This window comes from Colossoma macropomum, unplaced genomic scaffold (assembly GCF_904425465.1).
Source record: "Colossoma macropomum unplaced genomic scaffold, Colossoma_macropomum, whole genome shotgun sequence".
In the NCBI taxonomy this organism is placed as follows: domain Eukaryota; kingdom Metazoa; phylum Chordata; class Actinopteri; order Characiformes; family Serrasalmidae; genus Colossoma; species Colossoma macropomum.
In genome coordinates this window covers 35,586,596-35,657,536 of record NW_023494790.1, presented here as the reverse complement: position 1 = coordinate 35,657,536, position 70,941 = coordinate 35,586,596, and the positions used below count along the sequence as shown (strand labels likewise).

The window sequence follows — 70,941 nt, the reverse complement described above, 5'->3', positions numbered from 1 at the left end:
TGACATTAGGTTGGCTACTTTCCAGTTTGAAAAATTTAAAAGGAGCATGGAGAGTTTCACCACCTTATTTAGGTGCTGAGCTTTTGAATACAGCCCAGATGTCTGTAACTCAGTTTGAGTGTGTTTGAGCTGCTTTTGGAGATGCTAACAGCATTCGTGAGAAAGCAGACGACAAATGAATCCTGTTGTTGGCGAAAGTGCACATATATCAAAAAGAGCACAGATAATTCTGCAATTTCACCTAAGAAAAAGTACAGAATATTATCTACTGTACATGTGATCGACTTCATTTAAGTGCATAAAGGCCTCTATCATGTCCAAGAAAAGAAAACGAGTAACTGCTGCTACATGCTGAATGCTCAGAGTTCTTTTAGAAATAAAGCTTTGAAACAGCTACAAATTATGCTGTCAATTGGAGGCTAAATCTACTAAACAGAGACAGACCTCCATTCATACTTTCATTTCTTCAGCATGTCATCCAGCACTGTAGCTGACAAACACCAGTGAACCGTCTGGGGTCCACAAGCTCGACTGCACGTCAAATTCAATGTTTCTATATATGTTTCTCTATCTTTTAAATAATACAGCACAGAAATATGGTTCAAACATTTCCTGAATCTGCAGAGCCGCCCTTGCCATTTCATCTTATTTTACGTGACTCACATTCTGAGTTATACCAGATATTTTGTGTGACACTGACCAATGAACATCACACCAGAAACCCTTCATTCCTCATTCAGTCCACATCGGAGACACATGTGAAATGGCATGCAGGGAGTTTACAGCTGCTGAAGTTGCTGCAGCAGTTTTGGAAAGTAGTGATGAAGATAACAGAGTATTTTAATATGTAACTTATGACTTATATATATATATATATATATATATATATATATATATATATATATGCAAAAATCTTTAAATTAGAATTTTAGAAGATATGCAAAAATTGAGAAAATGCCCTTATACCCCAGAGGATTAACTCATTAGGTGAAAATATTTGTTTATTTATGAGTGTTTGTGCAGGTCATGAATTAAAAAAAGACTGGGACCCAATGCTGTACAGAGTAATTTGCAGAATGAAATGTTTACATTCACAACTGAAAAGAAAGAATGAAGAAACTAATAAAATTAAGTGTTATAACAGCAGTAGCACCAGACTACAATTTAATTTACTGTATTTCTTGACACTGACCTTCACAATAATGCACCAGTGGCACAGTATTAGGCTACTTGTGCAAAAACAAGAAAAAATTTAGTGCAAAAATGTCTATGTGTGAATTTTTTTTAAATATTTAATGTGACGCTGCCACTAAAGGGGTAAAAGTCATGTAGTGTAACCCTGGCCTAAAACAGAACGACTGTTTATTCTTCTTTTTCTTATTTCCCTTAGACAACTAAAAACGCAGCTTTTAAATAACAACAGCAGCCTCAGTTTGGGCGGCAGCTAGACCTGCCAGCGCTGAAGCAGAACAACCCAGGGCAAACGGAAATTGGTGGTGTCGGATGTCCTCCCATGCCTACTGAATTTGAGAGCCTGTGTTGCCATGCCTGGCAGTGACTGACTGAAGTGGTCGCTACAAACCCGATGTGTTTAGAGTTGTTCGACTTTATGCAGTATTTGCATGCAGCTTCAAAACAATTAGCCACAACCTCAGGATTTCAGGTACTCGTAATGGCAACTTAAAAAAAAAGCACTCTACTGTATTTGTTTTTGCATCCTGATTCAGCGCAGTTCACCAACAACTTCTATGACCTATCACAGATAAGCAAGTTACTCCCATAAGCTCTGAGTTTTGCTGACCGTGCAACACAACAGCGTCAACCCAAACAAGACAAAATGCGTGCAGGGCGGGGAGGTACATGCCGGGCATTGCGAGAAAAAAAGTAGTACCCACAGAAAACATTTTTTTTTTAATTTAGCGCTGTTTTACCATTATCAGCATATCGTAAGAACTTATAAGGCAAATGTAAGTTCACTGGTCATTTTGAATAGCAGATAAAATGGTGATATCTGTAGTGTAGATATAATGATGTCTGGTTCCTAGTACTACAATACTGAACAACTTTGAATTTCTCTAGAAATTTCACACCAAACCCCTCTGAACGATTTTAACATCTAAACCATTCAAGCAAAAAAGAGTTCCCCTTTAAAATAGAAAAAATACAACACACGAAATTATTAAACTTATTATTATTAAAAAATATGTTCCCATTTTGAATTTGACACATTCAAAAAAGTTGGGACGGGGGCATGTTTACCACTGTGCCACATCACCTCTTCTCTCTTCAACTCCTTGAAACCACCAGTGGTTCCAAAACGCACTTCATCATCTTGTAAAATCTGTAAAAATTATTTTTATGAAATAATACAAAGAGCATCTAAGATTTTTTGTTTTAAGATTTTAAGATTTTTTTACTGTTTTCAGCAGTAAATTGTAAGCACATATAGCAATATGTGTATGATCATAAAACACATGTTTTGTTAATTTGAGGGGAGCTTTTACTAAATAAATAAATAAATAAATAAAATAAAAGTTTACATTTATTTCATGCAGTTACAGAATAATTTGCCTTATGATTGTTATGTAAATTCAGACGGACAAACCAAAATATACCCTGGAGAATAAGAGGTTAACAACACTCTGTAAGCGTTTGGTAACTGAGGAGAATAATTGCTGTAGTTTTGAAACTGAAACTGGGTTCTAGATTCGAGCTGCATCCAATTAAGCGATTCATACATGAAACAATGGTGAGTTCTATATGGACACCTCCACACAAATGAACACAGAGAATTACATACAGTTTAAACTGGCTGGAAAACTGAAACAGACAAAAAGCTTCGACAAGAGAAAAATACAGTTATTTAGTGAGCAAACTGTTGAAATTTGCTCATCATTTTAAACAGTAAAACTTACTTGAAAAAACTTGAACACAAGAGGCTTGGGTGACAGTTAGCGCACATGCGCAGACGCTCTCTCTCCTGCCTGCACAAGGCATGAAAACAAAAACTACTGAGGTTCTAACACTGGCATTAAAAGCGCCGTTTACACTTAGGAGTCTGGAGAGGACATCGCATATACATGTACAACAGTACTACGACTTCACAATGTAGTGTTTACATCCTTAGAAATGACTTTAAAAGCGTCCTTATATGCTTAAAAAGAGAAATACGTGGGAAATAGCGGAACTGCCTGCTTACCGTTCAGCATCCACGACGCCTTTGAGGACTGACCGGGAAAACACGTTATACAGGCGCTGTGTCGCAGTAATTAATGCCCCACCTACAACCAGCAAGAGGGAACCGCGATAGGAGCCGTACACGTAGACCACAAGTCGTACGTTATACTGAAAAAGCTGAAAATGAGTTAAAAAAAGTATGTATTGATCCCATCAGAAAACGATCAAATGCATTTAGAATGCTGTTAAACCATTAGGCAGGGGTGTAAAAAGTACTGAAAATCCCTACTTAAGTACAAGTACTGTTACTGTAGTGATAATTTACTCGAGTACAAGTATTAGTAAATAAAATTTGAGTAAATAAGTAGTTTATTAAAAAAACATTTAAGTACTCGACAACCTGAAAACATTTCTGAAAATATTACTTCTAAATTAGCAGCCTTGGTCTCGTCTCAGTTTCTATCTTATTTGGACTTGGTCTCGGAGGAAGGCAAACTCGGTAAATTGTTGTCGAAACAATGCCTCCTTCTGAGGTAACTGGAAGCTGTATTTCCTTTGTTTTAGCCATGCTTGCTCTGAAGATTTAATCATAACTATCATTTCCCCAGAACAATCAATGAGATTGATATAAAATAATGTTTTATTTTTGCAAATAATTTGTAAATTTAAAATTACATTTGGTTAAATGTTTGTATTGTCACAATTTACAATAAAAACTGCAGTACCACCATGGCCCACAGTATGGCCTTAGGTGTTTCACCATGTGGTCCATGGTGGTCTCTGGGAGAAGCTGGGGTTATGTTGCTCTTTTAGTGGTTGGTGTTTGCCTTATGATTTGAGCTGATGGAGTTGTTGACCGGTTAGAATTATTTACTAGACTTGATGTTTATACTAGTGATTTTGACTCAGTGTTGTTTAGCTCCTTCTGTTGATACTGTACCATGTACCATGTTGCCTGTTTAACAATTACTATAACTTACTACTCACACCTACGTCGGGGTGAGTGCCGTTTGTTTTGGTGTATCCTTTTCTCCTGTTTACCTGTTGAGGGAGGTAGGCTAGCACTTGCTGCATTTTCAACAAAGGCAAAGGAAGTGGATAAAACCAGTGAGTAAGATTTAGTGCCATCTAGTGGTGAGGTTGCAGATTACAACCAACTAAATACCCCTCCCTCACCCCATCCTTTCCAAGCAAGTAGTAGAATCTACAGTGGCTGTCAGGTTTTCTGCCATCACCTGTCCTGAGTTTGTTTTGCTTCTACATGTTTTCATTCTTTGATGCTTTATCTTGTGCTAAGTAGTAAATATGATTGTCCATTTGTCAGCTGGGTCCTCAAACTTCTCACAACAAAAATTGGTTAGCAAGCACAGGCAGCAACCACTGAGTCTTCCCCCGGTGCTACAGCACCACCAAATTCAAGTTGCCGCTTCAACATAAAAACACGAAAAGCTCTCACTAGAGCCAGTGTTTCGTTTGTCTGCTCTGCAACTATAGAAACATGGTGGCGCAACATGCCGGCTTCTGTTGGAAGAGGAGCTGCTCCCTAACGATTCATAGTTACTGGTGATTATGCACTTATGAAAACATGGTTTTGTATTTTTTGTATTCCATTTCTGCTTATAAATCCTCCTAAATCTTAAAAATCCTAAATCTGAGATTAATAACTGATCATCACATTGATTTATCAGTCTACTCAGGCTTTAGCAGAGCTCAGTAACACTGAGATTATTAACTGATCACCACATTGATTTATCAGTCTACTCAGGCTTTAGCAGAGCTCAGTAACACTGAGATTAATAACTGATCACCACATTGATTTATCAGTCTACTCAGGCTTTAGCAGAGCTCACTAACACTGAGATTATTAACTGATCACCACATTGATTTATCAGTCTACTCAGGCTTTAGCAGAGCTCACTAACACTGAGATTATTAACTGATCATTACCTTGATTTATCAGTCTACTCAGGCTTTAGCAGGAACTTCAGTGTTTGTAAAGAAGCTGTTAATCGAGGTTCTCTTTAGAATCTGTCAAACAAGCATGTTTGCTACATTACATGTGGTAGTTTAAAATAGTTCATGAACAGGCACTGATGGTGTTTCTTAAGATTGTATTTTGTATTTAGTGGGTAAGAATTCTAAAAGTATAAAAAAATAACTGTACTCTAAATACAGCCTTTAGAAAATGTAACTGAATACAGATCCTTAGTTTTTGTATTCTGAATATTCCCAACACTTGTGTTCTATTGCATCCCAACCCTTTCTGTGCAGAAGTGCTTCTGAGTGCTTTCCTTTAGAGAAATAACATTAGACAAAAATATAATTCAAATCATATTTTATTAACTGTGTCCTATATTTCTCGTCAAACTTGTTATGATGAGAAGAAAACCTCAGGCAGTCATAATCGTTTGCCTCGAGCTGAAAGTGACATTGAAGAGTGACCTCCTTTCATTATAAAGAAGAATAGCATGCAAAGAATGGAGGAAATTATTTTCCTTTTAGATGTTTTAACCATGCTTTTGTGCATTTGACAGCTGGAGAAAAAACAGAACTCGTCAACCGTGTTAGACTGAAATCATGCAAAAATAAAAATATTTGAGAAATGCAATTATGTTTGGAAATGTTATTATAATTGTATTTGAGTGCGCGAGCTGCCTCAACACATGCTTTACCATCTAGCTGATTTAGCGTCAACCTTGTTAGTGCTTTTTTCTAATACTGTTGACCCTTGCATTGGTGCCATTGTTTGGACACATAATACACTGAATAAAATGGATTCACAAATGGATTCTTAAATACTCAGTGAAAGAGATTCAGTGCACTTCATTTCATTGTATATAGATTTTAAAGTCATGGTGCTTTTGGACAAACAGTGTTCCACCACTGTTCCCTCCAGGACAGTTCCAGAGACTTATGGAAACTATGCCAAGGCACTATGAAGCTGTCCTAGTGATTCGTGGCAGCCCAACACCTCACTAAGACTCTTTATGTTGTTTTTTAAAAATTCCTCACATTTTTACAAATTTTGCATGTTTATGAAATGTTTCATCAACGTTCAAGAACAGACATTCCCAATCTTTTGTAACTCGTGGTCCATATAACTGACCGCGGCCCACAAGATTTCACCAACCAGATCATTTAAAGTGCAAACAAATATAATACAGTCACCAAAGTAGCCTATTAATTTTGCTTAATGTTATAATATAATGCAACATAATAAAATCTAAAAAATAACTGAGCATTTTTTTAAACTCACCTAATGAGTTAGCTGATATTGTTTGGCAGCTACCAGCGCTGGATGCTGAAGAAATGAAAGTTGTGAAAGGAGGTCTGACTCTGCCCTGTAGGTTTAGATACATTCATGAATAACCAACTGCCAGCATAATTCGTTTGGCTTCAAAGCTTCATTTAAAAATGTCAGCACAGAGCACTAGTCACTCGTTTTTTGCTTTCAGACATGTGGATCCTAAAGGCTTCACAGACTGTGCATTATTTATTTGTGCATAATTTTCAGATAACGGCCATGGTGGACGAAGTACACAAACCATGTACTTCAGTTAAAGTAGAGATACTCAAGGTAAAATATTACTCCAGTAAAAGTAAAAGTTCCTCCCTTTAGACTTCCACTTCAGTATAATTACAAAAGTATTTGCCATCAAATGTACTTAAGTATCAAAAGTAAAAGAACTAAAAGATTAATTATGACTTTAATGTCCTGTTATCATTTTTGTAACATGACTCTGCTTCATTAACTCAGTTTAGTTGAAAATACTCCAGTGTCTCTCTTGGTAAACCAGCCTTTAATAGAATGACATTAATTAGTGACGCTGATGTCTATTAAAATTATCATAAGCACAAAACACTGAAGGCAAACAGTTTCCATCAGGTAGAACTGAGTGGCTCTGAAATCACTTTTTGCAAACAAGCAAAGTTTCAGTTTAAGATGTATTTGCAACTTAATTTAAATAAAAAAATTGTTTAAATTTAAACAAGTTTAAGCTTTAAACTCGGGTTCACAAATGAGTTTTCCTTTACTAAACTGCATCTGTAGGTCTCTGTTCATAAACATAAACTAGCCAAAGCAAATTTACTATAAAATGAAATAGTGTTTGTACAAATTCAGAAAAAAGACACGTGAGTCACAACTGCATATGTGTACATATTTCTATATTGTGGTCTATTTACACAAAGTTAGGTTAGTTGATCACTTATGTTGAATAGACTCTCCAAAATTTACCGCTGCTGCACTGATGTTGAACCGTGTGCTGCACTGGGTCGGTATGACCAACAGGTCAAAACAAGCTCAAAACAAAGAGCGCGCTGTGCCCTGATTGGTGTTCTTGCTTCATGCTTTTTTATACACACATAAGACAAAAGGAACGACAGATTTCTCATAATGTAGTGGAGTAAAAAGTAAGATACTTGACTTTGAAATGTAGTGGAGTGAAAGTAGAGTTGCCCAAAATGGAAATACTTCATTAAAGATACACAAAAAATCTACTTAAGTACAGTAATGAATTACATTTACTTTGCTACTGTCCACCACTGGATAACGGCAAATGAATCCAATCACATGTAGAACTGACAATATCTTACACACCAAATGCGACGTTTGTGAACAGTGAAAACGTGACATTATTTTATGTTTGATATTTGTGACATCTGCTCTCTCACAGATGGTGTTGGCATCTCCAAAAATAGTTGAATTGAGTTATAAACATCTGAGCTGGATCTGAAAGCTCTTAAAAAGTGAAAAAAAGAGACCAAACTTTGGAAGTGTGGAAAAATATGCCTGAGATTTGTCTTTTGAATGTTTTCTGCTTTACTTCCTGGCATTCAAAAATGAATAACTTAATGGCAATTACATAAATGAAATGAAGGAAAGGTGTCCACAAAAGACACAATTTGCTATATACATTCGCACAAATTCTTGATGAACACATTTTTTGTTTGATAAAGCAAAACTTACATGACTTACATGACGTCCGAAAGAAGTCGATCAAAACAGCTATTCACAGTATAAAGGTGCTGTAATTACAGGAGCAGAAGAAGTAGGTGCTCCGGCTCCCCTCCCATCACACAAAGTCCTGATGTATCAATTTAATTTCTAATTTAACAATTAAATTCTTAAAACCTTTGCGTTACGCAGAGGTTTGTGAGACCTTAAAAATGTCCCTCACGCTTACAAACCTCATTTACGAAACTGGTGCTCGAAAGAACTGTTGAAATATTCTTTAGGGAACCAAGCTGTAAACTGGCTATTCAACTTTCCGTGACATCTGTCTTTCTCCAGATTGTTATCATCATATGACCTTATATAGGAAGAACTTAAAATATCTGGCACTGATTCAGTTTTCAGTATCAAGTTTGGTACATCAGAGTGTTCAGAATGCGATATTATTTGCAGCTCCTCAGAAAGATATTTCAGGAGCGTTCATACGTGAAGCCACCTGATATTTTCCTCATTCCTCTCCCATGAAGCTGATACGAGATTGACCTTGAAAAGTCACACTGTGACACGTAGAACAGGTTCGAAAAAGAGCCGTAATACAGAATTTAAAAATTGACAAGAAGAATAGAACAGAAAACAAGATCACAGCAAAGATGAGCTGAAATACAAGAAACCAACACTGAATTTGAGGAGAAAACATCTTGCTGTCCATGCAGGGAGACCATTTTACATGAAGAAATAAAAATCAGTTCCAGTCTAGAAATAAGTAGCTCTGATAAGTGTCCAAAAGTTTTGGAAGAAGTAGAAAATGGTGGTTTTTAGATCAAATTACTTGAGATCAGACTCACTACAGCACAGTAATAAGTGAAATACACTGAATATTAGCAAATATTCTTAATTCAGTTGTTTTATTCTTCATTGTAGCAGATGAGGCTGAGGAAGAAGAAAGTAATTGAAGTGGAAATGACTGGATATTAGTGGAGTAATGCTGTACACACTGAAAGAAAGAAAATGGCTCTATGTAGAACCATGAACACTCAAAGAACACTTTGCATGATTAAAGGGCTCTTTGGGTCATGAAAGCGTTCTTTAGATTGATGGAGAAAGTGGCTACGTTCAGCAGGTAAAAGTGACCCAAATCCGATCTTTTTCTTCATATGTGTATCTGTGTGTCAGTGTGAACAGATAAACACACTGAATCTGACATTTTCAATTCCGATTTGAGACGCTTTCATTTGTGGTACTGAAATCCGATACGTATCCGATCTGCGGCAATGGGACTCAGTCTGAGCAGCCAGATTGGAACTCATGCAACTTTTACGTCAATCCAACTCAACATTCGTCATAATTTTGCACTCATAAACATTTAGGCTGATGTTTCTGTACAAAATATTAGAAGAGACGAAGCCAAACCCTCTGCATTCTGAGAGATTTCTGAAGAAATGGCTGAACGAGGCCATAGACGAACGAGGCTACAGCGTCAAAGAAAAGCCTGAAAGCAAAGTATAAGAATACGAGGATGTGAACCAAAGAAGTGACCGCACCCTTTTAACAGAGAGATTTAGTGCAGTTCATTTCATTGTATATAGATTTTAATGGCATTACGCTTTTGGACGAACAGTGTTCCACCCCCCCAGTACAGTTCCAGAGACTTGTAGAAACTACACCAAGGCACACTGAAGCTGTCCTGGTGACTCGTGGCAGCCCAACACCTCACTAAGACTCTATATGTTGTTTTTTAATAATTCCTCACATTTTTAAAAAGTTTGTTTATGAAACGTTTCATCAACGTTCTAGAACGGACATTCCTAATCTTTTGTAACTCGTGGTCCACACACCTGACCACAAAAGCTTCCACAGCCCACAAAATTTTACCAACCAGATCATTTAAAGCGCAAACAAATATAATACAGTAATCAAAGTAGCCTATGAATTTTGCCTAATGTTATAATATAACGCAACACCATAAAATCTAAAACTCACCTAAAGAGTTAGCTGATGTTGTTTGGCAGCTACCAGAGCTGGATGGCAATGGAAGTTGTGAAAGGAGGTCAGGTTCTGTCCAGTAGGTTTAGATACATTCATCTTTAGCCTCCAATCGGCAGCATAATTTGTTTGGCTTCAAAGCTTAATTTGAAAAGTTTTCATGCTTTCAGACATGTGACTTCTAAAGGCTTGACAGACCAAGCACTATTTATTTGTGCATAATTTCTGTATAACTGCAAATGAAGCCAATTGCATATACGCCAATCATCCAAAACATTATGACCACCTCCTTGTTTCTACGCTCATTGTTCATTTTATCAGCTCCACTTACTATATAGGTGCACTTTGTAGTTCTACAGTTACAGACTGTAGTCCATCTGTTTCTCTGCATACTTTGTTAGCCCCCTTTTACTCTCTTCTTCAGTGGTCAGGACCCCCATGGACCCTCACAGAGCAGGTACTATTTGGGTGATGGATCATTCTCAGCACTGCCGTAACACTGATGTGGTGGTGGTGTGTTAGTGTGTGTTGCGCTAGTACAAGTGGATCGGACACAGCAGTGCTGCTGGAGCTTTAATCATCCGAATGAAGTTGATGAAGCTATTTCACAGCTATTCATAGTATAAAGGTGCTGTGAATACAGGATCAGAAGAAGTAGGTGCTCCAGCTCCTCTCCCATCCCACAAAGGCCTGATGTATCAATTTAATTTCTAATTTAACAATTAAATTCTTAAAACCTTCATGTTACACAGAGGTTTGTGAGACCTTCAAAATGCCCCTCACGCTCACAAACCTCATATGCAAAACTGGTGCTCAAAAGAACCATCCATTGAAAGGTTCTTTGGGGAACCAAATGGCATTGTGTTTATAACCCTTTTTGGCACCCTTGTTGTTGAGAGTGTACTCAACTTTCCGTGACATCTGTCTTTCTCCAGATTGTTATCATCATATGATCTTTTGTAGGAAGACCTACATAAATATCTGGCACCAGTTCAGTTTTCAGTATCAAGTTTGGTACATCACTGTGTTCAGAATGCGAGATAAATTGCAGCTCCTCAGAAAGATATTTCAGGAGCGTTCATACGCGAAGCCACCTGATATTTTCCTCATTCCTCTCTCATGAAGCTGATACGAGATTGACCTTGAAAAGTCACACTGTGACACGTAGAACAGGTTCAAAAAAGAGCCGTAAAACAGAATTTAAAAATTGACAAGAAGAATAGAACAGAAAACAAGATCACAGCAAAGATGAGCTGAAATACAAGAAACCAACACTGAATTTGAGGAGAAAACGTCTTGCTGTCCGTGCAGTGAGATCATTTTACATGAAGAAATTAAAATCAGTTCCAGTCTAGAAATAAGTAGCTCTGATAAGTGTCCAAAAGTTTTGGAAGAAGTAGAAAATGGTGGTTTTTAGATCAAATTACTTGAGATCAGACTCACTACAGCACAGTAATAAGTGAAATACACTGAATATTAGCAAATATTCTTAATTCAGTTGTTTTATTCTTCATTGTAGCAGATGAGGCTGAGGAAGAAGAAAGTAATTGAAGTGGAAATGACTGGATATTAGTGGAGTAATGCTGTACACACTGAAAGAAAGAAAATGGCTCTATGTAGAACCATGAACACTCAAAGAACACTTTGCATGATTAAAGGGCTCTTTGGGTCATGAAAGCGTTCTTTAGATTGATGGAGAAAGTGGCTACGTTCAGCAGGTAAAAGTGACCCAAATCCGATCTTTTTCTTCATATGTGTATCTGTGTGTCAGTGTGAACAGATAAACACACTGAATCTGACATTTTCAATTCCGATTTGAGACGCTTTCATTTGTGGTACTGAAATCCGATACGTATCCGATCTGCGGCAATGGGACTCAGTCTGAGCAGCCAGATTGGAACTCATGCAACTTTTACGTCAATCCAACTCAACATTCGTCATAATTTTGCACTCATAAACATTTAGGCTGATGTTTCTGTACAAAATATTAGAAGAGACGAAGCCAAACCCTCTGCATTCTGAGAGATTTCTGAAGAAATGGCTGAACGAGGCCATAGACGAACGAGGCTACAGCGTCAAAGAAAAGCCTGAAAGCAAAGTATAAGAATACGAGGATGTGAACCAAAGAAGTGACCGCACCCTTTTAACAGAGAGATTTAGTGCAGTTCATTTCATTGTATATAGATTTTAATGGCATTACGCTTTTGGACGAACAGTGTTCCACCCCCCCAGTACAGTTCCAGAGACTTGTAGAAACTACACCAAGGCACACTGAAGCTGTCCTGGTGACTCGTGGCAGCCCAACACCTCACTAAGACTCTATATGTTGTTTTTTAATAATTCCTCACATTTTTAAAAAGTTTGTTTATGAAACGTTTCATCAACGTTCTAGAACGGACATTCCTAATCTTTTGTAACTCGTGGTCCACACACCTGACCACAAAAGCTTCCACAGCCCACAAAATTTTACCAACCAGATCATTTAAAGCGCAAACAAATATAATACAGTAATCAAAGTAGCCTATGAATTTTGCCTAATGTTATAATATAACGCAACACCATAAAATCTAAAACTCACCTAAAGAGTTAGCTGATGTTGTTTGGCAGCTACCAGAGCTGGATGGCAATGGAAGTTGTGAAAGGAGGTCAGGTTCTGTCCAGTAGGTTTAGATACATTCATCTTTAGCCTCCAATCGGCAGCATAATTTGTTTGGCTTCAAAGCTTAATTTGAAAAGTTTTCATGCTTTCAGACATGTGACTTCTAAAGGCTTGACAGACCAAGCACTATTTATTTGTGCATAATTTCTGTATAACTGCAAATGAAGCCAATTGCATATACGCCAATCATCCAAAACATTATGACCACCTCCTTGTTTCTACGCTCATTGTTCATTTTATCAGCTCCACTTACTATATAGGTGCACTTTGTAGTTCTACAGTTACAGACTGTAGTCCATCTGTTTCTCTGCATACTTTGTTAGCCCCCTTTTACTCTCTTCTTCAGTGGTCAGGACCCCCATGGACCCTCACAGGGCAGGTACTATTTGGGTGATGGATCATTCTCAGCACTGCCGTAACACTGATGTGGTGGTGGTGTGTTAGTGTGTGTTGCGCTAGTACAAGTGGATCGGACACAGCAGTGCTGCTGGAGCTTTAATCATCCGAATGAAGTTGATGAAGCTATTTCACAGCTATTCATAGTATAAAGGTGCTGTGAATACAGGATCAGAAGAAGTAGGTGCTCCAGCTCCTCTCCCATCCCACAAAGGCCTGATGTATCAATTTAATTTCTAATTTAACAATTAAATTCTTAAAACCTTCATGTTACACAGAGGTTTGTGAGACCTTCAAAATGCCCCTCACGCTCACAAACCTCATATGCAAAACTGGTGCTCAAAAGAACCATCCATTGAAAGGTTCTTTGGGGAACCAAATGGCATTGTGTTTATAACCCTTTTTGGCACCCTTGTTGTTGAGAGTGTACTCAACTTTCCGTGACATCTGTCTTTCTCCAGATTGTTATCATCATATGATCTTTTGTAGGAAGACCTACATAAATATCTGGCACCAGTTCAGTTTTCAGTATCAAGTTTGGTACATCACTGTGTTCAGAATGCGAGATAAATTGCAGCTCCTCAGAAAGATATTTCAGGAGCGTTCATACGCGAAGCCACCTGATATTTTCCTCATTCCTCTCTCATGAAGCTGATACGAGATTGACCTTGAAAAGTCACACTGTGACACGTAGAACAGGTTCAAAAAAGAGCCGTAAAACAGAATTTAAAAATTGACAAGAAGAATAGAACAGAAAACAAGATCACAGCAAAGATGAGCTGAAATACAAGAAACCAACACTGAATTTGAGGAGAAAACGTCTTGCTGTCCGTGCAGTGAGATCATTTTACATGAAGAAATTAAAATCAGTTCCAGTCTAGAAATAAGTAGCTCTGATAAGTGTCCAAAAGTTTTGGAAGAAGTAGAAAATGGTGGTTTTTAGATCAAATTACTTGAGATCAGACTCACTACAGCACAGTAATAAGTGAAATACACTGAATATTAGCAAATATTCTTAATTCAGTTGTTTTATTCTTCATTGTAGCAGATGAGGCTGAGGAAGAAGAAAGTAATTGAAGTGGAAATGACTGGATATTAGTGGAGTAATGCTGTACACACTGAAAAATGATGATTCATGATTGTATTCATGATGGTGTAGGGGTGCATTTGTGCACATGTCATGGGTGACGTGCACATCTGTGAAGGCACCATTAATGCTGAACGATATAAACATGTTTTGGCAACATATGCTGCCATCCAGATGACGTCTTTTTCAGAGAAGGCCTTGATTATTTCAGCAAGACAATGTCAAACCACATTCTGCATGTATTACAACAGCATGGCTCTGTATTAAAAGAGTCCGGGTGCTGAACTGACCTGCCTGCAGTCCAGACCTGTCACCACTGAAAACATTTGACACATTATGAAATGAAAAATATTACAAAGAAGACCCTGTTCTAATGAGCAGCTGAAATCCTGTATCAAACAAGAATGGGAAAACATTTCACTTTCAAAACTACAGCAGTGTCTCCTCAGTTACCAAACACTTACAGAGTGTTGTTAAAAGAAGAGGTGATGAAACACAGTGGTAAAAATGCCCCTGTCCCAACTTTTTTGAAATGTGTTATTGGCATCAAATTCAAAACGGGCATATATTTTTCAAAAAACAATACAATTTCTCAGTTTCAATGTTTTATTTGTTGTCTTTGTAGTATTTTCCTTTAAAAATATGGTTTATGTGATTTGTGCATCATTGCATCCTATTTTAATTTACATTGTTTTTTGGAAATGGGGTTGTACAGTGCAGGAAAGTAACCCTGGTAAGCTATGCTTTGGTTATAATGTACAATTAAGGTCAGTAGAGTGGTAAATAAAAATAGATATTGCCAGAATATATATATATATATATATATATATATATATACATATATATATATATATATATATATATATATAAATATGATGCACATATATACATATATAAAGAGAGATATGACTCTTGGTAGCAAAACAAAAGAAACAGAGCTTTGTCTATGTGAAGTTTATTAGCTGCAGCAGTTAAAACAAGCACAACATTCACCACAATTATTTTAATCATGTGCTTAAAGTGTTCATCATTTTATTGATCTTGACTACCCTTTGTGTGTACAAGTTTGTCATGGTTATCCGTGTGCCATGGATGTTTATTTTTGATTTTTTGGAACAAAAAAAAATAATATACAGCCATACACTGATAACATACTGTCATTAAATGGCAATATTACTGTTACTGTATCATTGTTGGTGTTCAGTGTTCAAATGGCGTTAAATTAGCTAAAGAATGTATACTGACTTGTTTAGGACTCTAAGATTAAGACTTCAGACTTGACTTAAGATTTTCCTGTATTGACCTGGGACTCGACTCGAGTGTCAAGAGTTGTTACTTTCAAGTTAGTGACTTGTTCCCACCTCTGACTATTTGTTTAAACACACACACATGCACACACACACACACACACACACACACACACACACATACACAGCTTTCTTCATCTAATATTGTTTACATACACTGCTTTATGCATAAATTTGTAGGAAACTGCAGAAACGCTCAAAGCTACAAACAGATTGTGTATCTTTGAGGCCTTTGAGAATGTGACACAGATCCTATCATATATCACATCAAGAAGCTTGTCACTGATTCTATGGCACATGGCATTACTTTCTGTATGTTGGGTGGAGTGAATTCCCGCAAAAGTGGGACATCAGGTAAGGTGGGATTAATAGGCTTCCTGCTATGTTGCTCTTGACTGACATAAGTAATGATTCCATTAAGATGCATGTCATTCAGCGCTTGTTTTCACTGTCCTGACAGCATTCTTACAAGAGAGATCATACTTTGAAATCAGTTTGCTCCAAGTACATAGTTTTTAGTTTTATAATACATAAAAATGTATAAAGAATAAAACAAAATATTGACCAATATACATCATAAATATTGTGAGCTCCAAAAGTGGGATCTGCATAAAAGCTGTTGTTGTCACGGTTCTCCTAAATGTAATTTTTTAAAACCGTATTGATTATAATTTTTATTTCAGGCAAAGTGGGACAGTTTGTGTGCTAAAGTGAGTTTTTCTTGCCCCTGTCACCCTCGGCTTTGAGCTGAACTGAGTAAGAAAAGGTGTTGAAACTCGTGATGAATCTATAGAGGACAGAATGAAAGAAAAACTTTGGAGGGGGGGTGTGCATAAAACCTGGTTGTAAAAGCTAGAAGTTCAAAAAAAAAAAAACTCAAAAGAAGTTTTTATACTTGAGGTGGAAAAGTTAACAGAAACTTGGATAAAGGTGGAATGGCGTCTCTGAGCTGCAGCCATGTAAAACTGCCCCACTGAGAGCTAATAAAAGCTCTAATTTTAATCTAATCTCTTATTTTTACCCCTACTTCTTGTTTTTGAGTGTCACATTGCCTCTTGGAACTAAATTTCAAGGGGTAGTGGTTAAAATCTTCCCTACAAAATGACCCTCATATTAAAAGAGCATTACTTCATTAACAGCTACTAGCACTGCTCTGTAGGTGACCCTGCCAGTCTGCAGTGACAGCAGAGGAGGGTAAAGTTCAGCTCTTCACTGCTGGGCTTTAGTTACATTTAGGGAATCATATGCCTTTAAAGAGGGGGGGCAATTATTTATTAATACCCACCCCTAATCCTTGGGTGTAAGTCAGCTATTCGCCAGCTTCTTGTTCACATTTTCTAGTTCCATCTTAAATGGTGCAGCAGTTACATTCTGGTGCTTTATTTAAGGTGGAATGTTGAAACAATTTTAAACTAAGATAATACAGTGATTATTGGAGTTTTAAAATACTTACATTTGTTGGTTTCTTTGGTCGCTTCATCTTGCCTTTTTTTTCGTCATAACACTCTGTTTAGAGCCTCTGAAAAACCTCCGTTTGAGACTCACGTAGCCCTAACACTTCACCCTACCCCTCTATCTCAACAAGAATCGGGACATCCTACCGCTAGGCGTGAACATGCAAAACAGAGGGGTATGGGCTAAGGGGTGAAATGGGATTGGGCCTATATTCCACAAACAGTGAGCGAGATTCTTGGGTGTGCTCTAGTATACATTCAGTACATGTGGTGGATGTGCTGTGTGAGTGTGGTTTCCTCTCCATTTATAAGTGGCATATGATTCAATGTGTCGCATTTGCAGCCTGAAAGCTCCAGCTTAGCCATTAAATGTGCATCATATTGTAACAAACATCACGTTGGAAATCACAGCAAAGAATCATGAATTTAAAATACGCTAACATTTACCTTGGCCCAGTTGAAGTGCCGGTAATTGTGTCATGTGATCTTTAAGAATTTGCGCATAACCGTAGTTTTTAGAAACACTGATCATCTCACATTTTCTTTTACCGACTTTGCAGAAATTCCCTTAAAACTGAGAAACAATTGAAGAGAAAACTATCCATGCAGTTTTTCACATTATTTTCTATAATGCATACATACAAAAACTAAATAAAACCCAGACTGCACCATTTCATACGATGTGCCAAACACATACAGCAGCATTCTTAGAAGAAATGAACGATCAGCCCACACTGCACCATTTCAAACATTTACCGAAACACGTACAGCAGCATTCTAAGCAGTTAAAATGTTCACAAACAGGCCCAATAATTATCTAAAGTGGTTTGAAGATTTAATTATTATCTTCCTGAGAACGGATCTTTTCTAATAATCCAGCCTGACATGTTGACTTTGTTAAGAACTGAAACAATTTTGCTTTTATTTTAAACATTCATTGAACGAAGAGACACATTACAATAAAAATGTCAACACACCAATGTATATATGTCTGGTGGGTGAAAAACCTCTGACTGTATTATACGATGTATTATAATTACATATAGGGTAATGGACCATTCAAGGTAATATACACATTATTTTTAATCAGAATCAGGCTATATCGCACAGGTATGTTTGCCCATACAAGTTATTCGTCTTCAGTTACACAATAACTGAAAACAGGAGTTTCACTCTTACATTCCTATGCAAACGTTGACCAACCCTGTTTAAATTGCATGTCAACATGTAAGGTATAAGTCAACACACCCTCTACAGGGAAATTACATAAATATGGTCTGCAAATGTTAGTACACAAGTTCTATTTATTAGCTGAGTTTAATATATTTAAAATATATATAAAACAAAATGTACCATATTAGCTCTGAGTGGGGCAGTTTTACATTTTACTGCAGCCGCAGCTCGAACAGTTAAGAGAACCTAGATGAAGTGGAGCAGGCAGTGGCCCATTTAATGAGGGCTGAAGTGTCACTTCACAGTCACCAACCTTGCAAACACACCAGAAAAAAAAGTTCAGAAAAAGAATATAGTGCCAAACACGTGACTTTAATTCCCGCTACAACATTACTGAAAAAATCTGTTTTCATATTTCAGCTTTAATCAAGTTTTCATTAAATTTCCACCTGATGTGTAAAAACGTCTTTTGAGGCATTTTTTTTCCTAAATTCTAGCTTTTATATCCAGGTTGTTTTTATGCACATTTTAAAAAATTTTGAAAAAAAAAATGGTGGACGGAAAACCCACTATTGTGCTGCTACTCTAAAGTCATGGTTTGTGGTCACCACAGTCACTTTTTTAAAGACATCTAATGCTTGTTATATATATATATATATATATATATATATATATATATATATATATTCAGTTTTTGACATTTGAAAATACCTCATGTACTTTACAATGTATGTAAATTTCATGATGAATGGACCAAAAGAAACAGCCCAAAATGACTTGGAAAAAAGTCTGGTTTCATTGACTTACATTAAAAGTAAAGTAGGTTTTTTCCCTCTCCTGTAAAGTTGTCATTTTGGAGATACAAGGTTTTCTTCCGACAACAGTGATATATATAGATATATATATATATATATATATATACATATATATAGTTTTCCCTGGGGTTCACTTAAGAAATTTGTGTGGCTTCATGACTGAAACACTCTTTATGACTACAAAACAAAACATAACTAATATACTTTTCTTTTGATGTTAAAGACTCTGGAAAAAGCACTGTTGTTCATTTTAATGTTTTTTTCAGAAAATGAGGGAAAGTGCTTTGAAAAACACACTTGCTCATGAAGTTGTTTCAACACACCAATGTATATTTCTCTCTCAATTGAGTTCAAATGTATATGTATAGCGCTTTTTATAACTACTGTTGTCACAAAGCTGCTTCACAGAAATCTCTATGTCTAGACCACTATTGAGCAAGCAGAGGGTGACGGGGCAAGGAAAACTCCCTGAGAGCAAGAAAAAGAATCAAACAGATCGAGCAGTATGGGTAGTTAGAGATTCTGGAATTAGTTCCTGTGTCTCCCTGTGTCTCCTGGTGTCTTGGCAGTACAGGCTGGAGAAGATCATGTAATTTATGTTAACCAAAAGCTTGTGTAAATAGGCAGGTTTTCATTCTAGATTTGAAAACCAAGAATGTGTCTGATTCCCAAACCAAAGCAGGGGGACTGTTTTAAAGTTGCATTCTGGACTAGTTGGAGCTTGTTTGAAGATTCACAAGAGCTTTGTGCCGAGACAGCATTACAGTATTTCAGACTCAAGCTCATATAGGACAGCAGCAACTATTTCTAGTAAATTTTAGCCTAGGCCCATTTAAGGTGCAGATAATTCTCTATTTAAACAGGTTTCTCTGCCTTTGCTGCTACACAAAAAATGGCAAGCCAGCACAGGTGAATGTACATCTCCTGTTTTACTCCGTGTGTGAAAGTGTCATGTGATCTTCAAGAAATACTGCACCACTTCAAATGTTTACCGAAACATGTACAGCAGCATTCTAAGAAGTGAAAACGTCCACCAACAGGCCCGATAATTATCTTACAGTTTCAACATTTAATTATTATCCTCGTGAGAAGTGATCTTCTCTACTAATCCAGACTGACATGTTGACTTTGTTAAGAACTAAAACAATTTTACCTCTTCAGGCACTTATTTATACAATGGGAGTTTCACACTTTTACATTCCTATGCAAAAGTTTGAACACCCTTGTTTTAATTAGGTTTTGTTGTTTTTCTAACTCATCCTTTACAAGGAAACGACATAAATATGGTATTTATCTGCAAATTTTAGTGCATGAGTTCAACATTTAAAAAAAACAATATAATACAAAATGTGCCATAAAATGTGGCCTGTGCAAATGTAACTGTATGGGTATGTTGCTGTAGAGGATGTGTTCAATTATAATGGATGTCTATGTTACTGTGTAAGTGTGGTAGAACTCAGGTATGGATGTCTGTTACTGTATAAGTGCGGTAGAACTCAGGTATGGATGCCTGTTACTGTATAAGTGTGGTAGAACTCAGGTATGTGTGTCTATGTGTAATGAGTGTCCCACTCAAAGGGGAATTCTAACCCAGACCTCCCCATGTATTCCTAAAATGTAAACCGTGTGCGCCACAAACACAGGCTTAAAGAGAACCCAAATGCTGAGCTAATGAGACTCTAGAACAGAGACTAGAGGAGTTAACCCAAAGCAGGGATCGAACTCACTTGCTCTTGCTTCAAAGAGTAACTACACCCCACAATTTTCAGCCTCCACCCCTGGCTCAACTTTGAAAAATCCTCAAAAATGGGAGGGGCAGGCTGGGAGGGGCACTGCAGTGATCTACACGTTTGGAGTTGGGGCTGCGAGGGAAACCGGGTTGGCTGGGCTGCTGTGTTTTTAGAGCTAGCATGTATTAGCTACCAGAAAATATGGAGAGTGACAGAATCAAACAAAGTTGAAGATTTTTCTCTAGAGGCGCCGAACAGTAGAACATTCCCTGAAAGCGTGACAGCTACCTTCTAATGATCTATTCAGCAGGTCCATATTTGATATAACCCTAGTCCTGGTTTCTTAGATGCACTGAATTCTGAATGAATAAAGTGGATTTCTTTGTCTAAGTTTCATTCAGTTTGACATCATGGTCACAGACTGCAGTCAGGGTTTGCTGCAGTGGCCCTAAATCCTTACGTTCTGCAAGCTGTTCATGGCACTTACCAGTGTTACATCCGAGTCAGTTCCCACTCAAATTCACATTCCCCTTCATAAATCTAACCCTCAATCGCCGCACTCACTGAACAGAAATCAATGGCAAGCAACACTGGAACTACGGAAAGCGGGAAAAAAGTTCGAGAAAGGCTGTACGGTGAAAGGTTGACACAGTTGGCAACAATGGCAAACAACACATTTAAAGTTAACCTTTCCTGGACCGTTTTGCTTTCCGTAGTTCCAGTGTTGCTTGCCGTTGATTTTTGTTCAGTGCATCGCACACCTGAGGATCTGAGTTGTGAAGCGAATCATGAATTGGATGCAACACTGGCAGCTTTATGGAGACTCACAAGAATCCTCACTTAATCGGTCCAACATCTGTATTACAAACTAAGCTTAGATTAATGGGGTTATTTACAGGTGGTACAGACAGCTGGCATATCTCAGCCTTGTAAGGTGGTGTTGGTGTGTATTTAGCTCAGTGCGTGGGTGTTGTTATCGCCTCACTCTGGGCTCCCATGCTTTCATATTTATGAGTGCGGCACAAATAGGGCGTTATCAGGGGGCGGTAACGTTGTTTGACTGATTTGTGTACTGAAATACGAAGACATGTCATCTGTAACTATAGCAGAGTTGAACCTGAGGGGCGCTGCAGAGGCGGAAATGACCACGATAAAAATGATATTTTTCCAGTTTGGAAAGATGTTTTCACATTTTAAGTAAGGTTGGTGTTTATTATTATTACTGATCAGTGCATTTCAGCTGTTCATTAAAAAAAAAGTCTTAGGGTGTAGTTATTGAAGACGCATGCGTTACCGCCTCAAAGGAGGTGGAACAAACAATAGACCCGAAAATGGGTGAAAACTTGAATTCCCACCTAAACACTACCTAAACCTTACATTATTTCAGATTCAAGGTTATATAGGCAAGGACCAGCTTCTCAGCATCTTTTAAGGAAACAATATTTCACAGATTGGCAATATTGTGTAATGGAAGAATGTTATTGTGATGATATTACCTAGGTGTGCATCCAATGAGAGGTTCGAGTCAAAGGTGACACCAGGTTTCTGCTGTACCAGTATTAGGGCCTATTGTGCAGTGTATAGAACCTCCTGTAGGTGGGGAGAGGATCTGAGATGAGGGTCCTGGCTTTTGCCTCCTTCATGATTTTGCTCCAAAGGGATGAGATGTCATTCACCCCTGTGTATGTAATGACAGTACCAATGTTCTTGGTACCGGTACTGATGTACTCACGAAGGGAGACCTATTATCAGGTCTTATAAAGTTAAAGACTGATAAAGAAAAATATGCTTCTATTTGTCCAACTGGTTTCTTCCAGTTTAAACAAACGCCTCATGGATTGTCTGGAGCTCCTGCTACTATTCAGCAGAACATGTAAAAATTGGTCAGGAATATGAACTTATTGGAAGGCTTATTGTATCTGGGGGCCCTCATGTTTTGTAGGAACCTAGAAGATCGCTTGAGTGATGAAGGGCTCAAGGTGTCACTAGACAAGTGCAAATTCTGCCAACCTGTTGTCAGCCATATTGGGCACATTGTATTGCAAGAAGCAGCTGTTTGCTGTGGAACTTGGACTTACATACTGACCTTTTTTGATGGTTAGTGGTCCTGTCTTATTATGATTTTGGCCTCAGGTACAACCAGGGAAGCAAAACAGTGACGCTGATGCTCTGTCTTGGTACCCTCAACCAAATGTATCCAGGAGTAAAGACTGAGCAAGCATCTCATCTTCTGGGTTAAGAGCCATGTGTCAATTGGCAGAGTTTGATAAGCCTGAATGCCCTTCGGTCAGCAGTCATGAGCTATTTAGGTGGTTCCCCCAAAAACTACAGCTTACTGTAACATTGCTACTTAGCGATAAGATGAGCCTCTCTGACCTGTAGACCTCTCAGCAGGAAAGTTATGGAGTGCAGGCATGCCTACAGCTAGACACACCACTTACCAATATTTGAGAACTATTCTGTTTGCATACTCACTTCAACACTGAGTGCATTTACATGCCCATAATTCGATCATAATTGGATTTCTGCAGTTATCTGATTTTTCAAATGGCCACATAAACAGCAAACACTCATTTCTTAGATCGGAGTAAGGTAATCCGTTCAAGAAATCTGATGAAGAGAGCTGGATTTTAGCTCAGTAATCAGATTTCTCAGTGTATGTGAACTCTTACTCTGATTTCTTTCACATTTCTCACTCTGCTTGTAGGAAAACACATGGCAGCACCGAATATAAGCAAGCAGCATTGCAGTGAGACACAGCAAAACACTTTTGGAGCGACGCTGAAACCAACTACGTTCTTGATGAAATGAAAGATTTAAATATTTTTCACCTTCTAGATGATGTATGTTCATATTTTCAGGTAAAGTGGCGCTATGCCTGAAATCAAGCCTGTAATCAATACAGTTTTGACATATTTATGTTTAGGAGGATTGTGACACCAAAAACATAAATTATAGAAGTGTATAAGTGTATAGCTTTTATGCAGATCCCACTTTTGGAGTTCATAAAATGTCTGATGTTTATTGGCCAATTATGTTTTTTTATTCTTTATACATCTTTATGTATTAAAAACTAAAATCTAACTATGTACTTGGAGAGAATGGATTTCAAAGTATGATCTCGTAAGAATGCTGTCAGGACAGTGAAAACAAGGGTTGAATGATGTGCATCTCAAAGGGATTATTACTTATGACAGTCAAAGAGCAAAATAGCATGAAGCCTATTAATCCCACCTTACCTGATATACCACTGAACTCACACCACCCAATACAGAGAAAGTAATGCTGTGTCATAGAATCAGTGATAAGCTTCTTGATGTGATCTATGAAAGGATCTGTGTGAACATTATCAAAAGCCTCAGTGATAAACATCTGTCTGTAGCTTTGAACTTCTATGCAATTTCCTGCTATTTTACAAATAAAGCAGTGTATGTGAACAATGTTAAAGAACACACTTGTTTCAGTGCCTTGAAAGTTGCGTGTTCAAAGAAGTGCATGATGACAGATTACAGTGGGTCCCAAACATCTGGGACCACTAGTGAAAATGCTTATCGGCACAATAATTTGAGTGCAAAGTAGAATCTTTGAAACATTTACATAAAGCTCAGAATTTCTTAATATGGTATTTGATCTGTCACCCCTTGGCTTTAATGATGGTGTGCACTTGAGCTGGCATGAGCTTCGCAAGTTTGAGCAAAAGACTGCTGAGTAGATCAAATCCACCTGAGAGTCATCTGAACACAAGCTTCAATGGAAGAGATAAGACTAAAAAGAATCGGACCTTTCTCTACAAAGGCCTAAACACGATCAGTGTCATAAATTTGCTTAAAATTTAAATAGCGACCTTAAAATAGTGCAGAATCTTGAATATCTCTGCTTTATTTTACTTTTTACTTTTTATTGTTGTGTTTGTTTTAATTATTTTCACAATTCTAAAACTTTTCTCTTGTTTTTGTCCAGGTTTCACTGAAAAAAATCCCAGATTTTCAATGTGGTGTCTGACTTTTGGGCCCCCACTGTAACATTATAAACATTTTCTCTAGTATCACCAATAATATGCTCTAGAATGAATTTTTAAAAAAAAAAATTCTGTTCTATTCTTGTTGTTCAGTTTTTAAATTCTATATCAGGGCTCTTCATATGAATGTTCCTGAAATATCTTGTTGAGAAACATCAATTTTATCTCGCATCCTGCTCACTTCTGATGTACCAAACTTGATACTGAAAACTGAATCAGTGCCAGATATTTTAAGCTCTTCCTACATCAGATCATATAACAAAAACATTCTAGAGAAAGCCAGATGTCACAGAAAGTTGGGTAGTCAGTTTACAGTTTAGACCTATACTATACTCTCAATAACAAGCCAAAAAGGGTTCTTTACACAACGCCATTTTGCTCATTGGTGGAAATTACGGGGGGAAAGTGGAGTCCCGACCTTCCACTTTATGACAAGAATGTATATAACAGAGGTCACTAATAGGCTGATCGCGGTCCGAGTCCGGACCCAGATGCTGTCCTATGCAGACCTGGACCTGTAACCGATGAACTATGGAGAATTCTTTCATTTCGACGGGGTGGTCCTATTTTAATCGGCATAACTTTTCTAGTCATTGCGGTACCGGTTTAGCCCGGGAGACTCACAGACCAGTCGCATGCGTTGTAAATATCACGTGACGCTACTCAGCCAATCAGATCTGTGCATTACGATGAGCACTGAGACTCGAGTGAGTAATGCACACACAGCGGAGGGATGAGGCAAGAAACAGCAGACGGAGAAGAAAGTGAGTCAGAGGGAGGTTATTTCACATGATGTGATCTGAAAAGAGAAAACGTTGTTGTAAATGTTGTTGAAATATGACTGAACTGTACTTTATTTGATTTGATATTCAGTTGTTGACTGTATAAGATGTTGATATACCTACTAGGCTACTCCAGTTTACAGTGTATGGCACTGAATCATGATGCAAGTTAGACATTATGATGTTCTTGACCTTTGCTTGAGGATATTTTCTCTAACTGGACCTTATTGAATTTTAATTAAATACCCCTGGTATATAATAATAAGCATTGGAAAGAACTTTTCCCAGCGACCCAGAAGGGTCGGCGGTTTATAAAATGTGAGTGTGTTGAAATAATTTGTGTAAATTACAGACACAAAACAATTTGTTTTAAAGTTTCAAAAGCCTACATTCCCCTTCATGTGCCTCACAGTGATTGGATCAATCACCAAGTATAGCACCATTTTGTAATTTTGTACATTGTACATTGTACTGAATGCAGTCCAGCAGCAATGTTGACTGCCCCAAATTGGTGGCACCGTTGACGTACCTGGGCCGCCATTTTGGGACGATCAGCCAGGCACAGGTTTAGCCAGACACGTCAACGGCACCACCATCTTGGTGCAGATATCAAGATATCAAGAATCTAGTGAGGCACATGCCCCCACCAGCTTAAATGGGCATGATAGCTCTGATTACTGTATTATATTTGTTTGCACTTTAAATCACCTGACTGATAAAATCTTCTGGCTGTGGCAGCTTTTGTGGTCAGTTCTGTGGGCTGCAAGGTACAAAGCATCGGAAACCTGTGTTGTAGAACACTGAAGAAACGCTCCATAAACATTCACACTTTTAAAAAAATGTGAGGAACGTTTCAAAAAGCAGACCTTTTAAAAATGTGTTAATTCTCCAGCATTTTTAAAAAATATAATTGAAACAAAATGCATAAAGGCAAAACTCACATAATGATTTAAAGAAAGAAACAACATAAAGTGTCCTAGTGAGGTGTTGGGCTACCACGAATCACTAAGACAGCTTCAGTGTGCCTGGGTGTAGTTTCGATAAGACTCTGGAACTGTACAGGAGGTGTGGAGCACCGTTCCTCCAAAAGCACCATGCCTTTAAAATCTATATTCTATGAAATGAAGTGCACTAAATCTCTTTCACTGAGTATATAATTAATGCACAATTAATGCAAATGACAACAATTTGCAGGCTAAATCTGCAATATTTCACGAAATAGTGAAGCATATGTTGAGGCAGCTCATAAACTTGAATACACCAACATGTTTGCATTTCATAAATATTTTACTTCTTTTCTGCGTGATTTCAGTCTAACAGGGTTGACGAGTTCTGTTCGTCTCCATCTGTCAAAGCATGGTTAAAATATCTGACAGGAAAATAATTTCCTCCATTCTTTGCATGCTATTCTTCTTTATAATGAAAGGAGGTCACTGCTCAAAGTCACTTTCAGCTCAAGGCAAACAATTACTGAGGTTTTCTTCTCATCATAACAAGTTTGGCAAGAATTTATAATAAAATCAATAAAATTTGATTTAAAAAATATAAATGTGTAAAATAAAAGCAACATTTTCATTTTTTTGAGCAAAAGTCCAATTTCCAAGTTAGCTGTTGTCTGTCCATTAAGCTCAGGGACTTTTGAAGATGCTGTTTATCTGATGGGGACAGTGTTGGTGTCTTATAGGCTTCCAGGTGCTTGTTAGGAGTCCCATTTTCTCTGTAGCTGTTTATCATTTTTTGAACTCCAGTTTTGGAAACTCTTTTTTTTTCATTTCTTTTACTTTGACTTACAATTCTTTGTACAATTGGAAGAGTGCTTGAGTGAATAATCGGGAGAGTCGGGAGAATTCTCAGTGGGCTGGTGGCATTTTGGGAAAGGTACTATAAGTTAATGTATAAACTCATACATATAGGCACAAGAATGCTCCAACAAACTTTAAATGTTACATCTAGTGTCTTTTTGTAGTAATTAGGAGTTAAACCAGTGGCCCTCGCCTCGAGTGGTACAGGCCTGATTTGCTGGTTATAACTGAGTCTCGTACAGTGGATAGAAATTAGATAAAGCTGAAGTTCCACCTTAAACGATCTAGCAGTTGCATTCAGACATTAGCTGCACACTCACATGTAAATTCTGGAGGAACAGAAATTCCAATAAGAATCTATCAGCAGCCTTGAGAGGTTAGCGTATCAAAATCAGGGTGACGATGGGAATCCTGTACTGGCTGATACCGCAGGCATTGCTATAAAGAGTTCATCACTCTTTTATCATAATTTTCATATAGAAGATGGAGAACAGCAACAAGAACTGCAAAACAACATGGTGGCACCAAGAAGACAAGAATCAGAAAGCTACGCAAGCAGTATGAGGACGTATCCGAGCAGATGGGCAGTGAGAAATGCTTAACTTATTTTGATAGCTTTCGTTTGTAGTGTATTGACTGTCATGATGGTCACATTTGAGACAAACGTCTTCGCCAGTTTTCATTTTATCACTAGCTAGCTATCTTGGCTATCTCAGTGTAGCATAGATTTTAGAAAAGGTGGGCTGGTGGTCTGCATCATATAACTCTTGGTCTGAAAACAAGCCCCACTCCTGCCCTGAATTGGTATGTTCAATGTCGAATCACCTCTGACATACCCTGAAAAATAAAATAAATCTTTTTTGACTGGAAACTCGTAGGAAAAGGAAAAAACTCTTCTAGTATCAAAAAATCTTAATAAGGTCTTCCATTGTGCTTAAACCTGCCAAGATAATGCTTATGTTTAGTGACTAAGATCATTGGAGTAATCCATCCATACCAGAGTTCTAACCCACTTATACAGTAACATAGACATCCATACCAGAGTTCTACCACACTTTTACAATAACATATCCATACATAAGTTCTAAAACACTTATACAGTAACATATCCATACCTGAGTTCTACCACGCTTATACAGTAACATATCCATACCTGAGTTCTACCACACTTATACAGTAACATATCCATACCTGGGTTCTACCACACTTAAAACACATTATTTTTTATATATTTTATATACATTTTATTGGCTTTGCTTGTTATTTTCTTACAGAAAAATGTTTGAATACAAAATCTCATATGAGGAAATGAAAATGATCTATAATGAAAATTGCTTCTGGGGAAAGAAACAAAAGTGCTTCAGGCGCCTCACCTGCAGAACAAAAATAACTGCAAAAGAATGAACCCCAACGCCACAATGACAAACATGAAAACACCTCTGCCTCATGAAAACACCTCTGCCTCAATGGTACATTTACACATATGAGCAAGTCACTCATGCCGTGGGCACTGATGCACCACCTTAGCATGACCAATGTTCACTTTTGCATCTTTCACTGATAAAAGTTTGGATGGTCTGTTTCATGTTTGGCACAGAGAATTCGATGTCTTGTTTTCCCAAAAACATGCTGAAATATGGACTCATCTGACCACAGCATACATTTCTACTGCCTTTCAGACCATCTGAGATGAGCTCAGGCCCAGAGAACTCGGCGGCGTTTCTGCAAAGAATTGATATGTGGCTTTCTCCTTGCATAATAGTTTCTAGTTGCATTTCTTGATGCAGCAGTAGACTATGTAAAGTCACAATGGTTTTCTGAAGTAGTCCTAAGCCCATGTAGCTATATTTAACACAATAACATGACTGTTTCTCATGCAGTGTGGTCTGAGGGCTCGAAGGTCACAGACATTCAACAGTGCTTTCCAGCTTTGCAACATTTGAAAAAAGTTTGGACACCCCTGCACTAAGCCAAGTTTTAAAAAGCACAGCAGAGCAGAGAGAGAAAAGTCTACTGTCCTGTCAAGCTGTAACTTTGGATTGGCTGACCTTGGTTTCGAATCCTTCCTTTGTTTATTAACCCATTTTACTAAAGTGTGGTCTGCGAGCATCTGAATTCTGTCCAAGCCTGACACTGATGTTCACTTTTGCACCTTGTACTGATACACAGTTTGGATGGTCTTTTTCATCTTTGGCACAGAGAACTCATCTCGAATTGTTTCATGAAGTTTTTCATGAAATGGTAAAATGTCTTACTTTCAACATCTGATACGTGTTCTATGTTCTATTGTGAATAAATATAAATGTTGCACCATTCTTGGTGTTTTTTTTGTCCGATTTACCTCACTATTTTCCCCCTACCATTCAGAAAGGTGAGTTCTACCACACCCATACAGTGACAGACATCCAGTTCCAACACACATAAAGTATTTGTATGGCGTTCGTTTTCCATAGAGAGGTGAGGTAATTCAAGTTTACCGGAAGGCATCTGTAATGTTCACGACCAATTTACACTGAATATGAATTTCAGTAGAAGTGACAGAGATGGGAGTTGCTAGTCAACTTATACACTGTCTACACTCCAAAAAAGAGAAAGCATGTCAAAACTCTTTAATCGTTATTCAGTTTACCCTAATCTCCTGTTGTGCTATCTTAAGTAAATGCAGTGTCATTAGCTTGGGAATTCACATCCAACAGTCAATTTAATCAAATTAACTTTTTTTTAACAGTCAAATTAACTTTTTTCTGTAATTTTTAAGTTTGAGTCGAGGTAGGACAGTACATATCGGCCTGAGAACACAAACAAGTAATAACTTCTTTGAGTCCATCAATACCTAAACATCTTTTCAACAGGAAATGATAGCATTTTTAACAAATTTTTGAATTGTGCAGGATTAATATAACCTGAGATTATTTCTACAGCTCGTTTTATAGAAAGTAAAAGATGCCAGTTTACTTACAATGGCATTTTAGGGCCACTGTTAATAAAAATAAAAAATAGTAGACTTTGAGAAAAAAGTCGTACTACTTTGAGAAAAAAGTCGTAATATTTAAAGAAAAAAGTTTTACGGAATGATATTCCTAGAAAAAGGTCATACTACTTTGAGAAAAAACTTTGAGAAAAGTTGTAATATTTCAAGAAAAAAAGTCATTAAAGTGCCATTAATACCAGGAAAGGTCACAATATTATGGCCAAAGGGTCTGTAAAAGGGAAGACAGCACCTCCTCGTGTTAAATGAGGGGCGGTGAGTTGGTGGAGTTATACTTTCATATCGATTCACCCATAAAGAAATACTCAGTCTACCTGTCTCTCCTGCACATTAGCACCAGCCTGTTATTAGTAGTTTCACAGACATTAAGAATGATAATCAAAATGATCGATCCACAAGGAGACAGGAGTGAGTGGAACTCTGGCGCCAGTACAGCAGCTGAGACCCCAACGCGTTATGGCAGCCCCCCTACAGTTAGCCCACTTTATCCTCGAAATAGTATGACTTTTTATCTCGAAATTGTACAGTTTATTTTTCTTGAAATAGTACGACTTTTTTCTAGAAGTCTACTATTTTTATTTTTATTAACAGTGGCCCTAAACCACCACTGTATTTGCTGAAGCAGGATCATGCAGTCGGTAAAAGCAACTGACATTGCCAATTCAGGCTGGACTAAAACCACTGAGAAACGCCGATAAAAATGACATTACCTCACCTCCTCATGTAAAACTAATCCCGTCAGAATAGTGCTTTATACAGTAAAACAGACATCCATACATCCATACCTAAACTCACGTGCACAATGTCACTGTCATGCAAACACACATTTTATTGGTTCTGCTTGTTATTTGCTTACAGAAAAATGTTTGAATACAAAATCTCATATGAAGAACTGAAAATGATCTGTAATGAAAATTACTTCTGGGGAAAGAAACAAAAGTGCTTCAGGCCACCCTCACCTACCGAAATAACTGCACAAGAATGAACCCCACCTAAATACCACAATGACAAATATGAAAATGTCAAAAGCTATTTCTTTTATTTTCATACAGAGAATGATTGATGTGAGTAAAGGCCTGTTTCACAAATGCTATTTCTGTGTAGTGTGAATGGCACACAGAGAATGTGTACAGGTGCAAGCATACCGTAGTCATTACAATATAGCTCCAATTTGACATTATAATGGACTTGCATTGTTCCCACAGATACGTCTGTTTTTCCCCAAAAACATGCTGAAACATGGACTCATCTGACCACAGCATACATTTCCACTGTCTTTCAGACCATCTGAGATGAGCTCAGGCCCAGAGAAATTGGTGTCGTTTCTGCAAAGAATTGATGTATGGCTTGTATTGCTGTATCTCTGGACTGCATGATTTCAGTAGTATTGTGACACCAGTACACAGATGTACTAAGCCAGGGGTGTCCAAAGTGCAGCTCCAGGTCCAAATGCAGCCTGCAGATAGATTTTAAGTATAAGTGGCTCGCCAACCATTACATTGCAGATTTTCCTTTCAGCTGATGGTGGAAGCAGTACTGTAGAATTACAATGTAATGTGCTGCACTGTTAACAGACTTGGCTAAAGTGTAAGAGCCTTTCTTCTCTGACTAGCCCTGCAACTTAATGTCATTACCGAATGACATTTGGTCAAAACTACCGCCATAAAGCACAAACTTAACATTGAAGAGTCACAGCGAAATGTGCTTCATATTTCAAATGACTAACAAATTTAATATCAACAGACATGAAACAAAGAATGAACGTTTTCAGTTTGTCTCACAAATGATGAAAAGGAATATACTTGAATAGGACATTACTTAAAACATTAGTCACGTTTTGTTCTTACTCTGATTAAACAAGTCAGCAATTTAAGTGCTAACCGATCCAAATTGCTGGATAAGGTCCAGTTTTAAGCATTGAGACATTTCACCCTGCATAAACACGCACATGCTGTAACTCTGCTGGCGTCAAATTGTCAGAATGGGTCGCCAGCAATTCTTGTACACACACACACACACACACATATATATATATTTTATAATTTTCTTGCAACAAAACCTAAAATGACAAATATTAGACATATTGACCAAAGATGATTCAGCACCTGTCAAGATATCGTGTCACCCTGCTATACTGATGTGGTGATGGGCCTCCTCTGCTCCAGCGCCAGAGGGCTTGATGAGGAGGAAACAGGTCATACTTCATAGTGATGTCGTGTGAGCTGATTCCAAACTCCTCAGGGGTTGTGGAGTGAGGGTGGTATCATGTGCATACCAACAGAGAAAATATTTCCCTGCCGCAGCAGGTTCATCTTGATTGATAACTACATATTTCAGCTGCCGTGTTTCCGGACATATCGCATATAAATATAGGCAAACGGTGATGCTCCACTCATCAGCTGCTACATTGCTCTAGACACAGCGCTACCAGCCTGCAACTTGGTAAGACATTGTCTTTTAACTTGTATTTTAAAATCATAGTGCAGTAGTAATAATAATAATAATAAGAAGAAGAAGAAGAAGAAGAAACAATTATACAACCATTATTAGTACTTCTATTACTACTAATTTTAATAATAATAATAATCATAATAGAAAACTGATTATACTACTGTTGCTTCTACTATTAATTTTAATAATAATACTAATAATAATAATAGTAAAGTATGAGTATAGCACCATTGCTACTACTACTGCTGCTACTACTACTATTATTATTATTATTATTATTATTATTATTAATATTATTATTATTATTAGTAGTAGTAGTAGTAGTAGTAATAATAATAATAATAATAATAATGATTTTTTTTTTTTTTTTAAACCATTTTGAGAATATAATTGTCATTCAGGCTTGAAAAATCTAATTTGGCTTCAAGTTTACTCCTCATATCAGGAGCGTGGGCTGCAGGGCCGTCATTAAAATTTGTGGGCAGGACATCTAAGATTTACTAAATACTAAGTCACTATTGATCTGGAAACCCCAATGTCTGTTCATCAAGAACTTTTAGAGCAGGAATAGGCAGAATATTCATATTCATTCATGCCTCTTCATCGTTTGTATCAGGTGTAGATCTAATACGACGCCCGTGCTGTCCATCCACTTCCAACAGGAGCAAATCAGGCAGCGGTGCTGAAGTGTAGTGACCCTGTCTCCTCTCTCTTAGACCAACTGCTATTCAAACATGCAGATTAGTACTTAGCATTCGTGAAATTAGTCATTTTACTATTCACTGTTTTTCTATTTCGAACAATGAGCTAAATGTAGAACCATTTCACGCTTAAATGGTTCTTTGCATGGTGAAATGGTTCTTCTGATTGATGGAGAATGTGTTGTATATGGTTCCTTTGTGAAATCTTAACATCATAACAACAGCAGAACCCTTTTTGGTGCTAAATAGAACCACTTTTAAAAAGGTTCTGTATAGAATCATGTAACATACTCTCTGTAAATCTGAAGATCCATTTACCATGCAAAGAACCATTTAAGCATGAAATAGTTCTATATACACTCTTAAAAAAATTCAAGGGTTCTTTAGTAAAGACAGTGGTTCTGTATAGACCCATGAACACTCAAAGAACCATTTGGTTCTTTGTAAGGTGAAATGATTCTTCAGATTGACTGAAAGTCTGTTACATATGACTCTATATAGAACCTTTTAGGAAGTGGGTTCTGCTATTGTCACAGTGTCAAGCGTTTAACAGTAGAAGAACCTTTTTGGTGCTATGTAGAACCATGTACAAAACATCCTATGACAATCTGTGCAAAGAACCATTTTATCAGGCAAATGGTTTTTTGAGTGTTGAAAGTTCTATGTAGAACTATTGTCTTTACTAAAGAACCCTTAAGGATCCGTCTTGTGTATGTCAGCCAAGGCAACACTGGATTAGTGCAGCAATAGCGCCTCCCCCTGTTCACACCCTGCAATCACAGTATATTGGGAATTTGGAGGCACCATAGAACAGCTGAAAATCACATGCTGCCTCAAAGTCCTTTAACAAACCTGCAGAGATGACATTCATCCGTCTGAACTGACTGATGAAACTGAGTGGAACCGACATGCTTGTGAAACCTTGAGGCAGAGTTTATATTTTGACTCCACAAGACTTTCATGTAGAATATCTGCTGTAGGATTGGATTTAGATTGGACACTTGGCTGCATTTCCAGCCCATGAGCCGACTCTCTGAGAACGCTGTATGAAGAAAAGTCCTAATCTCTTGCTAGAGGGCGCTCTCAAGCGAGTCCAAAATGAATGGGTTAATATGGAGCATTTCAGCAAAATCATAGTTTATAAATGCTTAACCTCTCATTCTCCAGGGCATATTTTGGTTTGTCCATCTGAATTTACATGACCAAATTGTAAGCATATTATTCAGTAACTGCATGAAATAAATGTAAATCTTTATTTTATTTATTTATTTATTTTTTGTAAAAGTTCCCCTCAAATTAACAGAACGTGTTTTATTATCAGACACATATCGCTATATGCTTACAATTTACTGCTGAAAGCCAAAAATCTTAGATGCTCTTTGTATTATTTTATAAAAACTATTTTTATAGAGCAGATCACTGAAGAGACGCCATCTGTTTGTAGTTTATAGCCCAGATTTGTGGAAAAAAAAAAAGTGAGTTCAGCTTCTTTTATTATAAGGGTTTAAAATGACATCACCCATCTATTTGACTGGAAAGAAGACAGTTCTGGGCGAGTGATTAGAAACTATTTTTTGTTTTTAGCTGTTTAGCTCCATTTACTCCCATTTATTGAGGAATCCCTCGCAGGTGCCCTCTGCTGTTTAGCAGTCCTGTTTTTGATATAAAGGGGGGAAATAGGAAGTGGCCAGGCTCTTCATAAAACGGCTCTGACTGTAAGCTCAGATAAGTTAATATAAGTTCCCAAAAATGTCAGGTTTCCCTAGTTAAAAAGTTAGAGAACCAACCAAACAAGTTTTTAGTTCAATGTGCATAAGAGACTAAACACTACATGTTAGAATAACTTAATAATGTATCATGAACGCATCTTTCTGCAACTGTAACGTTTTGATTTTGATTTTAGCCTGAAATCTCAACTTAAATTTCAAGTTCATTCTTTTTTTTTATTTTATTTTATTTTATTTATTTATTTATTTTTATTAAAGGATTCATACAGTAACATAACTTACAACAACCAACAGCCAGGGGTGTGCTTACACGTTCAATAAATCATGATCAACACATAATTCCACATTTTTGCTTTCTTGTTTTTATATTTTTATATTTTATGAGCGTTATATATATGCATGAGTTTACTTTATAAGAGCTTTGGAAGCTTTAGTAGCCACTTTTATTAGTTCTTATGAAATTTCACACACTGAAATGTTCTGGACTCTGGGGAAATGCAGGTTATAGTTATAAATCCACCAAGCTAATCTCCTCAGCCTTTTCTGGAGTCTGCGTTTAAAGCATCTGCATGTCTTTACATCATTTTAGTGGTTTTTCTGGTCTATTTTGCTTTGTTTTTATCCACTTGCAGGGTTGTAAATGCAGTAACAGTGATAAGGCGAGCTCTATCAGAGCGCAGGTAGAGTTACAGTAGAGCCGGTTACAGGAGGAGCTTGGCTTCTTCCTGTTTTCCGCCAGAGGGCGCCTGCAAGCAAATCCTCAATGAATGGGGGTGAATGGAGCTAAATTGCTGATTGAAAGTGCTGATTGGTTGGCGAGCGGAGCAGCTTATTGGCTGTTTGTGCTCACTGACGTCATGAGGTGCCGTTTTAAATTCCTATAACTCATTTAAAAGTTCAAAAGCTCTTAAAAAACATAACAGCAGTGTTAAAATGTTTTATCCTGTTCAGTGTTCAGGAAAAGACTGCATTCTTTTACATTAAAAATGTTTCAGCATTTATAAACTATGATTTTGCTCAAATGCTCCATCTTAACCCATTCATTCTGGACTCGCTTGGGAGCGCCCTCTAGTGTTTGAGAAGACTTTAGAGTGATAAATCCTCCTCTCTGCAAGTCTCTGGTTAGAGCTGACATGGTCGTCTTAATGACGTGGTTGAATACCTTAAAAAGTTAATTACATAAGTAGTATTGACAACTTGGCCAAACACTAATTGGTTAACTCTGGTCACTGTAGAGCCCCACCAGCGTAGGACACACTGCAGCAGGGAGGACGCCAGTGCGCCCTTTAAGCCAGTGATACAAGAACAGGCACTTAAGCAAACGTGAAATTAGACGCCTAAGGGAAAGTAGTGTGGGTGGAATATAAACACATTGACAGTAAGTCAGAAAAAAAGCAAAGAAATGCCCAGCGTGAAAATAGATGGAGCCAGAGGCAGGAAATAGTGATGAGATTGTGTCAACCTGACAGACAGGTCTTTTAGGTAAACTTAGTGTCACTCAGCAGAGTTACATTAGTGGGAAATGAGAAAGCTGCAGCCGTGTAGTATCATTTGTCGAATATGGCGGCTTCAAAGTTGCCACTGGCAACAGACTACATTGCAATAAGTTGTTTCAACTCAAAAATGCCATTTGAGCAAAGGGAATTATCAATAAAGTTCCCTGAACTTAAAATAGGTGAGTAACGTGTGGAGTAGATTGGGTTTTATGCACAACAGACTTCATTTATTTGGATTAAAACAAAGAGTAGGATTCTGTACAGCAACACTTTGCTCCTGTTTATTTTGCTGTTGTTTGCTCTATTACAGTGTCAGTGTTAAGATGCACCAAATATGAGCTGATACAGTTTTGATAAGTGTCATCTGTTTATTAGTTTACTGAATTCCAGCAGTACAAAAAATCGAAATCGCTAAAAGAACAGATAAACTTTCCGCATGCTGGAAAATTAACCTTTCCTGCCCTGCTTTCTGTTTATGGAAACACGTGCGGCATCTGCGCGATTCAGGTTTCCTTGTTCCTCGTTACAAGACTGTCTTTGAAATTCTTCTTAGAAACCTCAGTGGTTTCTTTTACCCACTGAAAGGAAATAGTTTTAAAATGTGGAACAGATAGATTACAAAAATACCAAAAGATGAAATACAAGAAAAGACTAATAATATTAATTTATTTATTTGAAAAAACATACTAAAAGCACGTGTGAGTGTTTTCAATAAGTTAATAAATAATAAATTGATGATTTATTTATTTGATATATTTATTTGAAAAAACACACATTTTACACAAGCTTTAGTATTATATATATATATATATATATATATATATATATATATATATATATATTTATACACACACACGAAAAAATGGCTTGTCAGATCTTACATGTAGTAACAACCAACTGAACTTGTTTTATTCAACTCAAAAAAATACACTGACTGAAAGAATTGTTCATGTTAAATTCATTCAGGTTGAATATATATATATATATATATATATATATATATATGTATATTATGTTTATATAAAGGAACAGTTTTGGAATGCAGAATACATTAAAAGAAAAGTTTAATGAAATTCATTGAATTTACTTGAAAGAAAGTATATTTAAGCATCTTTTATCTATAAATTCACAGGAGGTTGGTTCAGTGGTTCATGCCAGCTGTTCCTCCACCTCTTACTCACTACATCATTAACTCACTATGCACAGCATAGTGTAAATGCTTGAGTTAATAAGTTGATACTCTTCACAAGTAAAACACTTTGTGCTCTGATTAGATCAAAGAGAAATTCTAAGAATGTTGCTAAGTGGCAGACACTGGATGAGTCTGTGTGACAGCACCACCTTTGAAATACATACCATTCTCTAGACAATCATCTAACCACTATGTTTTTCTCACTGGAGAAACAGAAAGAGATGATCATGGTGGAACGCGGAACAGATTAAAAAAAAAATGAGCATGAAATAAAATAAATCATGCAGTGTATCTTGCTGTTAATAAACTCATAGGAGATTGGCTCAGTGTTCTGTCCACTCCACCACCAAGTTCACAATCTTTTATAACTTTGGCTAAACTTTGGATTTTTAGTCATCAGGCTTTTCTGCTTGTCACAGTACTGTCATCTGGGCACATGTGACAGTGAACATGTTGGACGACTGTTACTGTACTATAAGTAAGGTATACAGTACAGTATACAGAACTGTCTTACTGATGTTAATAACCCTTGGATGTGTGCCATAGTAATATTGAGGATTTTAGATGTGCAAATTACACAAAAACAAAAACAGCTGTAACGGTAAAGAGATAATGTCCTATCTTTATTGTATGTTAATGAGCATGTAGGGTCTCCATTGTAAAAATGGCTCAGAACTAAAAGACAGTGTTAAATATGATGAAGGACAAACAGCTGATCAGCTCATTATCATTAACATTAGCTCATTAGCTCATGCACAGTTGTTTGTATATATGCACTGATTCTTTTGTGAAATAAGAACCTGTATTTACATACATTCTGTTTCCCTTTCTGTGTTGTAGATTAACCCAAAATGAGGTCTCTGCTTCCCCTGTGCTTGACCGTCCTGCTCTTTATGAGTAAGTCAATTCACTGAACATTACAGCAGAAGGGAGGTTAAAGGTCACCGGAGTGTCTGCTACTAGGCTTTGTTTACATTTATACTGATTCTATCTGTCATTAGATTATCTAGTAAAGCATGTTTGCCTTTGTATTGTATTGTAAAATACGCTAACCGTCCACTTTATTAGAAACACTCACTGGCCACTTTATTAGAAACACCCACCTTGGGCTTCCACTCACTGGCCACTTTATTAGAAACACCCACCTTGGGCTTCCACTCACTGGCCACTTTATTAGAAACACCCACCTTGTGCTTCCTCTCACTGCCCACTTTTTTGGAAACACTGACCTTTTTCTTCCTCTCACTTTATATAATGGAAATCCATATATATGCTCATATTTGTCATATATTTGAAATTTATATATCAGATTTCCTTATGGTTCCTTCTCAGATTTCCACTGTATATGTTTAATAAATGTTACATTTATGAGGTTGTGGAGGTCAGTCAGGTTCATTAATTCTCTCTCTCTCTCTCTCTCTTTAAAATTAGGTGAGATGGTGAACTCCTCATTTGGTAAGTTAACTGACATGTACCAAATTATTAAAAAGGAAACATTAATTTACATGATTAATTTAAATGCACTCCATTTATAAACCCTCTTCAGATTCTTTTCCATCATGTCCACACTGTGAAATAAAAAAAAAAGTTTGTCAGTTCGACCTAATAAATTGCTCGGTAAACAGTTAAGCAGTCTAATCTTTGTTGATCCTATGAGACTCATTAGCTGACCAAGCTTCAAAACCAGTCTTTAGTTATTTATTAATATATCTTTCTAAAAACAGTATAAATTTAATGTTGATCCTATGAGACTCATTAGCTGACCAAGCTTCAAAACCAGTCTTTAGTTATTTATTAATATATCTTTCTAAAAACAGTATAAATTTAATGTCACGTGTTCCTACACGTACAGTAGGTGTGTTCAGTGGTTCGTGCCCACTTTACCATAAGTTCACGTTCTACCACATTCTACCAGCTTCCCTTAGACACTCTATTGTGGAATGATCCAACCACTTCTCACCTTATCATACATACATACATACATCATCTAAACCGCTTATCCTTCTGGGTCGCGGTGGGGTGCTGGAACCTATCCCAGCTGTCATTGGGCAGAAGGCAGGATACACCCTGGACAGGTTGCCAGTCCATCGCAGGGCAGACAGACAGACATACATATACAGTCACACACTCACTCACACCAAGGGGTAATTCAGCATGTCCAATTGGCCTGACTGCATGTCTTTGGACCGTGGGAGGAAACCGGAGTACCCGGAGAAACCCACACAGACACGGGGAGAACATGCAAACTCCACACAGAAAGGGCCTCGCTCAGGAATCGAACCCAGGCCCTTCTTGCTGTGAGGCGACAGCGCTACCCACTGCGCCACCGTGCCGCCTTCTCACCTATTCTTTAAATTTAAATTGAATATGAGAAACCATGCAGTATATCTCACTATTAATAAACTTACAAGAGATGTGTTCCAGTGGTCGCTCCACCACCAGGTTCACAGTGTTTGATATCTTTAGCTAACATTACAGTTTTTATTCATTAGGGCTGGAAATAGTTTCCATTCATGAGCCAATCTAACTGTAGAAAGACCAGAAAACCACAAAGTAGGTCAGCTAACAAGCTTATGTTGTTATATATAAAACTTCTTCATGTCTTAAACTTATTTATTTGCTGGAATGAGAAACCAAGCTGACCTGCTGGTGATAAAATGAAATCTGGAGGAAGCTTTTAGCTTAAAAGTGGCATTATAGTTAATATGCTGTAAAGAAACTCGTACATTTCCAAAGAAGTGGAGGTGAATCAGTAGTTTACGGTTCATTCAGTCAGACTCTCTGTGTTTCTCTCCCCCTCTTAACATAAGGCGATGGGTCAGGAGGAAACGGTAAGTTAAATGTTGTTTCCTTGTGTTCAAATTTGATTAAGAAAAGAAAGACTGTGTCACTTAGAATTCATTCTCTCTCTCTCTCTCTCTCTCACGCACACATTAGAACACGGGTCAGGAGGATTTGAAGATGGTAAGTTAAATATCATATTCTTGAGTAAATTAGATTAAAGAAAACACTACATCACAATCTGTGCATTTCGATTTAGAAACACATAAATACACACTAGCACTGTCTCCTAACACCAAGAAGGGTCGGGGTTCGATTCTTTCTGTGTGGAGTTTGCATGTTCTCCCGCGTCTGTGTGGGTTTCCTCCCACAGTCAAAGACATGCAGTCAGGCCTTAGATAATGTGTTTATGTGTGTGTGTGTGTGTGTGTGTGTGTAAATACACACTGCAGAAAATGTCACCATGGCAGGTCTGAGATTTCCATGTTCAGATTGTTGCATGTTTTCCAAATATTTATTACTTATTTTAAGTAATATTAAAATTATCTGCCAATATATTGAGATGATACGTTTTTGGGTAGGCCTGTGAAAAAAAAAATACATATATACATATATATGTGTGTGTGTGTGTGTGTGTGTGTGTGTGTGTGGGCGTGTGTAAAATAATAATTTCTCCATTGACTACTATTAAAAGCCAAGAACATTATTCATTATCTTGTGAAGCTACCTTTTTGGAGATACAAGGTTTGGTTCTGACATGGGGCCCTTGGCTCATGGGGCCCTAGGCAACTGCCTCCTTTAGCCTAGTGCAAAGGTCACCCCTGACCAAACCCCAGCTAATGGGAAAGCAGGCTACTCATACAATTAAATGAAAAAACTGCCTAATGTACCTGCTGCTTTCTTAATAATGCTACATTATACTGTGCTAACTGTTTTAACAGTGAACTTTCTTATGCTTGTTGTACCCCATAATGTGCTGGTAACACAGAACACAGAAGTTTAACTGCCATTCATTTCTCATTGGTTGCTAATATAGCCAGCTAAGGAGCTTATCACGTTACCTAACCTGAGCAGCTGGAAATAAAGCATGCTGACAGCATTACGAGTGATCAAATAAAAAAACGAGTTATGGGTTTGCATTTTACAGGCATAATCTGTTAAACTCATATTTATATCATAGCTGTGTTGTGTAACAGCCTATAGTAACTTATGTGTGTTGCGTAACTGAACATCTCCAGAAGTTAAAGTCACTCTGGCTAATGTTAGCGTAGCGTCTTGTACGGTTAAATCACATTTAGTTAATCATATTGTCATAACAAAGTTTTTGAATGATGTTGAAGGGTATTAATATGAAGAGTACATTACAAAGAAGTGGAGTGAATCAGTAGTTTATGGTTCATTCAGTCAGACTCTCTCTGTTTGTCTCCTCCTCTTAACATTAGGCGAGGGGTCAGGAGGATACGGTAAGTTAAATGTCATTTCCTTGTGTGCAAATTTGATTAAAAAGATCTATGTCTATGTCACATAGTATTCATTTACTGGCTGACCTTTACTTATGTGTAAATTTGATTAAACACACTTCTTTTGCTATATTTTTCACAGTAATTGTGCATTAAAACGTGCAAAAATGTATTCACTTATTACTAATTACTACTGATTACTCATTTTTCCTTATGAAATGACTTGCTATGCCATTATTTTGCAGTAGTACATCATTATTTTGGGATGCTACATCATTATTTTGCTATATTAAGTCATTATTCTGAGACACTCTCTTTATTTTTAAATACTAAGTCATTATTTTGAAACACCTTCTCATTATTTTGAGACACTATCTCACTATTTTGAGGTACTAAGTCATAATTTTGAGATACACATACACATTATCCTCCTGGGTCGCACGGCGGTGCTGAAGCCTATCCCAGTGGCCACTGGGTGAAAGGGGAAATCACCCTGGACAGGCCGCCATTTCATCACAGTATTTTGAGATGTCTCATTAGTTTGAGATAGTAAGTCATTATTTTGAGATGCTAGGTCATTATGTTGAGATAGTAAGTCATTATTTTGAGAGACTGTCTCTATATTTTGAGATGTTTTATGCATTTGAGATGAGAATCGAAATAAATGTAAGCATGTAAAAAAATCAGGTTTCTTAAAATAACAAGCATCTCGAAATAATGAGATTGTATCTCAAAATAATGACTTATCATCTCATATTAATGGGGTATTATCTCCAAATAATGACTTATCATCTCATATTATTTAGGTAGTATCTCAAAATAATGATTTTATATCTCAAAATAATGAGATTGTATCTCAAAATAATGACTTATCACCTCATATTAATGGGGTAGTATCTCAAAGAAATGATTTTACATCTGAAAATAACGAGAAAGTATCTCAAAAAGATGACTTATTATATTAAATTTATGGCATAGCAAAACTACTAATTAGGTGGTAGATTTTGTCATTTTAAATGGTGGGAATGGACTTCCATTGATATCTATACATTAAATAATCAAATTCTTGAAGCGTGTTGAAAAGTATAAATATCAGGTATATATTTAACATGATCAGGAGGTTAATCAGTAATTTGTGGTTCGCTGTTTTGACTCTTTTTGTCCCCCCCCTCTCTCTCTTTCTCTCTCTCTCTCTGACATTAGATGATGAGGAATATGAACACGGTAAGTTGACTGGAATTTCCTTCCTTAAGATATAATAACATTTCTCTGCACTTCATTTACATGGTTGTGAACAAATGTTGGAGCAAAGCGTTTTTCTTGTGAACTGGGCTCCAGAACCTTGAGTTGATAAAGGGCTCCCCAGTAACTGAACTCATCGCTCTGAAAATAGAAAAGCATCAGTGTTTAGAAAGGAGCATGGCTTGTCCTACTACTCTTTAATTGTGAGAAGGAGTAAGGCAAGATGCCAGTGATGCTTCTAATGGGAGCCCTGTCTAGTCAGCCCTATCTAGGTCACGGAACTGGATGGCCTGGGTGTGTACGTCTACAAGCCAAGTTTCAATATCAGTGATAAACAAGGTGTTACTCGAAAGACTGAGCCAGCCAGTAGGGACATTTTTATACAAATGAATCATTGATCATTTAAAATATAAAGAATGTTTTTCTGAATAATGAAACAACAGTGAAGGTGTCCTACTTTAACTGTATTATAGGGAAAATCTGAGGGTTTGGTCAGCAGAGGGTCTAAGACGTATGAAGAGCCATTTTAGCTTTTAATCCTTTCTTTCTTGATATCAGGAATTCAATTTAAAAATTTTATTCTCACTAGTCAAAATTTTATTTTTACTAGTGGTAATTCATGAGTTTCCCCATTCATTTTAATGGGGGAAACAATATAACTAGTAAGAATGTTCAGTCTTATTACATGTAATAATTCAATTTTTACTAGTAAGAATGAAATTCTTCATATAAAAAATGTTACATTTCACTAGTAAAAATAAAGTTTTTGATATCTAGAATTAAATTTTTACTAGTACTAGTTACTAAACGGACGTGTTAGATTATAGGACGTAGGGTTCAGGGTAAAAAGTGGCGAAGAAGGTAATATTTCGGAAAGTGTCCCGCTTTAGCAATGTTATGTCCCATGATGATTGGGAGAGAGGACACGGCCATTAGTGTCAGTTCCAGTTGTGCTAAGAAATCTGAAATTTCTGATCTGGTGTGGATCAGGTGCCTTCATTAATTGCCAAGTTGCTGCATCTTATTTTTTTTTTTATAAAAGACTGACTTGTGTTTAAAAATTACACACTCCCAGTTTATTGATGTGATTGTGGGGTGTCTGTCTCTCATTAGAAAGGTGTGAGCATCTGCACTGCACCCGGAACGAGGTGTGTAAGGAGAGAAATGGCCATTTTGGCTGCGCTTGTGGAAGGCACAATCCAAAGCCCAACCCTGATTCTTTTGGTACGTGTTATTTACATTTCTTTGTTCAGTTATTTGTTACCCCCAGTTTAGTCGTACTTAGTTCCCTTTTACATTTATCCTATGGTACTACGTGCACTGTGAGCCCCTTTCTTAGTGTTATTCTCTGAAGTTCTGGCATTTTCTGAAATCTTCAGAAAATGCCAGAATTCAAAAATTCCTTCACCTTGTCATTACATCGTCATTTTGGCTGTTGACGCCGTTTGCTCCGTTTTTCTCAGATGTCCATGAGTCATGTCACGGCGGCTCTGGGTCGGTGTCTCTGTCCCGCTGTCAGCTCTTTGATGCTGGATTTCCTGCCGAGTACCTCCACCTGAATGATCGCCACTGCAAAGGGATGATCGAGGACGGCAGGGTGGATTTCCATTTCGACTACCATGAACACGTCTGTGGCACAATTCTGGAGGTACAACAGTTTCTCCTGCCGAAGAAAATAAGAATTTCTACAGAAGATTTTTTCTGTTAGTCTAATCCAATCTTTAGTCATTCTTTGCTCCAGTTCCCAAGAATAGTAAAGATTTTTGGACGTTTTATGTGTGTTATATTTCTACATATAAACTACGTTTGAGATCTCTATGCCAAGGGATTGTCATATTCTATAATTTTAGTCAAAACAAAAATAACTAATTATATGCATTTGGTCACCCCCCACCAGACATGCACACATCAAAAAAAGCATAAAACATTTAGTAGGCCAACGTCATTGTATGGCAAAAAACAATGAGGCCAACCTTGCTTTGCATAAAGAAATGAGGCCACTGAGGCGAGTCCACATGGAAAAAGCAAATGAATAAAGCACTACTGTCAAAACGGCTGTAAGATGCACAGCAGGTTCAACCAGCAACACCCTTTCCTATAAAGCTTTCGCTTATGATGGACACAGCTTTTACCCAATTTTAGACAGCATAAATTAAGTGAAACTTTGAGGAAAAACAGTAACACTTAACCTCCAAAATCCTCTTAAAGTACAGCAGATTGCCACAATGGGCATGGAAAATATCTACGCTACGAAAATATCTACCACTATCTTACCTTTAGTCAACCTTAGATGACTTTGCACATGAAATGAAATGTTTGTTTTGGCATTTTGACCTTAGCAGCTTTAGTAAAACAGAAAAGGACATTTGTTTGTTTTTTTTTTAACTTTTTTTGGCTTTAGAAATGGTTCAGTCAGGAGCTGCTAATGCTTGACTGAGGTAATGCCAGAAAGCGACAGCTGTAGATGAGTGATTGGAGGGTTCAGAAAAGAAAATAAGGTGGGATTACCATGCACGTCATTGTGTTGTGGGCAGTAGCATCTCTAGAGGTGGCAAAGGGGTGGCACAGAGTTTCAGCAGGGTCGCAATGTGATTGTGTTAACCTCCGGCCAACAATAAAGGGGTTAGAATGACCCACCCCCAACCACCATTGATTGTGTGGAAGAATTTGACTGGCCGGTAAATTTTTTGGCCACAACACAATGACAACACTAGAAAACACAAGAAAATTAGTTAGCAAACAGCAAATCACTTTTCTGTTGGAAATACGTCGGATTGGCCTGATTTATCTGGTAGGCGGCTGTACTGTTTATACTATTTTTTCAGTAAAACTCAGGATTTTTCCTGATTCAGTATTGTTTGTTCTCACATGTACTAAAGGTCCTTTCGTACAAAGCCCACCAGGGCACTCGCCCAGTTAACATGTTGGTAGCACAGTGGTTTAGTAAGGATTTCTTCAAGTAAAATCAATTAGCCTCATAGCTCATGAGATCAGAACACAAACTGAAAAATACTTTTCCTTAAGCCCACTGTATGTATCAGTTGTCTTTAAGTCAAATTCACACTTAATCATTAATCACATTCTTCCCAGTGAAGCAATTTTCTCTTTGTCTTATTTAACTGATATTATATTGCAAAGATTTTGTTTGAATTTCTGGCACCGGCAAGAAAACCAGAGCCCATGTTTTGCTACATGAAGTTGTAAAGGAAGAACATCTAAATACTTCTAGATACTTTTCCTGCAGGTTTCAGGACTTCAAAAATAAGATTTGTGATTTAAACAATTGTATGTTTTTTATGATTCAAGTATGCAAGAAAAAAATATAAGGAAAGATCGTTAACAACTTCCATGATTTCACCAGGAAACGATTACGACTAGCAATAATTACATTTCATAAAATCCGATCCTCTCTCTGTCTCTAGACGAACAAAACACACTTCATCTACAAGAACGCCGTTCAGATGGTTTACGGCCCGGTTCATTTGATCAATCGTGACAGCTGGCTGGCCATTAACTTCTCCTGTGTGTACCCACTTATCAAGAGCATCTCCATGCCCATGTCCATCTTGGCCAAGGAGAGGTAGCAATGTTTCTGTCACCAACATCTCATCTTTGCATAAGTCTTGGTTAAAAGTTCTTTAAACATTTGGCAAATGTTTTTGTCCACAGTGTGGTCTACAAGGACTTGCCTGGTGAAGAGGGCACATACCAGATCCGCATGGTGCCCTACAAAGATGCTTCATTCACACATTCTTACGGTGGTAATTTTGAGCTTGAAGTGAACCACCATGTCTTTGTGGGCGTGGAGGTGGAAGGAGTCGACGGACAACAGTTCTCCCTTGTGCTGGACAACTGCTGGGCAACTCCACACAATGACATCACCGACAATGTTCGCTGGGACCTGATCGTTAATGAGTAAGAGAAACATCTGAACTAGCTTGCTTCAGAGTTATAAATTTTAGATTAAAAGACCCTTATTAGTCCCACAATGGGGAAATTTCACCTCTGCATTTAACCCATCCGTGCAGTGAAACACCACATACACACTAGTGAATGTACACACACTAGGGGGACAGTGAGCACACTTCCCCAGAGCAGGGGGCAGCCCTATCCACAGTACCCAGGGTGCAGTTGGGGGTTATGTGCCTTGCTCAAGGGCACTTCAGTCACGTACTGTTGGCTCAGGGGATCGAACCAGCGACCTTCTGGTCACGAGCCTGTTTCCCTAAAATTTATTTATATACCAGCTTTCATGCTTCAAAAAACTAATTTTTTTTTTTTTTTCATTTTTAAAAATGCATTTTTAGCTAATTAAAAGAGCCCAATTGTCCTCGGCTCTCGCTAAAAACTTCCAACCTGCCTCTAGGTCAGATCTTTTTGAACAATGCCAAGAGACAAGAGAAACCACACCTCCATAGTTTGGTGGAGGAGGGATAATGGTCTTGGGTTGTTTTCATGGTTTGGGCTGGCCCCTTAGTTCCAGTGAATGGAAATCTTAGTGCTACAGCATAGAAAAAGTGTTTGGGCCAAATTGTGCTTTCTGGGGACAGTATTTTGAGACCCAAGCCGTGATCTGTTGTTCCCTCTCTTTAGCCTTCGTCACAAATCTTCAATTCTTCTTTCACTCTCCAGGTGTCCCAGCCGTAGGGATGACTCAGTGAGGGTGTTGCAGAACGGAGTCTCGACATCCAGCCGCTTCTCCTTCAGGATGTTCACCTTCACTGAACTGTCTGATCGTATCTTCCTGCACTGCAAGGTTCACCTGTGCCTGCGGAAGAGTGGTCGCTGCGCACGGGTAAGCTTAGCCAGTCATTGACCACGTCTTTACTGAAATGAGCTTAAACACCTTACTTTTGAAAGCAATGTGGGAATTTAAACAGTTCCTATATTTATTTTACAAAAGAATAACTAAAATAAAAGGATACACCAAAATAATCCAGTTCCGCTTATCAAGTGCACTAACTTTTATTTCCTTTCTCAGTCATGCAATCGTCACCATGGGGAACATGGTTCAAGGAGACGCAGATCTTTGGACTTCCATGACACAGCTGCCATTAGCATGGGCTTCTGATTTACTGTTTGAAAGCTCCATTTATTATGATGCAACTCTATTGTTTAATCTGTAATTAATCAAATTGAAGTAATTATTTACTCTTTTCCTTATAATCAGAAATACATATGTGATTTTGCTGTACTTTACTGCCTTAATTCTGTTAAGCATAAGCAATGACAATAAATATCTCAAGCATTACATGTTGTTCAAATGTTCATTGCAATATGGGCCTGGATATGTCAACAACTTATACGTGATACATGAAAGGATCTGCAGGGACTGCCTATAGGTTTTTATAACAGTGTATGTGGAGCTAATGTGTTTACTGTTGCATCATTTATCTAATGAGGTCTAGTTCTTGGTGGCTACTAATGGGCTAAAGCATGAAGGTACCTTATACATCAAATCAAATACATAACCAGATTATGGGCCAGATTCATAAAACTGACTTTAAGAGCAAATAGCGTGGCAATAACCTGTTTGCTGATTCATAAACAAGGACTACCAGTGTGTTTTACCACTTGTGTGATGTGAGGCGTGGCTGTGCATTTGATTTACATATGGTCATAGCGATTCATAACAGGAAACACTTGAAGAATGCTGGTGGTAGTTTTCCCCAGAAAAGCTTTTGAAGGAGAAATCACCCTCTTGCGTGTGGAAAACAGCTTTAGCTTGTAATCCAAATAAGTGAAGGGTCATTTGACGTGTTGAAATTCTAATTACAGGTCCAAATTGAGTTTGTTACAAGGGGTTTTAGCTTTTAATCCTATGTTTCCAATGGATTTTACAAAAGATTTCAATTTACACATGTGAAAATGATACTTGCTGGTAAATACAAATTTCTTACTAGTGGAAATTTAATAGTGGAAATTTAATTTAATGTGCAAATTGAATGCCTGAGAACAAGACAAATAGGAAATAAAAGCTAAAAAGGCTTGCCATAGTAGTTAGAATGGCTTGAATTTTTACCAATGAGAAATTAAATCTTATATGCTAAAATCCAATTCCCACAATTAAATGTTTAACACTATAATGCAATTTTATGTAATATTATATTTCCTAGCATCATCAACATTTCTGATAAAGAAACTGTATTTCTTGATTCAAATTTCAAAACATTTATACCAAACAATTGACTATTATTTGCCATCAGATCTTTCCTTTAAATTCATAGCTTTGGTCCTGTTTCATTTGATGCATCCAGTCCAGTCCATGAGTCCATTTTGGCAGCCAAACAGAGCTTCACTTGAGTCTTTAATATGCAAGACCCCATATACTTGTGTGAGTAGTTCTTATTTAGCACAGTGTAATTACTGTCTCTTACTGCCCTACAATGGACTGGCAACCTGTCCAGGGTGCCTGTCCTGCCTTCTGGGCAAAGACCGCTGGGATAGGCTCCAGCACCCCTTGCGATCCAGAAGGATGAGCGGAAGAAACTCATCCTCCTCTGGGCTGTTACAAATGTACAAAAGTGGGATTAAAACAGTATCACATGGAAAAGATCCAAGACTGATATGAAATAGCTGCCAGAACTCTGGATGATAAAGATATCAGAACATGGCAGTTAAGAAATCCGGTATGAGTACATGGCAGATTCAGAAAGAAGCAGGTTAAACGTTTATGAGTCCCATTTAGGATGTAATGGAAGAGTAGAGAATTCAAGAGAAAATGTTGTTGATCTGCACAAATCAGGAAATGGCTACCAGAAAAGACTTTACTTCCAGTGACCAGTTCAAAGCCCTCAGCTCTATGCCTGCATCAGTGCCACGGACAACAACTCAGGTCAGTGTTTTAGTCTCTGGAGACTCCATCGACAGTAAAGTAGCTTGCTTTAGTGGTAATGCTGCTATCTCTTGTTTTCCAGGTGCCCAGATCTTGGATATCTCCAACTGTTTACCATGGCTCTGAGCAAACACGAGGACGTCGGCACCATGATCAATCACATGGGGGTGAACACCATTTCATCTCATCAGAAGTCCAAAGGGAGGATTTCGGATTACATCTAGACACCGTTAAGAATGGACAGAGGCCGGGATCGTCATCTCAGGACCACCTATAGAAGAGGAAGCAAGGTGTTCAGCAGGCTCTACTCGCTCCACTGTTGGCTCCAAGCCTGGTGCAATAACAACAGCTTTGGCTATGTGAGTACCTGGAGTGCTTTGGGGGAGTGACCGGCCTTCTACCGCAGGGATGGATTACACCCAAGGTGCCGTGGTTCTATCATCTTGTTTAAGAACATAAAGAAGGTTCTGCACCAGGCCTGACTGGACATAATGGAGGTAAACAACAGACAGATAAGTAGTGTTGACAGCAGACGGCTAAGTGCTTTTAATGATATAGACAGTGGCTCCTCAATATCTACCATTCCCCTCTTTCTCTGCTGTCAAAATACTAACGTTTCTATTAGTTATGATGGGAGTAAGATGCCTAAACTGGCCATTAAAAATAGTACAAACAATGCCCACAATACTGAAGCAGTTAAATCACAAAAAAAGATTTCAGAAGATCTGTTTTAATACTAGTAGACTCAACTAAACTTGTACCATTTTAAACGTTACGAATCCAAAGAAAAATATGCATGGTCAGAACGCCAACAATCTAATTTCTGTTCCTTTACAAAAGACCAGTCCCCTTTAAACACAGAGTGTAGTGAGCAGTAAATTAAGCCTTGCTTTACTCAATGTAAGAACAATAAATAACAAAACACATCTGATTTGAGAACATATTAAAAAGCATAAGCTTCATTTTATATTTTAACAGAAACATGTCTATATGAAAATGGCACAGCAACTTTAAGATGCTCATGAAAACTACAGATTTATGCATACGGTAAGACAGGGCATGCAACGAGGAAGAGTGGTTTTTCTTTATAATAGATTTTTACTGCAAAACCACTGTTGGTGAATTTATATCTTTACAGTATGTTGCGATCAACCTTCTTAAGGACACTTCTATGTTAATAAATGCAAAGTATAGACCTCCCAGGCCAAATAGTAAATTTTGGCAAAAATTGCTGACCTAGCCTCAACTGCATCCACAAACTATGATAAAATTCCTTTCTCCAGGACTTTAGCCTGCATATTGATAACCCATACACAGCAATACTATAGAATTTATTAGACATCTAGAGACATTTAGTTTGAAGCAGCTCTACCTACAAGCAGGATCTGGTAATTACTAAAGGTTTAAACACAAATGTGTCCCTCATTTCTCAGATCAGTTCTGTATATTCTTTCAAGTCAATTTAGAAGTAAGGATGAAAGTTCCTGAAAGTTATTCTAGTAAACCTTACATTGAGTTGAGAGGTTTAAAACATTTATAATTGTTCATCGGATACAGCTCTAACTCCATCCTATAATGATCTTGTTTCTGATTTAAATACTGAAAGGAAACTGCTGACACTCTTATTTCAGTCAAATGGAAGAAAAACTCACATACTAAGAAAACTAAACTACAGCGGTTTCCCATGACTTACCAAACTGCAATTCTTGTGGAGTCCCACAAAGTTCAGTTTTAGGGCCTTTGCTTTTCTCTTTATACATGTTGCCTCTAGGTGATGTCATTCAGAAACATGATATCAATTTTCATAGCTATTAAGATGACACACAATTACACATTTACATTCCTTCTGATAATCAAGACTCTGTAGACAGACTAACCAGCTGTGTGTCAAATACTTCTCAATGGATGTCACAAAATGTTCAGCTAAATCACAAAAAAATGAACGTGTCACATTTGGCAAGCCCCCAGTCAACCCCACACTTATTGCCCCCTACTACCCTTATGTGGCATGCACCCGTCCCCTGGGCCCCACCTTCATGCTTGCTCTCAGGTCCATTATCGGGGCCCAGGGGATGAGAGCATGCCACACCATACCTTCAAACCTTAAATATCTAGCTCATCAGTGTTGAGAAGGAAAAGGCCCTTCCCCTGTAAGGCACCTGTGACAACAGCCACGTCCATCTCGCTAGTCTCTCAGTTGTGCATGCCAAGGCACCCTCCTAGTTGTTCCTAACCACCTCTGCTGAGCCTAGATCAATCCCCAGCACTTTAAGACCAGTTTACCTCCACTGCACCCCTCCACAGACACATCATTTGCATAGGCTGACAGAAAGATATTTGCTAACCCCTGAATACTCACTCCCTTCACGCTTTTCCATTATAAAACCAGTAGACGCTCTACAGCGAGGGAAAAGAGCTGGTCCGACAGTGCACATCCTTGCTGAACCCTTTTCCCCAGCACGATTGGTCTGGCCAGTCCCCCTCCCACTTTCATGAGGCAGGAGGCATCTGTGTACAGCAGTTTAACATGCTTAATAAAATTCTCCCCAAAACCAAACTCCGTAAGGTGTTAAAAAGATGCTATGATCATGATCGACACGATCAAAGGCTTTTTGCTGGTTCAAAGAAAATTCCATCATGACCCTTTTTGAAAAAAAAGCAATCCAGAATGCTTGGTCTCAGTGTATAATGGTATCCAGTGTGCCTTTCAGCCTATTAGCCAAAGTTCTTGAAAAGAATTTGAAGTCAACAACAGCACCAAACAGCACTATAAAATGCCATTTTATCAGGTCACACAAGCCCCCCTTTGTTAGGTAAGAGAGTGAGAACTGCTCTCCCACAGCTAAGCGGCAACTCACCATTCTTTATATACTCTTTTAACATTGAAAATATATCCAGATCAACCTGATCCCAAAATGTCTTGGGCTGGGTGTACACCCAAGACTTTTTTGTTGTTTTGCCGTGAGGGCACTCACACTAGACGAAAAGGCAAAGAAAGAGTATAAAACACATAACAAGCTTGGGCTACGAATAAGAACTCAAACTCCCAGATCTCCTCAGAGATCACATGACGCAAACAAAGCTAAACGTACTGGACCTGTTTGGGCTTTTATGCGGAGCAAAAGCGCAAACTGGGATATAAAATGGGGTTGAGAAACGTTGATATTACAGTAAAAGATGGAGAGATATTTCACTACAAACTAGCTGCTGACTTAAAATTGTAAAGAGAGTGACGTGACGTCTGGATCCATATATTATGACCATGAAATCGGCTCTCATTTGCCAGTTCTCTACACACAGCTCCTCTAGAGGTTGAGCAGCTGTCTCCGCACTCTGCTGTTTAGGCTGTGTTCATGCACGTCTCCTCACCGGCTTCTCCACTCTTCTAGTTCTTTGATTGGCTGTTGTTTGAATCACTTGTTGAGTAAATCTCTGACCTTCTCACACTGCAGGACTTGTGAATGTTTTGAGTCGTAAATATCAAACGTTTGATAATATCGGAGGGCCTTTGATCACATCACAGTTCGATCTGAGGGCTAAAGATTCACTCATTTCTCCTCTCTAACTACCAGGTATATCCGCACCGTCAGTTGCTTCCGTTTGAGCTCCCAACCTGGAAAATCACTTCAGATTGTGAAAATTTGTCGCAAGGGGCATATTGGGTTAAAATCAGACAACAACTGTGTAGTGTAGGCCCAGCTTTAGAAAATTCCACTGGCAAATGGCCTGGGCTAATGTTTTAGGGCATCACATAACCCCAATCATCAATTCACTCATTTGAAAATATTTGATGGGTTTAAGCCCTCATCCCTTTTGTAATTTCTGTCCACATGGGACTCTGGGGACTTTTATGCATATTATGTGGGACTGCCCAAAGGTTTATGCTTTTTGGGAGGAGGTTATTGATTCCATCTCTTCTCTGATCACGACATACTTACCCATGGTCCCTAAACTTCATTTACTGAATGATAACGCTACGTTCCCCATTACGGAAAGTTCCCGGAAGATATGGCTGGCTGGCTTGACGGCAGCGAAAAAAGTCATTGTCCAGCATTGGCTACCCCCCCATAACCTGTCTATACGTCATTGGCTCCATACCTTACTGGATATTCTATATCTGGAACTGTCATCTGCAAGAATTGGCAATGCTGGCTCTGGAACTCTTAACACATGGATACATGGAATTTCTAAAGTTAGGACCCTTGTATTTGCTTAACTATATACTGTGCTTAAGTTGTGAATGATGTAATTCTTCCGTGTCCTATGTTGTAGCTATGTTTGTTGGGTTTTTTTTCCCCACCTCTTGTAAGTCCCATGTGTGTGTGGGTCAGGGCTGGAATGGGGGTGTTGTTCTTTAAATGGAAAAATAATAAAAAATGAATCACAGAAAATTCCACTTTAGCAGCAGTCTTCAGCTCTTCTAATGTCAAAGGGAGCTTTAACCTGTCCTTATCTTCCAAAGCCAGTTTAGGCATGTCCACCAGTAGTGTGTCCACACATACAGTGGTGCTTAAAGTTTGTGAGCTCTTTAGAATTTTCCCTAACTCTGCATAAATGTGACCTAAATCTTCATCAGATTCTCAAGTCCTAAAAGTAGACAAAGAGAACCAAACTTGGTCATTTATTTATTGAGAAAAATCATCCAATATTACATGTCTGTGGGTGGCAAAGGTATGTGAACCTTTAGGATTAACAGATAATTGGAAGGTGAAATTAGAGGCAGGTGTTTTCAATCAATGGGATGGCAATCAGGTGTGAGTGACCACCCTGTTCTATTTAAAGAACAGGGATTTATCACAGTCTGATCTTCACAACACATGTTTGTGAAAGTGTATCATGGCAAGAACAAAGGAGATTTCTGAGGACCTCAGAAGAAGAGTCACTGATGCTCATCAGGCTGGAAAAGGTTACAAAACCATCTCTAAAGAGTTTGGACTCCACCATCCACAGTCAGAGAGATTGTGTACAAATGGAGGAAATTCAAGACCATTGTTACGCTCCCCAGGAGTGGTTGACCAACAAAGATCATTCCAAGAGCAAGGCGTGTAATAGTCCACAAGGCCACAAAGGAACCAAAGGTTACGTCTAAGCAACTAAAGGCCTCACAGTGGCTAATGTTAACGTTCATGAGCCCACCATTAGCAGAACACTGAACAACAATGGCGTGCATAGCAGGGTTGCAAGGAGAGAAGAAAATTTCCAAAAAGGATGTTGCTGCCCATCTGCAGTTTGCTAAAGATCACATGGACAAGCCAGAAGGCTATTGGAACAATGTTTTGTGGACAGAGGAGACCAAAATAGATCTTTTTGGTTTAAATGAGAAGTGCTATGTTTGGAGAAGGAAAACATTGCATTCCAGCATTAAAACATGATCCCTTCTGTGAAGCATGGTGGTGGTAGCATCATGGTTTGGGCATGTTTCTGCTGCATCTGAGCCAGGAAGGCTTGCCATCATTGATGGAACAATGAACTCTGAATTATACCCGTAAATTCTAAAGGAAAATGTCAGGAGCTGAAACTCAAGAGAATGTGGGCCATGCAGCAAGACAGTGACCCTAAGCACACAAGTTGTTCTACTAAAGAGCGGTTAAAAAAGAATAAAGTTAATGTTTTGGAATGGCCAAGTCAAAGTCCTGACCTTAATCCTATAGAAATGTTGTGGAAAGACCTGAAGCAAGCAGTTCATTGGAAGAAACCCACCTGCATAACAGAATTGAAACTGTTTTGTATGGATTAATGGGCTAAAATTCCACTAAATTGACATGCAGGACTAATCAACAGTTACTGGAAATATTTACTTGCACTTATTGCTGCACAAGGGGGTCACACCAGATACTGAAAGCAAAGGTTCACATACTTTTGCCTCTCACAGATATGTAATATTTGATCATTTTCCTCAATAAATACATGACTAAGTCTAATTTGTTTAATTTGGTTCTCTTAATCTACTATTTGGACTTGTGTGAAAATCTGTTGAAGTTTTAGGTCAAATAAATATTGAAAACTCACAAACTTTCAAGCACCATTGTACATAATCACACGTCTCTGCTTTACACGGATCAGAATAAAAATGTACTGCCTTCTCTCATATTTCACTCATATCAGAGGACAGCCCACCATCAGACACGTTCAGTGCATGTATTTGTTTAGTCTCGAACGTGGAGCATCCATCCCTCTCAGCAACTGGAGCCTAGCTCTTCCAACTGCACTGTTTGCTCTATCTAGCAGGAAGGCACCCATATTATGATGCAGCTCCTCTAACTCTTTGAGCCTCTACAATTTTATTGTTCTATTTGAGCTATATTACGTTCAAGGGCTGCTAACACTTGTCTTTCTGCTGTAGCATAGGAGGTGTATTGTTGACCAAAGAGTTTAATCTGGGCCTTTCAAACATCCCACCACTGCCTTAGGGAGTCAAAATCGGCTTTCCGTTCTGACCACCTAGCCCAAAAAGCTCAAAGAATGGTCAATTTTATTATTTGACACCAGTAGAGTCCTGCATATATGATGGAAGAACATATGGCTTAATGAAATGATCAACAATTAGACAGGGGCACCAAAAGAGAGTCACTGCTAACTATAAAGACCTATAAAGTTTTATGGGTTTGAGGTTGTATGTAGAACACAGGAATTACAGGATGTTTACAGTAAATAAAGCTCATCCAATTACGTTCCAATTCCATGTCTGTCACATCTAAATTCTGAAGTTGAATTCCCTTTAGTTTCCTACAAAATTGCTCATCATCCAGGTGGCAGTATGCCTCTTTTTATAACAAGCCATGTTCTGTGAGACACTTTTACCTTCTTTTTCAGCAGGTTTAATGATGGTATCAGTGTCCCTGGGGAGTTTCTGTATGGCTAGTTTCTTATTGAGATTCATATCACTCTGCAAAAAAGTATTCTAACACAAAGAGCCGCATTTACTTACAGTTTTAAACACGGATTTATCAGATCCTTGTGTTTCGGAGTTGCCAAAATGTACCTCAGTTTAATCTTTCTAAAAAAAAAGGAATAAATCTGTTGTGATTTCAAAAAAGTCAACTGAACGTGAAGACGTGAAATTCCTTTAGAGATGATATGCAGTGAGTTCCTTATCTGACCGGTAAATCACAGCTGGCGGGTGTTCCTGGAGAGCAGAATTCTTCCTCCCACACCTGGTCTTCCCCTGTCTCTGCCTTGTTGGCTGTTTTTCACAGATGTTGCCTCTTTGTTGAATGCCAATAACTCCAAGATACGTCTGACTCAGATGGGGGTTTGCTGTCAGCCGTGGTGGTATCAGGTTGGCGATTAACCTGTTGTCTCTCAGGGGAAAATGAGTATGGAGTTAGATTTGAGCCCAAACATATCGTATTGTGGTTTAAAGGCGTATGTCAGCTGTTGAACGCAAATTTTATAAAGTGTAAATACAAAAAGTGAGTAGGTGGGGTCTGAGGGCATTCAGTTCCATTTCCAGATGTGCAAACCTGCATTTTGCTTACATTTTGTACTTTTCATTTATTCAGATCAACATCTACAAGTTTGCGTTTCAGTTTGCTGTGTGCAAATGTTTGGCAATACTGTTGCGCCTCTCCCAGAACCACCTTTGTTCAGTGTTCCCTGAAACCTGTAACTGAATCATTATGTGTAGAAACTAAATCAATATTACATTACATCTTAGATGCAACCAAAAGGAAGGCTCCTGTTACTGTCTCTGGTGGGTCATGTAATGGAGCTGATTCGGTGCCCTATCATTTCAGAAACATGTGGAAATCTTAATAGGTTAGTGGGAAAAAAATTCGATGTTGGGGAAATTAAAGTGTAACTGAAAATTAAAAAGCTAGAGCTGGAGGTTTAAGAAACATGTAAATGTAAAATTGAATTGAGGCTATACTCCAATCAGGCATAACACTGATGTGGTGGTGGTGTGTTAGTGTGTGTTGTGCTGGTACGAGTGATTCGGACACAGCAGTGCTGCTGGAGTTTTTAAACACTGTGTCCACTCACTGTCCACTCTATCAGACACTCCTACCTTGTCAGTCCACCTTGTAGATGTAAAGTCAGAGACGATAGCTCATCTGCTGCTGCACAGTTTGTGTTGGTCATCCTCTAGTCCTTCATCAGTGGTCACAGGAAGCTGCCCACAGGACGCTGTTGACTGGATATTTTTGGTTGGTGGACTATTCTCAGTCCAGCAGTGACACTGACGGTGTTTAAAAACTCCAGCAGCACTGCTGTGTCTGATCCACTCAGACCAGCACAACACACACCAACACACCACCACCACGTCAGTGGTACTGCAGTGCTGAGAATGATCCCACCACCCAAATAGTACCTGCTCTGTGAGGGTCCATGGGGGTCCTGACCACTGAAGAACAGGGTAAAAGGGGGCTAACAAAGTATGCAGAGAAACAGATGGACTACAGTCTGTAACTGTAGAACTACAAAGTGCACCTATATAGTAAGTGGAGCTGATAAAATGGACAATGAGTGTAGAAACAAGGAGGTGGTCAAGATGTTATGCCTGATCGGTGTATTCCTGCCGCAGGCTGAACAACATTATTAATACTAAGTTTTTTCTCCTTTTCTTCATTTCAGGGAGTGAATCAGTGTCCCTCACAGCTTCAACATCCATGTGATTGTCAAATGATCTGTGCACTGTTCAGCCTGCAGTATTAACAACCACAAATCCATAAAATGTACAAGCTGTGTAACAGACTCTCTGTGGGGTGAATAAGAGTAGGTGGTTAAATCTGGACTAAGTTTTTAAGTGCAGGCTCTGAACAGGATATGTGCAGAAAAACACTGCTATATTCTCACAGCAGGCCAGAAAATACACACACAATAGTAAGCATTACAGTTACATTCATACAGGCAATAGTAACTAATAATTCTTGTTCTGTAATATTTTACGCTGAATAAACCTTTGATTTGAATCACCTTAACACTTAAAGACTCATTTAATTTTTTTTCTGTGTCAGTTTTCTTTTTCATGCCAAGATCTAATGGAGAACTGAACTTCTGCTAAACCTTTTTCTTGATCCTAACTGACACCCATACTTGTTTATATTTGGCTTTTATCATGTGCTATTTTTTGAAAGTAAATACATTTCTTATTTCTAATCTTTTTAGGTCCCACTGCCCTTATGCGGAGTATGATGGACAGTATTGAGGCGGAATATTGTTCCACAGGAGTGCTTTAACTTGGTGAGCCAATTGTGAACCTTAAATAAGCTTTTCCAGGTGAGAAGTTTGTATTTGTACCTTTTCATAACCGAATGTTTTAAAACAGAACAGTAAAATAAAAGCCTGGAGACGGGACGGGGTGTGTGGAGTCAGTACAGCTTAGAGAATATCATTTCAGTGGATTATGGTTCAGTTATGTTCCCTGAATAAAGGTACTGAGATGGACCCTTGAGGGTTCCACCCCAGTGACAAGAAGTACTGCCCCAGTGACCGTTTACTGCCTTTTCTCCTGAGAGTGTAAAGTAAATTCCTGTTACTTTAAGATGAAGCAAACAGGTTTTATTCTTGGCATGTAGCCCAACCCTGATGACTAAGCAACATTTGACTTGCATGCAAGTTCATTCACTGCAACACCAAAAGACTTAGAGACCTATATGACCTGCAGTAGTAAACGGTGAAGATGTGAATAACGTGCCCTACTATCAGAATTGTAAACTGAAATGTATTTTCCAGGAATTTTGGACAGGTTGGAAGAATTATATACACTATACATACCTTCTGTCTCTGTTTTCAAACTTTAGAAGGACAGGCCTGCTGCAGTATGGGGGGCTGACTTTTTTAGTTTCTGAAAAACACTTGTTTTGGATCTCACAAGTTTATAAACAATGATATAACTTTCAATGGCCTACAGTACAACCTTAAAAATGTATCTATGTCATTTACTTGAACGGTGACATACACTTATGTGTAGATAACAAACTGCACAAACTGGACTGTGTGCGAGTTAGTCAGTCTAAAAAAACACAACCTAATGCACACTTAACTTTGTACCTTTGTAACTCTGTGCAGAGGTCTGAAACCACTATTAAAAATCCTTCTATTTTGTATTATTACCACGACAATTTCAGAGAAAAGTATAATCTTCAAAATATTTAAATGAATTTCAGAATTACATAGCATGTGGTACACTATGTTCCCCTTAAACACTTTAATGACAGCATGACTTTTGGACTGAAAAACCGACTTTACTTTTAATGTAAGTCAATGGAACCAGACTTTCTTCCAAGTAATTTTGGGTCATTTCTTTTGGTCCATCCTTCATGAAATTTACACACAATGTAAAGGACAACAGGCATTTTCAAATTATGACAAAAACTGCAAAACATCAAGAATGGTTTTCTTCCGACAAAAGCGACATATATATATATGTGTGTGTGTGTGTGTGTGTGTGTGTGTATATATATATATATATATGTTATATACTATGTTACAATTCTTTAAAAGCCTTTACTGAGATAGTAATAAGCTAAATATATACAAAATCATCATAGGGTATTGGGTATTACGATAGGGTATTTTCTATTGGGAGGTGTCCGTCACAAACCCTAAATCAAGACTTGTTCAAATTATACTTTATATTTTTTTTAATTTTTGTTTTTCAATGTTGTGTTTTTAAACGTTCATTTATAAAAAGTGAAGTTGAAAGATGTAAATTTATTTTTAAATAAAAAACAAAATATACAAAAAATGCTATCCATTGTGTTTTCAATGTTTTCATTTCAGTGTTTTCTGCTTCCACTCTATTCACGAGACTTCCACTTATTTTTTTCAAAGAAATCTGCAGGGATATTTTTCCACACCTCCAAAGTTCAGTCTTAGAAGTTGGTTTAATTTTCTGCTTCTCATGGTCAAAGTAACCCAAACACTTTTAATAATGTTCAGGACTGTGACGACTGAACTGTGCTGTTTGCACAGTGATTTCTTGGCCAGACTCTCAGTCTGAACTAGACTATTACTGAAAAACAAACGTGTACGTGAAGGTATTTGCTGAGAAATGTACAAACATTTCAAAAGCGAAAGTATTTGTTCCACAAACAGCAAGTTAACCTCATTGGATGACTGCATAAATCAGATGTTGTTCATCATGATGAATTTATTCACTGAGGACAATACATTTTGCCTGCCCTGTTCACTAGACATTTGATCCGCATTTCAGTGCATTCAATTTTCTGCTCTACTGCACTTGCAAAAAAGTTCAACATTTACAAAATATACAATTTGAAAGAAACTGGAAAATGATAACTAAAGAATCCTTGAAATAATGTTCAACTCAATATCTACAGGACTTACTTTTCCCTTTGTTTATTAAGAAAGAAAAATATGTACAAAATAAGACATAAATATTGTTGCTGTCTGAACAAAACAGGAGGAGGAAAAAACTCTCAACTGTTTCTGTTGGTCCATTCATTATGAATTTTTAACACAATGTAAAGGGTCACTTGAATTTCAAATTATGTAAAAAAAAAAAAGTAAAAAATTAAGACAGATTTTTTGCATCACAGCGACAATATGCAAATGTTTGAATACACCTGGTCAAATCACATTTTGTTGACTTTCCATGTAAAAATAAGTTAACACATTCTCTACAGGGAACAGCCTTAAAAATGGCATTTTTCAACAAATTTATGGGAAATTTCCTATTTACATCTGGGATATTTAAACATTTGCATGCAAGTCCATATGTAGTGTTCTGAATGTCATCATAATAGCAGTCATGTGTTGGGGATTTCTGGCTCGTAACCAAGGAATTTTTAGGAATCAGTCTTATTTTTTTGTGAATTTATTTCCTTTTTCAAATAATTCACAATAATTCTGCATCTGTTTTATTTAGTAGCACTACCTAAAACCTACATAGTTACAGGCAAACTGAACAAACTGGTATAACAACTAAAGAGATGCAGTAAGGTACAGAAAAGGTGACCCATTCAGTGATAAATAAATTTGATCAGATTCACCAACCATATATGGGGGCATAATTTAGTGGTTAATCTAACTTGGCCAACAACAAATGCCAACACTCAGTTCTGATCAGGCAGAGATGTTCTACACTGTTAAAAATGGAAGTCAGCTGAACTTAGATTTATAAAGTACACAATTAAAAAGGGGGTCTTCAGGGGTTCTTTAGTAAAGGCAATAGTTCTATTTAGAACCATGAGTTCTATATAGATCCATGCACATGCTTAAATAGTCTTCAGACTGATGGAGACTGTATTGTAATACGGTTATATATAGCACCAAAAAGGGTATGGAACTCTTTAGTGCTATAGGAACCATTTTCAAAAAAGGTTCTACATGGAACCCCATATACACATTCTCCATTAAAGAACCATTTCACCATGCAAAGAAACATTTAAGCATGCAAATGTTTCTATATAGAACTCATGGTTCTAAATACCATTGCTTTTACTAAAGAACCCCTGAAGAACCATGTTTTATGTGTGTAACTGCTTTTCTTAGGTTACCTCAACTTGAGGACACTAGAGTTCACCCAACTAGTTAAAAGTTTGTCAGAATTTCTCTTATTTTTAGTTCTGCGTCATAGTTAGGTAAATAATGTAGTTTTTTTAAGCTTAATTTCCCCATTAGCTGGGACTTTCTATCACACAATCCCATCAGACTGTTTCTCCTCTTGGGTACTCACTTACGGATGGCTATGGCATTGATGGGGTTCAAACTCTCAATCTTGTTAGGGCAAACACTACACTTTCAGAAATAAAGGTATGAAACTGTCACTAGGGCAGTGACAAGAGGGGTACTGGGGTGGTCCCATCAAGGGTTCATCTCAGTACCTTTAGTCAGGGAACATAACTGTACCATAATCCAGTGAAATGATATGTTCTAAGCTGTACTGACTCCACACACCCCGTCTCGTCTCCAGGCTTTTTATTTTACTGTTCTGTTTTAAAACATTCGATTATGAAAAGGTACAAATACAAACTTTTCACCTGGAAAAACTTATTTAAGGTTCACAATCGGACCTTAAAACCACCTTTAAGGTACATTTGCATTGTTTATACCTTGACAAATAAAAAATGTACCTGCACAGAACCTTTATTTCTAACAGTGCAGTTACTCACATTTTTTTGTCAATGTTTAACGTTTAAACATGGACAAAAAATACTGTAGAAAATACTTTTTTCATTTTGAAACTTTTTAATTTTGAAATTGTAGTGCAGCTGTCTAATAAATGATACCAACACCAGTCTGAAGCCTGATGACTGCACAGCTGTCCATGTCTGGAAGCCTAAGCGGAGAAAATGCTTGGTGGGTTTGTGTGATGGAAAGGGTCCCAGTTAGTAGGGAAACTGAGTAAAAAAATGTGAGCTCTATTTTGTTGACTTAACTGACATATAGAACTAAAAAAGAGAGTTAGAAGTGCTTTTAACTCTACTAAGAAGTCTAACTCAAGTTGAGTTAACTCAATAAAAGCTGTGTAACTGGTTACTTTATCATTATTAGTTGAGCTGACTTTCATTGTCTTGCTTTTAACTCAAACATTTGAATGATAAAGCAGTCAAAAAAATGAAGAAAAAAATAAACTGGGAAAAAAATAAAAATTCAACAAATTTAAGAAGTGGCAAAAAATACAGCAAATAAAAATGTGTAAGAAGAGATAAATGGTACAGCAATTAAAATTAGTGTACAAGTAATTTGCCAAACACAAGATAAGGAGACGCCATTTTATATGAAGCTGAAGACGGTTTCTACGGAGCCCCTAAGGGGCCGTGGTTAAAAAAAAAGTTAATGACATTTGCGTTCCCTTGCAAATGTTTGCATTACGATGCAACAGTTTCGCATTCGCTTGAAAAAGCTGTGCTTTGCTTAAGCTCAGACACGGAGCAGCTCATTGAATTTTACGTTGATCTTGAATTGAAATATAAAGGCACAGTGTCACTTCTCAAATCAAACATGATTCTGCTGTTAGTGACTCAAACTGAGACTGAGGTCGAGTGCCCTCGTACAGTAAAAGCTACATTTACAGAGAAGCAGAGAACAATAGCTGAATAAACTCAGCACAGACTGACTGGGAAAACAGCTTTTAACGTTAAATATGCTAAAAACAAAGCTCTAATGTAAGCAATGTTGTTAGGCACCTGTGGCCCTACGTTTGCTTGCTGTCTGACCAGCATATATTTTGCGAGGGAACGCAATGTCTAACTTTTTTTTTAACCACGGCCCCTTAGGGCCTCCGTAGGTTTCTGATTGGCTAGCTTCTTGTTCAATTTTTTTGGAAAATTGAGGCGCCAAAATGTAACTGCTGCACCATTTAAGGTGAAAAGGGAAAATTTGAGTAGCTCTTTTAAGTCTCGTCTGTTTTGTTATTGCATTACTGGTCGATTCGAGACTATTATTACCTAGGAGCTCTGAGTTCAGCGAATTGTAGGAGTTAATTCACTCCGGAAATATTACTTATGCCGGCCTTACACCAATCGATTTTTCAAGCGATTTTCCTGTCGCAAAGAAATATCCAATGTCGCAATAAAATCATGAGAGTCTTGCTAGAGTTGCGTCACGTCGATCGTTTTGTGTGAGGTGGTTTTCTCGTCTTGACGCTGCGACAAAATCAACCGTGTTTAATACTATCGTAAGTTTTAAGTCTTGGCTCATGCGAATAGTGACGTGCCAGGTGCGCGCGTGAGAGCAAGCGGGCAAGCGCATGCGCGCGGCGCGACAGAGAGAGAGAGAGAGGGGGGTGGGGATGCATGCGCGAGTGCCTGAAATCTGTAAAAAAAAATCTGTTCTTATTAACTTAAAATGTAAACAGGCTCCTGTGTAACAGTGATGTAAGGAAATGTGCAGAAGACTTTAAAAATGGCATTATTGAAAAATCATCAATTTTTTTTTTTTGCTTTCTGTTACAGTGCTTTTTTTTTGTTTGTTTGTTTTTCATGGTTTAGTTCATAAGGTTTAGTTCACCCAATCAACAATGCTGAATCGCTGAATGTTGTGTTGATGTTTTAATCTATATGTCCAATTAAAAAAATAACTGCACATTTTGCAGATTAATTAAAATACTGGGTGATGATCTGCCAGAGTATACAGCTCTACAGTGAACTGGGCTGATCTTTACACACCCAGCCAGCGTATCTTCCCATCTGTACCACTGTAGAGTGAAAGGAAAAGGGTGTTTAACTGCTTGTAAATTTCCACCAGGTGCATGATGGGGAATAATCTTAAAAATGTAGTTGCAGTCTTGCAAATAGTGACCCTGCAAGATCCCTAGTCTTTGCAAAATCATAGTCTGAGACTAAAAACTGTGATATTGTCTTTAGGTGTGAGAGGGTGTCCTACGGAGCCCCGCTGGTGACACCCTGTACAAATAAAAATAGTGCGTGGCCACGCCTTATTAATGCGTGGAAACGAGATCCTAATGCGTGGCCAAGACTTCGTATGGCGTGGGAACGAGATCACGGCTTACTAAGTCGTGACCACGTATTATTTTTATTTATACAGGATGTCACCAGCGGGGCTCCGTAGGTGTCAGACTCAAAAGTCTTTTCAAAGTCTTCTAGTGTATGGTTAGCATTAGCAGACTTGTAAAAACTACGGATGTGTCAGATTCGTACTGGATTAAACTCACGGAGCTGGTCGGTAATCACTCAGAATACAGCAGCTCCTCAGATAGCAGTGACACCGGACTCGAGATGATTTTCATCGTCTTAAACTTCTCTAATACTCGGATTTTTCTCAGTTTTCATCGGTCTCGCTAAATTAATTTTCTGGTCTCGGCCGAGTCCAACTAACCTAACCCTACTGTTCAACTTTTTCTTTTAACGGTCACTGCGCGCGCTGGGAGTTAAACTGAACCGGAACGAACCGGAATTTTAGCGTCTTTGGTTCGTCTAGATGGCAAAAAGAGCTGAGCTCCGGTGCTGTAATTTGATGGAAATGTAAACCGTTTCGTTAAAAAATCTGTGTGAATCCACTTTTAACTGTTTAGTGTGATAAACCGCGGTGAGAAATAACGTTAGCTAACCTAGCTAACCTTTCACCTCCCTTCAGGTTTTTACCGCCGCGCGTTTAAACGGTCCTTCTCGCCTCCTTCTTCCACTCTGTAAGTGCTCTTTAGTTCATCTCTGCTGTTCTGTAATGTTTTATCTCTGTTAACTCCTACTTAACAGGTAGCGTAGGATATGTGCTGTTATTTATTCTGTCAAAACTGAAGTTCAGTCGCAGAGGCGTCTAGTCGAGCCCGAAACCGGGTGTCATGACTGAGGAAGCTAACTTAGCTAACCTAACTCAGACATTTGTTCATACAGTAACGTTACGTCTGTTCCATTTAAATGGGTTTTACTGAATTTCACAGCCTTGCAGGGTGTTTAGTCTTGTGTAAATGTACTTAAAGGCACACATTTGCACCTAGCTAGCTTAGCTAACATTGTCCGTAGTGTAATAAAGCAATAAGCTACGAGAGGCCGTGCGTTACCGGCGCGCGCTGACGCACTCAGCAGCTTAGAGGTTAAACTGAACCGGAGCGAACCGGAATTTTAGCGTCTTTGGCAAACAGAGCTGAGCTCCCGTGCCATAATTTGATGGAAATGTAAACCGTTTCGTCAAAAAATCTGTGTGAAACCACTTTTAACTGTACAGTGTGATAAACCGCGGTGAGAAATAACGTTAGCTAACCTAGCTAACCTTAAACCTCGCCCCGTAAAGTTTTTCCCGCCGCGCGTTTAAACGGTCCTCCTCGTCTCCTTCTGCCACCCTGTAAGTGTTCTTTAGTTAATCTCTGCTGTTCTGTAATGTTTTATCTCTGTTAACTCCTAGCGTTACTTAACAGGTAGTGTAGGACATGTGCTGTTATTTATTCTGTCAAATCTGAAGAAAGTTAAGTTCAGCCGCAGAGGTGTCTAGTCGAGTTCGTGTAGCCCGAAAACTGGTGTCACGACTGAGGAAGCTAACTCAAACATTTGTTCATACAGTAATGTTATGTCTGATCCATTTAAATGTTTTTTTTTACTTAATTTCACAGCTTTGCAGAATGTTTAGTCTACTGTTTTAGTGACTAACCTTTGTGTACTTGTGTAAATGTACTTAAAGGCACAAATTTGCACCCAGCTAACGTTAGCTAGCTAACAGTGTCTGTAGTGTACTAAAGCAATAAGCCATGAGAGGCTGTGCGCTACTGCGATTTTATCACGGTTCCAAAACTGTCTTTCCTGTGATAAAATTGCAGTTTTTTATAAGCACTTTTTGGTCACCAAATTACCACAGTGAGTCTTATTTAGCACCAGTCCAGTGGCGCCCCTCTTCTCGAGCTCGGGATGAATCTCAAACAGCTCCCTGCTCCCTACATAGTGCACTATGTAGAAATTTAAATACTGAATCCTGCACCTCAACAGTACATGATGTAGCTTGAAAATAGTCATTTGAGATTTGACAAATAGTGCTCTATCTGGCTGTAGAAGATATAATTTCAAAGCCTCCATAGCTAGCACACTAATATTAGTTATTAGGAAAATAAGCTGTCAGCTCCTCAGGTTAAACAAAAACAGGTTCTTACTTCATCAGTACACTCGGTGGTCCATGTGAGCAGCATTAGATTCAAAGATTATTCTGTTAACAGCACAAGTATGTGTTTTAGGAAGGCTGGTTTACAGTCTGAAAAGCATGTTTCCAAAATCTAATTGGATGCAGTAAAGTGTTGCATAGGGGCAAAATATTTAACAAGTTTACTGTGTAACCCTTGTTGTACAGCATTGTATTGTGCTCTCTTAAGACAAGAAGCAGAATCAAGCAGATAACGGGACAGGAGGGGTTGTTGATGTGAGATAGATGGTATTATTGATTTGAACATTTCATTTTGCTAATTAAAACTTTAGTTTCAGATGGGAATCGGTTGTCAGATGAGAATCGGAAGATAACTTAATATAATTTTGATGCTAAAACTGACAAACAAGGATGACTTAAAACAGCCTAGTAAATGACTTAATTAAGCCATCAAGACAGAAACAGACAGGCTGTTGTCTTCATTTACGTATTCATGATGTTTCATGATACAGGCATCGGTTGAATTCATTTTGAGAGAGGATTGGTTTTATTGGTTCAGAGAATTGAGAATAGGCACCGGTTCAGTTCATTCAGAGCGTGCATTGTAGGGGTGGGAATCTCTAGACACCTCACGATTCAATTCGATTACGATTCAGAGGGCTGCGATGCGATTATAAAACGATTATCGATGCATCTTGATGCATCTTTTTTTTTCTATATAGCATTTATATTTTCTCACTGTGTGAGCTCATTTATGCATTGGAGTGCTTGTGGTGAGGCACACGTAATTACTCTACAGAAAGTAAATAAGTAAAAATAAAAATACAAGAAAAACCAACTGAAATATATTAAATATACACAAAATACACACAAAATATACACAGAATATAGAGACAATATACATTTTAAAGTGACTAAGTAACTCGGTGTTATTGTTATTTGAAATGACTTGGTACTTTTAAAGCAAAGTATTTGTAATGATCCATAATGAATTTACTTCCAATATCTTTTTTAATAAATCAAATGGAAGTGATGTGGCAAGGGAACTAGAAGGCTCTCATTCAGTGCTCTTGTTTGGAGAAGCTGCTGCTACTCATCAGCGATAAAATGCGCAGTTACAGTGAAGTAAGATCCAGTGTCAGTGGATGTCCACGCAGCACATGTTACAGCTATTTTACTCGTTTTCTTTAGTGATTTTATAACTTCGGTTTTGGTCTCGTTGTAGAGACGGGGGGGATCGCTGTGTCAGTAAAGTATCTTTGAGACGGGTCGTGTGCAACATAGCGCGAAAGCCCTGTTTCACAAAGACTGAGAACCCGGCATGCAGACTCTGGTCACATAGCAGCGATGTGTTATTCGCATTCATAAGCAGCGCAGTTGGTTTCCTGTTACGTTAAATCTGCAACGAGAGACTGTCACACACTAAAAAGTGACGGAGCTGAAGTCGCTTCTCTTTCGATTTCTTTTGTTCCACCTTAAATGGTGCTGCATTTACATTCGGCGCCTCCGTCAGAATTTAAGGTGGAACAGGTAAATTCTAACAAGAAGCTGGAGAATAAGAAGCGACTTCAGCCTCGTAAAACAGTCGAACATTGAGAGACATTTAACTTATCTACTTCTGAGGAAAAGTTTTCTGGCAGAGATGGGAGGAAAGCTGCTGTAGGTGAAGCTTAGAGTGAAGTAAATCTGCATTTTCGTTTATATTGTTTAGTCTATACTAGGACATCAGCACATACTGAGACATACTGGACATTAAATGTTGTGGCTCCCAAGCTGGTTTGATTTTTGTTGAAAGGACAAAATGGCTCTTCATATCATTTGTGTTGTGACTCCTGACCTAACCTGGATTTAATGCAGGGGGAGCCGGTCGGATTTCTCACTCATCCGTGTGTGTTTTTTTATGTGCCGCTACAGACTGTCCCGGCGCTGCACTTCCGCACTTCCAAGTTCCGCCTTTTGCGTTCCGTCAACATTACGTTATAAAGTAAATATTTAGAAAATCGATTTTTGACATTTGTGAATTGATTCAGAATCGTTCACGTCCGCACCGTGATGCATCTAAGAATCGATTTTTTCCAGCACCTCTAGTGCTTTGGTTGGGTTAATTGAGAATGGGCATTGGTTGCATTCATTCAGAGCAAACATTGAATGCAAAGCAATCCATACAACACCAAGGGTGCTCAAACTTTTGCATACAACTGTAGTTTGAGAAAAAATAGAGCAAGAAAAACTGGAAAAAACCCTTCCTGAAACCTTCACTCCACATTGCAACCTTTTAATCTATGCATAGTTGAAACCATGTGCTGGAACATGTGCAGCACTCTTTCCAAGAACTGACATTCTTCTAAACAAGAGTTGTCATGCTCATTATCACAGCAGAGACATTATGTTGTGTAATGAATCTCATTTAATCACAACTGTCTTACTTGTTTTTTGTAGATGACGTGTAAACTTATTTTCACTTAGAAAATAAACAAAACGTGTCATTTTGACCAGGGCTGCACAGACCTTTGCAGACAACTGTACATGAATTAAAATCACCCACAGTATTTTATAGTCAAGTGAATCAGGTTTAAGAGAGAAAGAATAAGAAAACAAGTCATAAAATAAATAGTCTAAATTATCTAGAGCAAAAAGAGAATAGACACAAATAGAACATTAACAGTATGAGAACATTAAAAGCATAATAAAATGATAAAGTAAATAATAAAAAAGAATAATAAAAATACATTCAAACATGGAAGTTTCCAACAACAATCCACAACCCCATTTCCAAAAAAAGTTGTGACGCTGTGCAAAATGTAAATAAAAATAAAATGCAATGATGCGCAAATCATTCAAACCCGTATTTAATTGAAAATAGTATAAGGACAACAAATCTGATGTTGAAACTGAGAAATTTTATTGTTTTTCGAAAAAAATATACTCATTTTGAATTTGATGCCAACAACACGTTCCAAAAAAGTTGGGACAGGGGCATTTTTAGCACTGTGTTTCATCACCTCTTCTTTTAACAACACTCTGTAAGCGATTGGGAACTGAGGAGACACTGCTGTAGTTTTGAAAGTGAAATGTTTTCCCATTCTTGTTTGATATAGGATTTCAGCTGCTCTACAGTTCGGGGTCTCCTTTGTCATATTTTTCATTTCATAATGCGCCAAATGTTGTCAGTGGTGACAGGTCTGGAGGCAGGCCAGTTTAGCACCCGGACTCTTTTAATACAGAGCCATGCTGTTG

At 38.0% G+C, this 70,941-nt stretch overlaps 1 protein-coding gene across 1 annotated transcript; it reads left to right on the top strand.

Moving 5' to 3' along the window:
• The first annotated feature begins 32,721 nt into the window (after positions 1-32,721).
• On the top strand, positions 32,722-48,530 carry LOC118809694 (pancreatic secretory granule membrane major glycoprotein GP2-like). Its single transcript, XM_036573217.1, has 13 exons — positions 32,722-32,768; positions 38,734-38,790; positions 39,325-39,348; positions 40,704-40,724; positions 40,831-40,857; positions 42,117-42,137; positions 43,338-43,358; positions 44,490-44,600; positions 44,840-45,024; positions 46,799-46,956; positions 47,046-47,291; positions 48,009-48,171; positions 48,358-48,530. Exons 2-13 carry the CDS (start codon positions 38,745-38,747, stop codon positions 48,445-48,447), a joined length of 1,113 nt encoding a protein of 370 aa, XP_036429110.1. The 5' UTR covers positions 32,722-32,768; positions 38,734-38,744; the 3' UTR covers positions 48,448-48,530.
• Positions 48,531-70,941: the final 22,411 nt, after the last annotated feature.

Coding starts and splice junctions, on each gene's coding strand:
- LOC118809694 (XM_036573217.1), top strand. CDS start 38,745: ATGAGGTCTCTGCTTCCCCTGTGCTTGACCGTCCTGCTCTTTATGA. Junction 40,858..42,116: donor GTCAGGAGGATTTGAAGATG/GTAAGTTAAATA, acceptor TCTTAACATTAG/GCGAGGGGTCAGGAGGATAC. Junction 42,138..43,337: donor CGAGGGGTCAGGAGGATACG/GTAAGTTAAATG, acceptor CTCTGACATTAG/ATGATGAGGAATATGAACAC.